Raw genomic sequence first — 69,619 nt, forward strand, 5'->3', positions numbered from 1 at the left:
AACTTCCTACAATTTCCTACAAATTCCAACAATTTCCTACAACTTCCTTCAACTTCCTACAACTTCCTACCACTTTTAACAACTTCCTACAACTTCTTACAACTTCCTACACATTCCAACAAATTCCTACAACTTCCAACAACTTCCAACAAATTCCAACAACTTCCATCAACTTCCAATAAATTCCAACAACTTCCTACAACTTCCAACAACTTCCAACAAATTCCTACAACTTCCTACAACTTCCTACAACTTCCAACAACTTCCGACAACAACCTACAACTTCCTACAACTTTCTTGAACAACCCACAACAACCCACAACAACCCACAACAACCCACAACGTCCTACAACTTCCAACAACTTCCAACAACTTCCTACAACTTCCTACAATTTCCTTCAACTTCCAACAACTTCCAACAACTTCCTACAACTTCCAACAAATTCCTACAAATTCCTACAAATTCCAACAACTTCCTACAACTTCCTACAACTTCCTACACATTCCAACAAATTCCTACAACTTCCAACAACTTCCAACAACTTCCTACAACTTCCAACAACTTCCAATAAATTCCAACAACTTCCTACAACTTCCTACAACTTCCTACAACTTCCTACAACTTCCTACACATTCCAACAAATTCCTACAACTTCCAACAAATTCCTACAACTTCCAACAACTTCCAACAAATTCCAACAACTTCCAACAACTTCCAACAAATTCCAACAAATTCCAACAACTTCCATCAACTTCCAATAAATTCCAACAACTTCCTACAACTTCCAACAACTTCCAACAAATTCCTACAACTTCCTACAACTTCCATTAACTTCTGACAACAACCTACAACTTCCTACAACTTCCTTGAACAACCCACAACAAACCACAACAACCCATAACAACCCACAACAACCCACAACGTCCTACAACTTCCTACAACTTCCAACAACTTCCTACAACTTCCTACAACTTCCTACAACTTCCTACAACTTCCTACAACTTCCAACAACTTCCTACAACTTCCTACAACTTCCTACAACTTCCAACAACTTCCAACAACTGCCTACAACTTCCAACAAATTCCGACAAATTCCTACAAATTCCAACAACTTCCTACAACTTCCTACAACTTCCTACACATTCCAACAAATTCCTACAACTTCCAACAACTTCCAACAACTTCCTACAACTTCCAACAACTTCCAATAAATTCCAACAACTTCCAATAAATTCCAACAACTTCCTACAACTTCCAACAACTTCGTACAACTTCCTACAACTTCCTACAAATTCCAACAAATTCCTATCACTTCCAACAACTTCCAACAAATTCCTACAACTTCCTACAATTTCCTACAAATTCCAACAATTTCCTACAACTTCCTTCAACTTCCTACAACATCCTACCACTTCCAACAACTTCCTACAACTTCCTACAACTTCCTACACATTCCAACAAATTCCTACAACTTCCAACAATATCCAACAAATTCCTACAACTTCCTACAATTTCCTACAAATTTCAACAAATTCCTACAACTTCCTTCAACTTCCTACAACTTCCTACCACTTCCAACAACTTCCTACAACTTCCTACAACTTCCTACACATTCCAACAAATTCCTACAACTTCCAACAACTTCCAACAAATTCCTACAAATTCCAACAACTTCCTACAACTTCCTACAATTTCCTACAACTTTCAACAAATTCCAACAACTTACAACAGCTTCCTACAAATTCCAACAACTTCCAACAACTTCCAACAACTTCCAACAACTTCCTACAACTTCCAACAACTTCCAATAAATTCGTACAACTTCCTACAACTTCCTACAACCTTCAACAAATTCCAACAACTTACAACAGCTTCCCACAAATTCCAACAACTTCCAACAACTTCCAACAACTTCCAACAACTTCCAACTTCCTACAACTTCCAACAAATTCCTACAAATTCCTACAAATTCCAACAACTTCCTACAAATTCCAACAACTTCCTACAACTTCTTACAACTTCCTACAACTTCCAACAACTTCCTACAACTTCCTACAACTTCCTACACATTCCAACAAATTCCTACAACTTCCAACAACTTCCAACAACTTCCTACAACTTCCAACAACTTCCAATAAATTCCAACAACTTCCTACAACTTCCTACAACTTCCAACAACTTCCTACAACTTCCTACAACTTCCTACACATTCCAACAAATTCCTACAACTTCCAACAACTTCCAACAATTTCCTACAACTTCCTACAATTTCCTACAAATTCCAACAAATTCCTTCAACTTCCTTCAACTTCCTACAACTTCCTACCACTTCCAACAACTTCCTACAACTTCCTACAACTTCCTACACATTCCAACAAATTCCTACAACTTCCAACAACTTCCAACAAATTCCTACAACTTCCAACAACTTCCAACAACTTCCAACAAATTCCTACAAATTCCAACAACTTCCTACAACTTCCTACAATTTCCTACAAATTCCAACAAATTCGTACAACTTCCTACAACTTCCAACAACTTCCAATAAATTCCAACAACTTCCTACAACTTCCTACAACTTTCAACAAATTCCAACAACTTACAACTGCTTCCTACAACTTCCAACAACTTCCAACAACTTCCAACAACTTCCAACAAATTCCAACAAATTCAAACAACTTCTTACAACTTCCAATAAATTCCAACAACTTCCTACAACTTCCAACAACTTCCAACAAATTCCTACAACTTCCTACAACTTCCTACAACTTCCCACAACTTCCGACAACAACCCACAACAACCCACAACAACCCACAACAACCCACAACAACCCACAACAACCCACAACAACCCACAACAACCCACAACTTCCCACAACCCACGACTTCCAACAACAACCCACGACTTACCACAACAACCCACGACTTCCCACGACTTCCCACGACTTCTCACGACTTCTCACGACTTCCCACGACTTCCCACGACTTCCCACGACTTCCCACGACTTCCCACGACTTCCCTGGACTTCCCTGGACTTCCCACGACTTCCCTGGACTTCCCACGACTTCCCACGACTTCCCACGACTTCCCTGGACTTCCCACGACTTCCCTGGACTTCCCACGACTTCTTCTTCCCTGGACTTCTTCTTCCCTGGACTTCTTCTTCCCTGGACTTCTTCTTCCCTGGACTTCTTCTTCCCTGGACTTCTTCTTCCCTGGACTTCTTCTTCCCTGGACTTCTTCTTCCCTGGACTTCTTCTTCCCTGGACTTCTTCTTCCCTGGACTTCTTCTTCCCTGGACTTCTTCTTCCCTGGACTTCTTCTTCCCTGGACTTCTTCTTCCCTGGACTTCTTCTTCCCTGGACTTCTTCCCTGGACTTCTTCTTCCCTGGACTTCTTCTTCCCTGGACTTCTTCTTCCCTGGACTTCTTCTTCCCTGGACTTCTTCTTCCCTGGACTTCTTCTTCCCTGGACTTCTTCTTCCCTGGACCTCTTCTTCCCTGGACCTCTTCTTCCCTGGACCTCTTCTTCCCTGGACCTCTTCTTCCCTGGACCTCTTCTTCCCTGGACCTCTTCTTCCCTGGACCTCTTCTTCCCTGGACCTCTTCTTCCCTGGACTTCTTCTTCCCTGGACTTCTTCTTCCCTGGACTTCTTCTTCCCTGGACTTCTTCTTCCCTGGACTTCTTCTTCCCTGGACTTCTTCTTCCCTGGACTTCTTCTTCCCTGGACTTCTTCTTCCCTGGACTTCTTCCCTGGACTTCTTCTTCCCTGGACTTCTTCTTCCCTGGACTTCTTCTTCCCTGGACTTCTTCTTCCCTGGACTTCTTCTTCCCTGGACTTCTTCTTCCCTGGACTTCTTCTTCCCTGGACCTCTTCTTCCCTGGACCTCTTCTTCCCTGGACCTCTTCTTCCCTGGACCTCTTCTTCCCTGGACCTCTTCTTCCCTGGACCTCTTCTTCCCTGGACCTCTTCTTCCCTGGACTTCTTCTTCCCTGGACTTCTTCTTCCCTGGACTTCTTCTTCCCTGGACTTCTTCTTCCCTGGACTTCTTCTTCCCTGGACTTCTTCTTCCCTGGACTTCTTCTTCCCTGGACTTCTTCTTCCCTGGACTTCTTCTTCCCTGGACTTCTTCTTCCCTGGACTTCTTCTTCCCTGGACTTCTTCTTCCCTGGACTTCTTCTTCCCTGGACTTCTTCTGCCCTGGACTTCTTCTGCCCTGGACTTCTTCTGCCCTGGACTTCTTCTGCCCTGGACTTCTTCTGCCCTGGACTTCTTCTGCCCTGGACTTCTTCTGCCCTGGACTTCTTCTTCCCTGGACTGCCCTGGACTTCTTCTGCCCTGGACTGCCCTGGACTGCCCTGGACTGCCCTGGACTGCCCTGGACTGCCCTGGACTGCCCTGGACTGCCCTGGACTGCCCTGGACTGCCCTGGACTGCCCTGGACTGCCCTGGACTGCCCTGGACTGCCCTGGACTGCCCTGGACTGCCCTGGACTGCCCTGGACTGCCCTCGACTGCCCTGGACTGCCCTGGACTGCCCTCGACTGCCCTGGACTGCCCTCGACTGCCCTCAACTGCCCTCAACTGCTTAATTCCCCCTTCTCGTTCGCCCCACCCACCCACCCCATGTCAAGTTCATATATATATGCCCCTTTTTTTCCTGTTCTCAAATCACTGTTTGCCATTTTTTTCAATAGACACTAGCTTTTATTCTACAACTGCGCATGCTCGGTGACATTGTTAATATTCATTACCTATTTCAATTTCAACTCCCACTTTGATCAACAAGTCCCTATCCTTTCTTACCCTTCTTAGGCTATAACTCGACAATATCCGTCTTGTTAATACTGCGCTATATTCTACCAACAGTTTCAAAAGTACACTAGCTTGTCATCTTTCGTCACAATAGCATCAATTGTTGCATTTAAAACAGACTGAGTATTCTTCATCTACTGACAAATATTTTCCTCATAACTCCTTCACAAAACCACCAAACGTGTACTTTCCATTTCCAAGCACAATAATGAGCATTTGCGTAAACATTACACAAGCAGAGTATCATCCAGCCATTATCTTTGTTTGGCCAAAATAGTGTACCAAATGCAATTGATGACAAAATATGGTACCGAGAAAAAACGTGCACTTTTGTATACGTGTGAGTTTAGTGTCAACCACAACTTGCACGTATACAAAAGTGCAACTGTTTTCGGTATCATTTGTCAGAAATTGCATGAATTCGTACACATCATCACTCTTTTGGGCATAAGAAAGTATGGCTGGAATGATCAGGAATGTCTGTACTGATTAGTCGTTAGTTGAGCGAGAGGTGCTCAGTAGTTTTTGAGTTAAAAAAGGATTGAAAGGCGGGGACTTTCTAGTTACATTTACAGTTCTGATGGAGAGAAAACAAATTATCAGGGAAGATTGGGCTTGGAAGAGTGACTGTCCTCGCAACAAAATCTTAACAAAGTACTGTATTTCAACCAAAGTGTTGCCCGTTGGGAAGTTTTTAAGAAGCTAAAGCAGTTTCATCCCCTCCCGCCAAAATAATTAATGGAACAACACATAATTAATTACGCTAGATATTATTTTTGGCACTCTACCCAAACAAGCCAAAATTCGCAACGCTTTAAGGAAGTCACAGTCCAGAAAATAATCATTTCCAGACTTCAAAACGTCTCAGGTCAGTTATTATAGCCATGATCAGTGAATGGTAGGAATTTGTATTGTGATGCTTTCGTGGGTGCTTTGTGTTAGGATCCATATAAATACGCTCCAATTTTCGAACCAGTCATCCGCTTGAAAACAGCAACAGCGGCGCCGGGTGCCTTCAGTTCACAGCTATTGCAGCGCTACTCTCGTCATGTTGACTACGACTTCCTGTGCTAAAGGGCGAACCTGTTGTAAAGACCGTAAGTTCCCTCTTGCACTTTGGGACTCTTGTTTGTCATTAACTCGGTGACAAAAAGTTAACATTTTGTGATTATGACGGAATTATTTTTCTTCTATTTCGAGCTCAATGGTTATGACCTTAATTGGGCATGTCAGGGTCGGCATTGACGATTACATTTGATGGTGGTAACATAGACTAGTTTTTATTCTCGCAATGTTTTTTGTTTGCCACGGTTTCCTTAAATATATTACAATCTTTTTATGTTATGATATTATGATCCAATATAGGAATGTGTTTTCTTCATTCATTGTCTCCCATTAAAAGTGACTTTCATTCGAATCGGAATTTTAATCAATACACTTTTTTGCACACCTCCTGGATTGTCCTAAATCAGTTGCAACACCAGTGGTGACGTGTCAGGGTGCACACCTGTTAATAGGCTTAAACCCATCCGCCGAGCTCATGAAAAGCAGTTATACCCTCAAAATATTCTATATTAGAGAGTTCTGAGGGCCGTAAAATTGGGGAATTAAAAAAAATATGGCAATGAACCACTGGCCCAGACTTGGGACTTCCAATTCTGAGCACTTTGGATGCAATGGAGCTCGAAAGTGGCGCTATTTTTTTCATGATGTAGAGGGATCGTTTTTCAAGATGGCTACTTTTTTTCCGCTTTGGGAAAAATAGGGGTCGTCTTCTTTGGGTAAGAATTTCACGAAAAGACAGTAACGGGTAAACCCACCAAAAATTGAAAAGAAAAGAAAACTGAGATGACATTTCGATCACCATTTCTGTGTGCAGCTTAAATACATGTGAGAATTCTGAGTATTTTTAAAAGAGTTTAGAAGTATGGGCATTTAGCACTAGTGTCTATGGGAATTTTAATACACTGTTGCACCCGTAGGGACACTTCGTATTTTCTCGTCATGTCAACACAGTTATTGTGAAATTGGGAACTCAAGATATACACATTGTATTGCAATGACATTTCCTGTAATATTTTGCCATGGTATTTGACACCAAACTCTAGAATCTTGACAGGAACTGCCGAAAAATGAATGTAATATAATACATCGTGAAAACTAATTGCACCAAATTTCAATTTAATCCATTTTGTATTTCTTGAGTGGTTCATCGGAAACGAGGTTGTTCATTTTGTTCAGTTGTGCAGCATCTGTGTTGATGCGTTGTTGAGACCACTATTTATGTGGCGCGCCCTCTATTATAGTGGTCTCGATCTCCACAACCAAACTCGATTTGGGGCCAACAATTCAAGAAATACACATTACATTAAACTGAATTTTCGCACACTCATTTTGCATGATGTTTGACATCAAAAGATTTAATTTCATAAAAAAACGTCCAATAATCAAGATATTATGACCGTAACAATGCTGGGTTTTATTTGCGACAAGTACAATCATAATGCAAGTCAACATGGATTTTTAACGTTTAAAACACTAGATTGTTACGATCATATTATATTCATAGCTCCACGGTTTCTCACGCCATTCAAACAACTTATGCTACGCATCGTGAAAACTAATTGCACCAAATTTCAGTTTAATCCATTTAGTATTTCTTGAGTAGATCATCGGAAACGAGGTTGTTCTTTTTGTTCAGTTGTGCAGCATCTGTGTTGATGCGTTGTTGAGACCACTATTTATGTGGCGCGCACTCTATTATAGTGGTCTCGATCTCCACAACCAAACTGGAGTTTGGGGCCAACAATTCAAGAAATACACATTACATTAAACTGAATTTTCGCACACTCATTTGTCATGATGTTTGACATCAAAAGATTTAATTTCATAAAAAAAGTCCAATAATCAAGATATTATGACCGTAACACTGCTGAGTTTTCTTTGCGACAAGTACAATCCTAATGCAAGTCAACATGGATTTTTAACGTTTAAAACACTAGATTGTTACGATCATATTATATTTATAGCTCCACGGTTTCTCACGCCATTCAAACTACTTATGCTACACATCGTGAAAACTAATTGCACCAAATTTCAGTTTAATCCATTTTGTATTTCTTGAGTAGTTCATCGGAAACGAGGTTGTTCTTTTTGTTCAGTTGTGAAGCATCTGTGTTGATGCGTTGTTGAGACCACTATTTATGTGGCGCGCCCTCTATTATAGTGGTCTCGATCTCCACAACCAAATTCGAGTTGGGGCCAACAATTCAATAAATACACGTTACATTAAACTGAATTTTCGCACACTCATTTTTCATGATGTTTGACATCAAAAGATTTAATTTCATAAAAAAAGTCCAATAATCAAGATATTATGACCGTAACACTGTTGGGTTTTATTTGCGACAAGTACAATCCTAATGCAAGTCAACATGGATTTTTAACGTTTAAAACACTAGATTGTTACGATCATATTATATTCATAGCTCCACGGTTTCTCACGCCATTCAAACTACTTATGCTACACATCGTGAAAACTAATTGCACCAAATTTCAATTGAATCCATTTTGTTTTTCTTGAGTAGTTCATCGGAAACGAGGTTGTGCTTTTTGTTCAGTTGTGCAGCATCTGTGTTGATGCGTTGTTGAGACCACTATTTATGTGGCGCGCCCTCTATTATAGTGGTCTCGATCTCCACAACCAAACTCGAGTTGGGGCCAACAATTCAAGAAATACACGTTACATTAAACTGAATTTTCGCACACTCATTTTTCATGATGTTTGACATCAAAAGATTTAATTTCATAAAAAAACGTCCAATAATCAAGATATTATGACCGTAACACTGCTGAGTTTTCTTTGCGACAAGTACAATCCTAATGCAAGTCAACATGGATTTTTAACGTTTAAAACACTAGATTGTTACGATCATATTATATTTATAGCTCCACGGTTTCTCACGCCATTCAAACTACTTATGCTACACATCGTGAAAACTAATTGCACCAAATTTCAGTTTAATCCATTTTGTATTTCTTGAGTAGTTCATCGGAAACGAGGTTGTTCTTTTTGTTCAGTTGTGCAGCATTTGTGTTGATGCGTTGTTGAGACCACTATTTATGTGGCGCGCCCTCTATTATAGTGGTCTCGATCTCCACAACCAAACTCGAGTTGGGGCCAACAATTCAAGAAATACACATTACATTAAACTGAATTTTCGCACACTCATTTTTCATGATGTTTGACATCACAAGATTTAATTTCATAAAAAAATCGTCCAATAATCAAGATATTATGACCGTAACACTGCTGGGTTTTATTTGCGACAAGTACAATCCTAATGCAAGTCAACATGGATTTTAAACGCTTAAAACACTTGATTGTTACGATCATATTATATTTATAGCTCCCCGGTTTCTCACGCCATTCAAACTACTCATGCTACACATCGTGAAAACTAATTGCACCAAATTTCAATTTAATCCATTTTGTATTTCTTGAGTAGTTCATCGGAAACGAGGTTGTTCTTTTTGTTCAGTTGTGCAGCATCTGTGTTGATGCGTTGTTGAGACCACTATTTATGTGGCGCGCCCTCTATTATAGTGGTCTCGATCTCCACAACCAAACTCGAGTTGGGGCCAACAATTCAAGAAATACACGTTACATTAAACTGAATTTTCGCACACTCATTTGTCATGATGTTTGACATCAAAAGATTTAATTTCATCATAAAAAAACGTCCAATAATCAAGATATTATGACCGTAACAATACAGGGTTTTAATTGCGACAAATACAATCCTAATGCAAGTCAACAAGGAATTTTAACGTTTAAAACATTAGATTGTTACGATCATATTGTATTGATAGCTCCACGGTTTCGCACGCCATTCAAACTACTTATGCTACACATCGTGAAAACTAATTGCACGAATTTTCAATTCAATCCATTTTGTATTTCTTGAGTAGTTCATCGGAAACAGCTTCGTCCTTACCTATAACGTGCAATGGGCCGGGGAAACGCAATTATGCTAGGTTTTTGTTAGACTGCTTGGTCCATACCTACAACGTGCAGTGAGGGAAACGCAGTTATGTCAGCCTTTTTTCTAAGCAGCTTGGTCCATACCCACAATGTGCAATGGGGAAACGCATTTATGTCAGGTTTTTCTGAACAGCTTGAACTATACCCACAACGTTATGCCAGGATTTTCTAAACAGCTAATTCGTCCATACCCAAAACGTGCAATGGGGAAATGTAGTTATGGCAGGTTTTTCTAAACAGTTTTGTTCATACATACTACGTGCAATGGGGAACCACAGATATGGCAGATTCTATCATCAGCTAGGGTCGTTCGTATACATGTACACTGCGCTCACTGGCTGCAGGCCCTCAGGGGGCACGGGGGGCGGGGTCAATCCCCCTCCCCCAGCTCTGTCCAAGAAAATCGTTTCATAGAAATTCATTTCTAATTGTATCCCCCCCTTCATTCTGACACGCAAAAAATTATGTAATAATGTGCGCCTGTGCACAAAACGCGGTTAGAGCATAGAGAAAGGACACACAGCCAGCTTGGTGAGGGGGTATTTTGTACAGTATGATGTAATTACAGTGTTAGTAACTGTCATATTTGAACAGCGCCCCATTGAACCTATGATACGAGTCACCCCCCCCCCCCCCCCCTTGGTGGGTGGGTGTGACCCATCCACCCACCGGGTACCACCGGTGGGTGGGTGATTTTCGGGAGCCAGGTGTTCGGGGTGGGGGAACTGTCAACGTTTTGAGAATTTGTCACTCAACCCAAGCAAACCAAATTTCTCAAAGCTATAAGGAAGTCACAGGCCAGAAAATAATCATTTACAGACTTCAAAACGTCTAAGGTCAGTTATAGCCATGATCAGTGAATGGTAGGAATTTGTGATGCTCTAGTGGGTACTTTGTGCTAGGATCCATATAAATACGCTCCATTTTTCGAACCAGTCATCCACTTGACAACAGCAACAGCAGCGGTGGATGCCTTCAGTTCACAGCTATTGCAGTGCAACACTCGTCGTGTTGACTTCGACTTCCTTTGCTAAAGGGCGAACCTGTTGTACAGACCGTAAGTTCCTTCTTGCACTTTGGGACTCTTTCGTTTGTCATGAATTCGGTGACATAAAAAAGTTAACATTTTGTGATGATGACTGGGAATTATTTTTCTTCTACTTCGAGCTCAATGGTTGTGACCTTAATTGGACATGTCAGGGTCGGACGCAATGTTTTTAAATTGCTGCAAAATTTTGTTCAATTTTGCAGCATCCGTGTTGATGCGTTGTTGAGGCCACTATTTATGTGGCGCGCCCTCTATTGAAGGAAAATTTAAAAAAAAATCTACGGCGTGCGGATGAATGTCTTGGCGGTGCGAGACCACTAGTTTTATTCAGCGCGCCCCTTCTCGAATTAATTTTTGTAGTGGTTTGACTGTTTCTCACGAAATTTTATCTCCTCGTGTAAGACATCAAGACCGATCACTTGCTGAACTTACAACTTAATATAGCTTGACCTGGTGAGCTCGGGTTATTGCTCAAACAACGAGTGTATTATTATTTTTCCATGGACGTTGACTTTTCATTTTTCATTTGGTTAATATATTTCACGTTTAAAATACTGTATTTGTTTCGGGTATACTCTTTTTCATTGTTTGATGGTTTCTCATGGAATTAAATCTCATAATGTAACACAGTCATCATGACAAATCACTGAATATTCAATTTTGAAATACAGAACAAACTCGTTTTGGGGGCAAAAACTCAAGAACTACACGTTATATTAAAATGAATTTTTGTGCACTCATTTGTCATTATGTTTGACATAAACAGATTTAATTTCAGAAGAAAAGGTCAAACAATCAAGCTATTATGACCGTAACAATACAGGGTTTCATTCTCGACAAATACAATCCTAATGGAAGTCAACGTGGATTTTTAGCTTTTCAAACACTAGATTGTTACGATCATATTATATTAAGAGCTATTCGGTTTCTCACGCCATTCAAACGACTTCTGCTACACATCGTGAAAACTAATTGCTCGAAATTTCAATTGAATCCTTTTCGTATTTCTTGAGTAGTTCATCGGAAACGAGTTTGTTCTTTTTTGTTCAATTTTGCAGCATCCGTGTTGATGCGTTGTTGAGACCACTATTTATGTGGCGCGCCCTCTATTCAAGGAAAATTTAAAAAAATTCTACGGCGTGCGGATGAATGTCTTGGCGGTGCGAGACCACTAGTTTTATTCAGCGCGCCCCTTCTCGAATTAATTTTTGTAGTGGTTTGACTGTTTCTCACGAAATTTTATCTCCTCGTGTAAGACATCAAGACCGATCACTTGCTGAACTTACAACTTAATATAGCTTGACCTGGTGAGCTCGGGTTATTGCTCAAACAACGAGTGTATTATTATTTTTCCATAGACGTTGACTTTTCATTTTTCATTTGGTTAGTATTTTTTACGTTTAAAATACTGTATTTGTTTCGGGTATACTCTTTTTCATTGTTTGATGGTTTCTCATGGAATTAAATCTCATAATGTAACACAGTCATCATGACAAATCACTGAATATTCAATTTTGAAAAATACAGAACAAACTCGTTTTGGGGGCAAAAACTCAAAAATACACGTTATATTAAAATGAATTTTTGTGCACTCATTTGTCATTATGTTTGACATAAACAGATTTAATTTCAGAAGAAAAGGTCAAACAATCAAGCTATTATGACCGTAACAATACAGGGTTTCATTCTCGACAAATACAATCCTAATGGAAGTCAACGTGGATTTTTAGCTTTTCAAACACTAGATTGTTACGATCATATTATATTAAGAGCTATTCGGTTTCTCACGCCATTCAAACGACTTCTGCTACACATCGTGAAAACTAATTGCTCGAAATTTCAATTGAATCCTTTTCGTATTTCTTGAGTAGTTCATCGGAAACGAGTTTGTTCTTTTTTGTTCAATTTTGCAGCATCCGTGTTGATGCGTTGTTGAGACCACTATTTATGTGGCGCGCCCTCTATTGAAGGAAAATTTAAAAAAATTCTACGGCGTGCGGATGAATGTCTTGGCGGTGCGAGACCACTAGTTTTATTCAGCGCGCCCCTTCTCGAATTAATTTTTGTAGTGGTTTGACTGTTTCTCACGAAATTTTATCTCCTCGTGTAAGACATCAAGACCGATCACTTGCTGAACTTACAACTTAATATAGCTTGACCTGGTGAGCTCGGGTTATTGCTCAAACAACGAGTGTATTATTATTTTTCCATAGACGTTGACTTTTCATTTTTCATTTGGTTAGTATTTTTTACGTTTAAAATACTGTATTTGTTTCGGGTATACTCTTTTTCATTGTTTGATGGTTTCTCATGGAATTAAATCTCATAATGTAACACAGTCATCATGACAAATCACTGAATATTCAATTTTGAAAAATACAGAACAAACTCGATTTGGGGGCAAAAACTCAAGAAATACACGTTATATTAAAATGAATTTTTGTGCACTCATTTGTCATTATGTTTGACATAAACAGATTTAATTTCAGAAGAAAAGGTCAAACAATCAAGCTATTATGACCGTAACAATACAGGGTTTCGTTCTCGACAAATACAATCCTAATGGAAGTCACCGTGGATTTTTAGCTTTTCAAACACTAGATTGTTACGATCATATTATATTAAGAGCTATACGGTTTCTCACGCCATTCAAACGACTTCTGCTACACATCGTGAAAACTAATTGCTCGAAATTTCAATTGAATCCTTTTCGTATTTCTTGAGTAGTTCATCGGAAACGAGTTTGTTCTTTTTTGTTCAATTTTGCAGCATCCGTGTTGATGCGTTGTTGAGACCACTATTTATGTGGCGCGCCCTCTATTCAAGGAAAATTAAAAAAAATTCTACGGCGTGCGGATGAATGTCTTGGCGGTGCGAGACCACTACGTTTATTCAGCGCGCCCCTTCTCGAATTAATTTTTGTAGTGGTTTGACTGTTTCTCACGAAATTTCATCTCCTTGTGTAAGACATCAAGACCGATCACTTGCTGAACTTACAACTTAATATAGCTTGACCTGGTGAGCTCGGGTTATTGCTCAAACAACGAGTGTATTATTATTTTCCATGGACGTTGACTTTTCATTTTTCATTTGGTTAATATATTTCACGTTTAAAATACTGTATTTGTTTCGGGTATACTCTTTTTCATTGTTTGATGGTTTCTCATGGAATTAAATCTCATAATGTAACACAGTCATCATGACAAATCACTGAATATTCAATTTTGAAATACAGAACAAAGTCGTTTTGGGGGCAAAAACTCAAGAACTACACGTTATATTAAAATGAATTTTTGTGCACTCATTTGTCATTATGTTTGACATGAACAGATTTAATTTCAGAAGAAAAGGTCAAACAATCAAGCTATTATGACCGTAACAATACAGGGTTTCATTCTCGACAAATACAATCCTAATGGAAGTCAACGTGGATTTTTAGCTTTTCAAACACTAGATTGTTACGATCATATTATATTAAGAGCTATACGGTTTCTCACGCCATTCAAACGACTTCTGCTACACATCGTGAAAACTAATTGCACAAAATTTCAATTGAATCCGTTTCGTATTTCTTGAGTAGTTCATCGGAAACGAGTTTGTTCTTTTTTGTTCAATTTTGCAGCATCCGTGTTGATGCGTTGTTGAGACCACTATTTATGTGGCGCGCCCTCTATTGAAGGAAAATTTAAAAAAAATTCTACGGCGTGCGGATGAATGTCTTGGCGGTGCGAGACCACTAGTTTTATTCAGTGCGCCCCTTCTCGAATTAATTTTTGTAGTGGTTTGACTGTTTCTCACGAAATTTTATCTCCTCGTGTAAGACATCAAGACCGATCACTTGCTGAACTTACAACTTAATAAAGCTTGACCTGGTGAGCTCGGGTTATAGCTCAAACAACGAGTGTATTATTATTTTTCCATAGACGTTGACTTTTCATTTTTCATTTGGTTAGTATTTTTTACGTTTAAAATACTGTATTTGTTTCGGGTATACTCTTTTTCATTGTTTGATGGTTTCTCATGGAATTAAATCTCATAATGTAACACAGTCATCATGACAAATCACTGAATATTCAATTTTGAAAAATACAGAACAAACTCGTTTTGGGGGCAAAAACTCAAGAAATACACGTTATATTAAAATGAATTTTTGTGCACTCATTTGTCATTATGTTTGACATAAACAGATTTAATTTCAAAAGAAAAGGTCAAACAATCAAGCTATTATGACCGTAACAATACAGGGTTTCATTCTCGACAAATACAATCCTAATGGAAGTCACCGTGGATTTTTAGCTTTTCAAACACTAGATTGTTACGATCATATTGAGCTATACGGTTTCTCACGCCATTCAAACGACTTCTGCTACACATCGTGAAAACTAATTGCACAAAATTTCAATTGAATCCGTTTCGTATTTCTTGAGTAGTTCATCGGAAACGAGTTTGTTCTTTTTTGTTCAATTTTGCAGCATCCGTGTTGATGCGTTGTTGAGACCACTATTTATGTGGCGCGCCCTCTATTGAAGGAAAATTTAAAAAAAATTCTACGGCGTGCGGATGAATGTCTTGGCGGTGCGAGACCACTAGTTTTATTCAGTGCGCCCCTTCTCGAATTAATTTTTGTAGTGGTTTGACTGTTTCTCACGAAATTTTATCTCCTCGTGTAAGACATCAAGACCGATCACTTGCTGAACTTACAACTTAATATAGCTTGACCTGGTGAGCTCGGGTTATAGCTCAAACAACGAGTGTATTATTATTTTTCCATAGACGTTGACTTTTCATTTTTCATTTGGTTAGTATTTTTTACGTTTAAAATACTGTATTTGTTTCGGGTATACTCTTTTTCATTGTTTGATGGTTTCTCATGGAATTAAATCTCATAATGTAACACAGTCATCATGACAAATCACTGAATATTCAATTTTGAAAAATACAGAACAAACTCGTTTTGGGGGCAAAAACTCAAGAAATACACGTTATATTAAAATGAATTTTTGTGCACTCATTTGTCATTATGTTTGACATAAACAGATTTAATTTCAGAAGAAAAGGTCAAACAATCAAGCTATTATGACCGTAACAATACAGGGTTTCATTCTCGACAAATACAATCCTAATGGAAGTCACCGTGGATTTTTAGCTTTTCAAACACTAGATTGTTACGATCATATTGAGCTATACGGTTTCTCACGCCATTCAAACGACTTCTGCTACACATCGTGAAAACTAATTGCACAAAATTTCAATTGAATCCTTTTCGTATTTCTTGAGTAGTTCATCGGAAAAGAGTTTGTTCTTTTTTTGTTCAATTTTGCAGCATCCGTGTTGATGCGTTGTTGAGGCCACTATTTATGTGGCGCGCCCTCTATTGAAGGAAAATTTAAAAAAATTCTACGGCGTGCGGATGAATGTCTTGGCGGTGCGAGACCAATAGTTTTATTCAGCGCGCCCCTTCTCGAATTAATTTTTGTAGTGGTTTGACTGTTTCTCACGAAATTTTATCTCCTCGTGTAAGACATCAAGACCGATCACTTGCTGAACTTACAACTTAATATAGCTTGACCTGGTGAGCTCGGGTTATTGCTCAAACAACGAGTGTATTATTATTTTTCCATAGACGTTGACTTTTCATTTTTCATTTGGTTAGTATTTTTCACGTTTAAAATACTGTATTTGTTTCGGGTATACTCTTTTTCATTGTTTGATGGTTTCTCATGGAATTAAATCTCATAATGTAACACAGTCATCATGACAAATCACTGAATATTCAATTTTGAAAAATACAGAACAAACTCGTTTTGGGGGCAAAAACTCAAGAAATACACGTTATATTAAAATAAATTTTTGTGCACTCATTTGTCATTATGTTTGACATAAACAGATTTAATTTCAGAAGAAAAGGTCAAACAATCAAGCTATTATGACCGTAACAATACAGGGTTTCTTTCTCGACAAATACAATCCTAATGGAAGTCAACGTGGATTTTTAGCTTTTCAAACACTAGATTGTTACGATCATATTATATTAAGAGCTATACGGTTTCTCACGCCATTCAAACGACTTCTGCTACACATCGTGAAAACTAATTGCACGAAATTTCAATTGAATCCTTTTCGTATTTCTTGAGTAGTTCATCGGAAACGAGTTTGTTCTTTTTTTGTTCAATTTTGCAGCATCCGTGTTGATGCGTTGTTGAGGCCACTATTTATGTGGCGCGCCCTCTATTGAAGGACAATTTAAAAAAATTCTACGGCGTGCGGATGAATGTCTTGGCGGTGCGAGACCACTAGTTTTATTCAGCGCGCCCCTTCTCGAATTAATTTTTGTAGTGGTTTGACTGTTTCTCACGAAATTTTATCTCCTCGTGTAAGACATCAAGACCGATCACTTGCTGAACTTACAACTTAATATAGCTTGACCTGGTGAGCTCGGGTTATTGCTCAAACAACGAGTGTATTATTATTTTTCCATAGACGTTGACTTTTCATTTTTCATTTGGTTAGTATTTTTCACGTTTAAAATACTGTATTTGTTTCGGGTATACTCTTTTTCATTGTTCGATGGTTTCTCATGGAATTAAATCTCATAATGTAACACAGTCATCATGACAAATCACTGAATATTCAATTTTGAAAAATACAGATCAAACTCGTTTTGGGTGCAAAAACTCAAGAAATACACGTTATATTAAAATGAATTTTTGTGCACTCATTTGTCATTATGTTTGACATGAACAGATTTAATTTCAGAAGAAAAGGTCAAACAATCAAGCTATTATGACCGTAACAATACAGGGTTTCATTCTCGACAAATACAATCCTAATGGAAGTCAACCTGGATTTCTAGCTTTTCAAACACTAGATTGTTACGATCATATTATATTAGGAGCTCCACGGTTTCTCACGCCATTCAAACGACTTCTGCTACACATCGTGAAAAGTAATCGCACGAAATTTCAATTGAATCCATTTCGTATTTCTTGAGTATTTCATCGGAAACGAGTTTGTTCTTTTTTGTTCAATTTTGCAGCATCCGTGTTGATGCGTTGTTGAGACCACTAGTTATGTGGCACGCCTTCTATTGTCATTATGTTTGACATGAACAGATTTAATTTCAGAAGAAAAGGTCAAAAAATCAAGCTATTATGACCGTAACAATACAGGGTTTCATTCTCGACAAATACAATCCTAATGGAAGTCAACGTGGATTTTCAGCTTTTCAAACACTAGATTGTTACGATCATTATTATATTTATAGCTCCACGGTTTCTCACGTCATTCAAACTACTTATGCTACACATCGTGAAAACTAATTGCACCAAATTTCAATTTAATCCATTTTGTATTTCTTGAGTAGTTCATCGGAAACGAGGTTGTTCTTTTTGTTCAGTTGTGCAGCATCCGTGTTGATGCGTTGTTGAGACCACTATTTATGTGGCGCGCCCTCTCATTATAGTGGTCTCGATCTCCTCCACCAAACTAGATTGGGGGCCGACAATTCAAGAAATACACGTTACATTGAACTGAATTTTTGCACACTCATTTGTCATGATGTTTGACATCAAAAGATTTTATTTCATAAAAAAATGTCAAAATAATCAAAATATTATGACCGTAACAATACAGGGTTTTATTTGCAACAAGTACAATCCTACTGGAAGTCAACATGGATTTTTAACGTTTAAAACACTAGATTGTTACGATCGATCATATTATATTAATAGCTCCACTGTTTCTCACGTCATTCAAACTACTTATGCTACACATCGTGAAAACTAATTGCACCAAATTTCAATTTAATCCATTTTGTATTTCTTGAGTAGTTCATCGGAAACGAGGTTGTTCTTTTTTTGTTCAATTTTGCAGCATCCGTGTTGATGCGTTGTTGAGGCCACTATTTATGTGGCGCGCCCTCTATTGAAGGAAAATTTAAAAAAAATCTACGGCGTGCGGATGAATGTCTTGGCGGTGCGAGACCACTAGTTTTATTCAGCGCGCCCCTTCTCGAATTAATTTTTGTAGTGGTTTGACTGTTTCTCACGAAATTTTATCTCCTCGTGTAAGACATCAAGACCGATCACTTGCTGAACTTACAACTTAATATAGCTTGACCTGGTGAGCTCGGGTTATTGCTCAAACAACGAGTGTATTATTATTTTTCCATAGACGTTGACTTTTCATTTTTCATTTGGTTAGTATTTTTTACGTTTAAAATACTGTATTTGTTTCGGGTATACTCTTTTTCATTGTTTGATGGTTTCTCATGGAATTAAATCTCATAATGTAACACAGTCATCATGACAAATCACTGAATATTCAATTTTGAAAAATACAGAACAAACTCGATTTGGGGGCAAAAACTCAAGAAATACACGTTATATTAAAATGAATTTTTGTGCACTCATTTGTCATTATGTTTGACATAAACAGATTTAATTTCAGAAGAAAAGGTCAAACAATCAAGCTATTATGACCGTAACAATACAGGGTTTCATTCTCGACAAATACAATCCTAATGGAAGTCAACGTGGATTTTTAGCTTTTCAAACACTAGATTGTTACGATCATATTATATTAAGAGCTATACGGTTTCTCACGCCATTCAAACGACTTCTGCTACACATCGTGAAAACTAATTGCACAAAATTTCAATTGAATCCGTTTCGTATTTCTTGAGTAGTTCATCGGAAACGAGTTTGTTCTTTTTTGTTCAATTTTGCAGCATCCGTGTTGATGCGTTGTTGAGACCACTATTTATGTGGCGCGCCCTCTATTGAAGGAAAATTTAAAAAAAATTCTACGGCGTGCGGATGAATGTCTTGGCGGTGCGAGACCACTAGTTTTATTCAGTGCGCCCCTTCTCGAATTAATTTTTGTAGTGGTTTGACTGTTTCTCACGAAATTTTATCTCCTCGTGTAAGACATCAAGACCGATCACTTGCTGAACTTACAACTTAATATAGCTTGACCTGGTGAGCTCGGGTTATTGCTCAAACAACGAGTGTATTATTATTTTTCCATAGACGTTGACTTTTCATTTTTCATTTGGTTAGTATTTTTTACGTTTAAAATACTGTATTTGTTTCGGGTATACTCTTTTTCATTGTTTGATGGTTTCTCATGGAATTAAATCTCATAATGTAACACAGTCATCATGACAAATCACTGAATATTCAATTTTGAAAAATACAGAACAAACTCGTTTTGGGGGCAAAAACTCAAGAAATACACGTTATATTAAAATGAATTTTTGTGCACTCATTTGTCATTATGTTTGACATAAACAGATTTAATTTCAAAAGAAAAGGTCAAACAATCAAGCTATTATGACCGTAACAATACAGGGTTTCATTCTCGACAAATACAATCCTAATGGAAGTCACCGTGGATTTTTAGCTTTTCAAACACTAGATTGTTACGATCATATTGAGCTATACGGTTTCTCACGCCATTCAAACGACTTCTGCTACACATCGTGAAAACTAATTGCACAAAATTTCAATTGAATCCGTTTCGTATTTCTTGAGTAGTTCATCGGAAACGAGTTTGTTCTTTTTTGTTCAATTTTGCAGCATCCGTGTTGATGCGTTGTTGAGACCACTATTTATGTGGCGCGCCCTCTATTGAAGGAAAATTTAAAAAAAATTCTACGGCGTGCGGATGAATGTCTTGGCGGTGCGAGACCACTAGTTTTATTCAGTGCGCCCCTTCTCGAATTAATTTTTGTAGTGGTTTGACTGTTTCTCACGAAATTTTATCTCCTCGTGTAAGACATCAAGACCGATCACTTGCTGAACTTACAACTTAATATAGCTTGACCTGGTGAGCTCGGGTTATAGCTCAAACAACGAGTGTATTATTATTTTTCCATAGACGTTGACTTTTCATTTTTCATTTGGTTAGTATTTTTTACGTTTAAAATACTGTATTTGTTTCGGGTATACTCTTTTTCATTGTTTGATGGTTTCTCATGGAATTAAATCTCATAATGTAACACAGTCATCATGACAAATCACTGAATATTCAATTTTGAAAAATACAGAACAAACTCGTTTTGGGGGCAAAAACTCAAGAAATACACGTTATATTAAAATGAATTTTTGTGCACTCATTTGTCATTATGTTTGACATAAACAGATTTAATTTCAGAAGAAAAGGTCAAACAATCAAGCTATTATGACCGTAACAATACAGGGTTTCATTCTCGACAAATACAATCCTAATGGAAGTCACCGTGGATTTTTAGCTTTTCAAACACTAGATTGTTACGATCATATTGAGCTATACGGTTTCTCACGCCATTCAAACGACTTCTGCTACACATCGTGAAAACTAATTGCACAAAATTTCAATTGAATCCTTTTCGTATTTCTTGAGTAGTTCATCGGAAAAGAGTTTGTTCTTTTTTTGTTCAATTTTGCAGCATCCGTGTTGATGCGTTGTTGAGGCCACTATTTATGTGGCGCGCCCTCTATTGAAGGAAAATTTAAAAAAAATCTACGGCGTGCGGATGAATGTCTTGGCGGTGCGAGACCACTAGTTTTATTCAGCGCGCCCCTTCTCGAATTAATTTTTGTAGTGGTTTGACTGTTTCTCACGAAATTTTATCTCCTCGTGTAAGACATCAAGACCGATCACTTGCTGAACTTACAACTTAATATAGCTTGACCTGGTGAGCTCGGGTTATTGCTCAAACAACGAGTGTATTATTATTTTTCCATAGACGTTGACTTTTCATTTTTCATTTGGTTAGTATTTTTTACGTTTAAAATACTGTATTTGTTTCGGGTATACTCTTTTTCATTGTTTGATGGTTTCTCATGGAATTAAATCTCATAATGTAACACAGTCATCATGACAAATCACTGAATATTCAATTTTGAAAAATACAGAACAAACTCGATTTGGGGGCAAAAACTCAAGAAATACACGTTATATTAAAATGAATTTTTGTGCACTCATTTGTCATTATGTTTGACATAAACAGATTTAATTTCAGAAGAAAAGGTCAAACAATCAAGCTATTATGACCGTAACAATACAGGGTTTCATTCTCGACAAATACAATCCTAATGGAAGTCACCGTGGATTTTTAGCTTTTCAAACACTAGATTGTTACGATCATATTATATTAAGAGCTATACGGTTTCTCACGCCATTCAAACGACTTCTGCTACACATCGTGAAAACTAATTGCTCGAAATTTCAATTGAATCCTTTTCGTATTTCTTGAGTAGTTCATCGGAAACGAGTTTGTTCTTTTTTGTTCAATTTTGCAGCATCCGTGTTGATGCGTTGTTGAGACCACTATTTATGTGGCGCGCCCTCTATTCAAGGAAAATTAAAAAAAATTCTACGGCGTGCGGATGAATGTCTTGGCGGTGCGAGACCACTACGTTTATTCAGCGCGCCCCTTCTCGAATTAATTTTTGTAGTGGTTTGACTGTTTCTCACGAAATTTCATCTCCTCGTGTAAGACATCAAGACCGATCACTTGCTGAACTTACAACTTAATATAGCTTGACCTGGTGAGCTCGGGTTATTGCTCAAACAACGAGTGTATTATTATTTTCCATGGACGTTGACTTTTCATTTTTCATTTGGTTAATATATTTCACGTTTAAAATACTGTATTTGTTTCGGGTATACTCTTTTTCATTGTTTGATGGTTTCTCATGGAATTAAATCTCATAATGTAACACAGTCATCATGACAAATCACTGAATATTCAATTTTGAAATACAGAACAAAGTCGTTTTGGGGGCAAAAACTCAAGAACTACACGTTATATTAAAATGAATTTTTGTGCACTCATTTGTCATTATGTTTGACATGAACAGATTTAATTTCAGAAGAAAAGGTCAAACAATCAAGCTATTATGACCGTAACAATACAGGGTTTCATTCTCGACAAATACAATCCTAATGGAAGTCAACGTGGATTTTTAGCTTTTCAAACACTAGATTGTTACGATCATATTATATTAAGAGCTATACGGTTTCTCACGCCATTCAAACGACTTCTGCTACACATCGTGAAAACTAATTGCACAAAATTTCAATTGAATCCGTTTCGTATTTCTTGAGTAGTTCATCGGAAACGAGTTTGTTCTTTTTTGTTCAATTTTGCAGCATCCGTGTTGATGCGTTGTTGAGACCACTATTTATGTGGCGCGCCCTCTATTGAAGGAAAATTTAAAAAAAATTCTACGGCGTGCGGATGAATGTCTTGGCGGTGCGAGACCACTAGTTTTATTCAGTGCGCCCCTTCTCGAATTAATTTTTGTAGTGGTTTGACTGTTTCTCACGAAATTTTATCTCCTCGTGTAAGACATCAAGACCGATCACTTGCTGAACTTACAACTTAATATAGCTTGACCTGGTGAGCTCGGGTTATAGCTCAAACAACGAGTGTATTATTATTTTTCCATAGACGTTGACTTTTCATTTTTCATTTGGTTAGTATTTTTTACGTTTAAAATACTGTATTTGTTTCGGGTATACTCTTTTTCATTGTTTGATGGTTTCTCATGGAATTAAATCTCATAATGTAACACAGTCATCATGACAAATCACTGAATATTCAATTTTGAAAAATACAGAACAAACTCGTTTTGGGGGCAAAAACTCAAGAAATACACGTTATATTAAAATGAATTTTTGTGCACTCATTTGTCATTATGTTTGACATAAACAGATTTAATTTCAAAAGAAAAGGTCAAACAATCAAGCTATTATGACCGTAACAATACAGGGTTTCATTCTCGACAAATACAATCCTAATGGAAGTCACCGTGGATTTTTAGCTTTTCAAACACTAGATTGTTACGATCATATTGAGCTATACGGTTTCTCACGCCATTCAAACGACTTCTGCTACACATCGTGAAAACTAATTGCACAAAATTTCAATTGAATCCGTTTCGTATTTCTTGAGTAGTTCATCGGAAACGAGTTTGTTCTTTTTTGTTCAATTTTGCAGCATCCGTGTTGATGCGTTGTTGAGACCACTATTTATGTGGCGCGCCCTCTATTGAAGGAAAATTTAAAAAAAATTCTACGGCGTGCGGATGAATGTCTTGGCGGTGCGAGACCACTAGTTTTATTCAGTGCGCCCCTTCTCGAATTAATTTTTGTAGTGGTTTGACTGTTTCTCACGAAATTTTATCTCCTCGTGTAAGACATCAAGACCGATCACTTGCTGAACTTACAACTTAATATAGCTTGACCTGGTGAGCTCGGGTTATAGCTCAAACAACGAGTGTATTATTATTTTTCCATAGACGTTGACTTTTCATTTTTCATTTGGTTAGTATTTTTTACGTTTAAAATACTGTATTTGTTTCGGGTATACTCTTTTTCATTGTTTGATGGTTTCTCATGGAATTAAATCTCATAATGTAACACAGTCATCATGACAAATCACTGAATATTCAATTTTGAAAAATACAGAACAAACTCGTTTTGGGGGCAAAAACTCAAGAAATACACGTTATATTAAAATGAATTTTTGTGCACTCATTTGTCATTATGTTTGACATAAACAGATTTAATTTCAGAAGAAAAGGTCAAACAATCAAGCTATTATGACCGTAACAATACAGGGTTTCATTCTCGACAAATACAATCCTAATGGAAGTCACCGTGGATTTTTAGCTTTTCAAACACTAGATTGTTACGATCATATTGAGCTATACGGTTTCTCACGCCATTCAAACGACTTCTGCTACACATCGTGAAAACTAATTGCACAAAATTTCAATTGAATCCTTTTCGTATTTCTTGAGTAGTTCATCGGAAAAGAGTTTGTTCTTTTTTTGTTCAATTTTGCAGCATCCGTGTTGATGCGTTGTTGAGGCCACTATTTATGTGGCGCGCCCTCTATTGAAGGAAAATTTAAAAAAATTCTACGGCGTGCGGATGAATGTCTTGGCGGTGCGAGACCAATAGTTTTATTCAGCGCGCCCCTTCTCGAATTAATTTTTGTAGTGGTTTGACTGTTTCTCACGAAATTTTATCTCCTCGTGTAAGACATCAAGACCGATCACTTGCTGAACTTACAACTTAATATAGCTTGACCTGGTGAGCTCGGGTTATTGCTCAAACAACGAGTGTATTATTATTTTTCCATAGACGTTGACTTTTCATTTTTCATTTGGTTAGTATTTTTCACGTTTAAAATACTGTATTTGTTTCGGGTATACTCTTTTTCATTGTTTGATGGTTTCTCATGGAATTAAATCTCATAATGTAACACAGTCATCATGACAAATCACTGAATATTCAATTTTGAAAAATACAGAACAAACTCGTTTTGGGGGCAAAAACTCAAGAAATACACGTTATATTAAAATAAATTTTTGTGCACTCATTTGTCATTATGTTTGACATAAACAGATTTAATTTCAGAAGAAAAGGTCAAACAATCAAGCTATTATGACCGTAACAATACAGGGTTTCTTTCTCGACAAATACAATCCTAATGGAAGTCAACGTGGATTTTTAGCTTTTCAAACACTAGATTGTTACGATCATATTATATTAAGAGCTATACGGTTTCTCACGCCATTCAAACGACTTCTGCTACACATCGTGAAAACTAATTGCACGAAATTTCAATTGAATCCTTTTCGTATTTCTTGAGTAGTTCATCGGAAACGAGTTTGTTCTTTTTTTGTTCAATTTTGCAGCATCCGTGTTGATGCGTTGTTGAGGCCACTATTTATGTGGCGCGCCCTCTATTGAAGGACAATTTAAAAAAATTCTACGGCGTGCGGATGAATGTCTTGGCGGTGCGAGACCACTAGTTTTATTCAGCGCGCCCCTTCTCGAATTAATTTTTGTAGTGGTTTGACTGTTTCTCACGAAATTTTATCTCCTCGTGTAAGACATCAAGACCGATCACTTGCTGAACTTACAACTTAATATAGCTTGACCTGGTGAGCTCGGGTTATTGCTCAAACAACGAGTGTATTATTATTTTTCCATAGACGTTGACTTTTCATTTTTCATTTGGTTAGTATTTTTCACGTTTAAAATACTGTATTTGTTTCGGGTATACTCTTTTTCATTGTTCGATGGTTTCTCATGGAATTAAATCTCATAATGTAACACAGTCATCATGACAAATCACTGAATATTCAATTTTGAAAAATACAGATCAAACTCGTTGTGGGTGCAAAAACTCAAGAAATACACGTTATATTAAAATGAATTTTTGTGCACTCATTTGTCATTATGTTTGACATGAACAGATTTAATTTCAGAAGAAAAGGTCAAACAATCAAGCTATTATGACCGTAACAATACAGGGTTTCATTCTCGACAAATACAATCCTAATGGAAGTCAACCTGGATTTCTAGCTTTTCAAACACTAGATTGTTACGATCATATTATATTAGGAGCTCCACGGTTTCTCACGCCATTCAAACGACTTCTGCTACACATCGTGAAAAGTAATCGCACGAAATTTCAATTGAATCCATTTCGTATTTCTTGAGTATTTCATCGGAAACGAGTTTGTTCTTTTTTGTTCAATTTTGCAGCATCCGTGTTGATGCGTTGTTGAGACCACTAGTTATGTGGCACGCCTTCTATTGTCATTATGTTTGACATGAACAGATTTAATTTCAGAAGAAAAGGTCAAAAAATCAAGCTATTATGACCGTAACAATACAGGGTTTCATTCTCGACAAATACAATCCTAATGGAAGTCAACGTGGATTTTCAGCTTTTCAAACACTAGATTGTTACGATCATTATTATATTTATAGCTCCACGGTTTCTCACGTCATTCAAACTACTTATGCTACACATCGTGAAAACTAATTGCACCAAATTTCAATTTAATCCATTTTGTATTTCTTGAGTAGTTCATCGGAAACGAGGTTGTTCTTTTTGTTCAGTTGTGCAGCATCCGTGTTGATGCGTTGTTGAGACCACTATTTATGTGGCGCGCCCTCTCATTATAGTGGTCTCGATCTCCTCCACCAAACTAGATTGGGGGCCGACAATTCAAGAAATACACGTTACATTGAACTGAATTTTTGCACACTCATTTGTCATGATGTTTGACATCAAAAGATTTTATTTCATAAAAAAATGTCAAAATAATCAAAATATTATGACCGTAACAATACAGGGTTTTATTTGCAACAAGTACAATCCTACTGGAAGTCAACATGGATTTTTAACGTTTAAAACACTAGATTGTTACGATCGATCATATTATATTAATAGCTCCACTGTTTCTCACGTCATTCAAACTACTTATGCTACACATCGTGAAAACTAATTGCACCAAATTTCAATTTAATCCATTTTGTATTTCTTGAGTAGTTCATCGGAAACGAGGTTGTTCTTTTTTTTTCAGTTGTGCAGCATCTGTGTTGATGCGTTGTTGAGACCACTATTTATGTGGCGCGCCCTCTATTATAGTGGTCTCGATCTCCACTATCAAACTCGATTTGGGGCCAACAACTCTTGAAATACACTTTACATTAAACTAAATTTTCGCACACTCACTTATCATGATGTTTGACATCAAAAGATTTAATTTCATTAAAAAAACGTCAAATAATCAAGACATTATGACCGTAACAATACAGGGTTTTATTTGCGACAAGTGCAATCCTAATGGAAGTCAAATGGATTTTTAACGTTTAAAACACTAGATTGTTACGATCATATTATATTTATAAATCCACGGTTTCTCACGCCATTCAAACTACTGATGCTACACATCGTGAAAACTAATTGCACCAAATTTCAATTTAATCCATTTTGTATTTCTTGAGTAGTTCATCGGAAACGAGGTTGTTCTTTTTTTTCAGTTGTGCAGCATCTGTGTTGATGCGTTGTTGAGACCACTATTTATGTGGCGCGCCCTCTTATTATAGTGGTCTCGATCTCCACCACTAAACTTGATTGGGGGCCAACAATTCAAGAAATACACGTTACATTAAACTGAATTTTCGCACACTCATTTTACATAATGTTTGACATCAAAAGATTTAATTTCATAAAAAAACGTCAAATAATCAAGATATTATGATCGTAACAATACAGGGTTTTATTTGCGACAAGTACAATCCTAATGGAAGTCAACATGGATTTTTAACGTTTAAAACACTAGACTGTTACGATCATTACTATATTTATAGCTCCACGGTTTCTCACGCCATTCAAACTACTTATGCTACACATCGTGAAAACTAATTGCACCAAATTTCGATTTAATCCATATTGTATTTCTTGAGCTAGTAGTTCATCGGAAACGAGGTTGTTCTTTTTGTTCAGTTGTGCAGCATCTGTGTTGATGCGTTGTTGAGACCACTATTTATGTGGCGCGCCCTCTCATTATAGTGGTCTCAATCTCCACCACTAAACTAGATTGGGGGCAAATAATTCAAGAAATACACGTTACATTAAACTGAATTTTTGCACCCTCATTTGTCATGATGTTTGACATCAAAAGATTTAATTTCATAAAAAAAACGTCAAATAATCAAGAAATGATGACCGTAACAATACAGGGTTTTATTTGCGACAAGTACAATCCTAATGGAAGTCAACATGGATTTTTAACGTTTCAAACACTAGATTGTTACGATCATATTATATTTATAGCACCACGGTTTCTCACGCCATTCAAACTACTTATGCTACACATCGTGAAAACTAATTTCACCAAATTTCAATTTAATCCATTTTGTATTTCTTGAGTAGTTCATCGGAAACGAGGTTGTTCTTTTTGTTCAGTTGTGCAGCATCTGTGTTGATGCGTTGTTGAGACCACTATTTATGTGGCGCGCCCTCTAATATAGTGGACTCGATCTCCACCATCAAACTCGATTTGGGGCCAACAACTCTTGAAATACACTTTGCATTAAACTAAATTTTCGCACACTCATTTGTCATGATGTTTGACATCAAAAGATTTAATTTCAGGCTGCGGCAAATCAAATATATTGGTTAATGATGTTTTGATTGTACATGTATTCGTGTCTGAGTGTAATACAGGGTTTTATTTGCAACAAGTACAATCCTAATAGAAGTCAACATGGATTTTTTACGTTTAAAACACTAGATTGTTACGATCATATTATATTTATAGCTCCACGGTTTCTCACGCCATTCAAACTACTTATGCTACACATCGTGAAAACTAATTGCACCAAATTTCAATTTAATCCATTTTGTATTTCTTGAGTAGTTCATCGGAAACGAGGTTGTTCTTTTTGTTCAGTTGTGCAGCATCTGTGTTGATGCGTTGTTGAGACCACTATTTATGTGGCGCGCCCTCTATTATAATGGTCTCGATCTCCACCACCAAACTCGATTTGGGGCCAACAACTCAAGATATACACGTTAAATTAAACTGAATTTTCGCACACTCATTTTACATAATGTTTGACATCAAAAGATTTAATTTCATAAAAAAACGTCAAATAATCAAGATATTATGATCGTAACAATACAGGGTTTTATTTGCGACAAGTACAATCCTAATGGAAGTCAACATGGATTGTTAACGTTTAAAACACTGGATTGTTACGATCATATTATATTTATAGCTCCACTGTGTTGATGCGTTGTTGAGACCACTATTTATGTGGCGCGCCCTCTATTATAGTGGTCTCGATCTCCACCACCAAACTCGATTTGGGGCCAACAACTCAAGATATACACGTTACATTAAACTGAATTTTCGCACACTCACTTGTCATGATGTTTGACATCAAAAGATTTAATTTCATTAAAAAACGTCAAAATAATCAAGATATTATGACCGTAACAATATAGGGTTTTATTTGCGACAAGAACAATCCTAATGGAAGTCAACATGGATTTTTAACGTTTAAAACATTAGATTGTTACGATCATATTATATTTATAGCTCCACGGTTTCTCACGCCATTCAAACTACATATGCTACACATCGTGAAAACTAATTGCACCAAATTTCAATTTAATCCATTTTGTATTTCTTGAGTAGTTCTTCGGAAACGAGGTTGTTCTTTTTGTTCAGTTGTGCAGCATCCGTAACAATATGATCCTCCGAATTCATTTATTCTTGAAAATTGTAGCAAAAGCAAAGGTTGTATAATTTCCTTTAACCCTAAAGGGTCGGGTTAGTTTGACCACCTCTCAGCCGGGGGTTTGGTGGATTCTGCCCCCCCCCCCCCGCCCTAAAAACTCGACCTTCGAGCGACGAAAAATTGTAAAACAACTTATCATAAACATACCCAAGAAATTTCATAACTATTGGTCAAAGGGTTTTTGGATTGATGGGTAATTAATTATTCGTATGCACAAATGGTAATTTTGCTCTGTGTACACGACGAATATGGGGAAATTCAGTTTTTAAGGCGAGTAGCGCCGGACGGCAACCCGTGGTCCGATTTTTATGTTTTTGGTATCAAAAGATGCGCAAGGCTCGGGGCTAAAAAGTCATAACAGTTTGTTTGGCGGAAAGAAATTCAAGGCTATCGCAGAAAAAGTCGAGGCGGCGGATTCCGCCCGGCCCCTTTAGGGTTAAACAAAGAAGAATTCTAAGGTGGGGACTTTCTTTTTAGTCGAATGTAGTTACTTTTACAGTTCTGTTGGGGAGACTAAATAAATGATCAGGGAAGATTGGGCTTGAAGAGTGACTGTCCTAACAAAATCCTAACAAAGTACTGCATTTCAACCAAAATATTACCCGTTGGGAAGTGTTTATAAAGTTAAAGCAGTTTCGCCAAAAAAATTAATGGAACAGTACAGAATTAATTACCCAAGATATTATTTTTGGCACTCTAACCAAACAAACCAAATTTCTCAACGCTTTAAGGGTATTACAGTCGAGAAAATAAATCCTTTTCAGACTTCAAAACGTCGAAGGTTAGTTACAGGCATGGTCAGTGAATAGTAGGAATTTGCATTGTAATGCTCTAGTGGGTGATTTGTGTTTAGAATCTATACAAATACGCTCATTACCGAACCTGTCATCTGCTTGACAACAACAACAGAAACGCCACGTGCCTTCAGTTCACAGCTATTGCAGTGTCACCCTCGTCGTGTTGACTAAGACTTCCTTTGCTAAAGGGCGAACCTGCTGTACAGACCGTAAGTTCCTTCTTGTAATTTTGGACTCTTTCGTTTGTCATAACTCGGGGACATAAAATAACAGTTCACATTTTGTGATTATGACTGAGAATTGTTTTTCTTCTATTTCGAGCTCAATTGTTATGATCATAAATGGGCATGTCAGGGTCGGCATTTACGATTACATTGATGGTGGGAACATAGTCTAGTTTTTATTGTCGCAATGTTTTTGGTTTACCACGGTATCTGTAAATTTGTTACAATCTTTTTATGTTATAATATCATGATCAAATATTGGAATGTGTTTTCTTCATTCATTTTCTGCAATTAAAAGTGACTTTCCTTTGAATCGGACTTTTCGCAATTAATACACTATTTTGCACACCTCCTGGATTGTCCTAGATCATTTGCAACGACACCAGTGGTGATTCTGCATTCCTTCAGAAGCTTTAAGCCAGCACGGGCTTCAGCTTGGTGTCCAGCGCTGCATGGACATTTGGGGACGCCAAGTCAACTGTAGCAAATTCTGAAAGTGAGTATTATTTTGGATGGCGTTTAAATGTTACCTTCTCGTATATACAAAACTGAAGAAAATCGCTCAAAAAGTTAATTCCTCGTGTACATCATCTACAATTTCAGTTTGAATCCATAGGAAAACAACATAATTATTATGGATCTAAAGTGGGACCTTTTTACACTTAGTAGTGCACCCTCTGTTGGAAGAAATAGATGACAGCAAAAAACGGAGTTTGCTTACACGTTGTAGTTTTTATTGTGGCATTTTTTTTTTTTAAGGTTCCTGTCATTTTTTTTCTTCAAAACTGTTTTGTTATACATCATGAATAATTATTGGACGAAATTTCAATTCAATTCAACGCGCTTTCCTTTAGGTATCGGAACCATTAACAAAGAGTGGATATTTTTTGTTCGAGATTTCAATCGATTTTTTTTCTTCAAATCTTTACATTGCGACTAAATATTCAACAAAATTTCCTTCAAAAGTAATTCCAATTAACAAAGTTTTTTTCACGATAAAAATACTGCTTTCTTCAATCATATAAGAATAAAATTTTCCCAAGATTCCCTTAAATTTTCAATCATGTTGCGTCACATATCACGGCCAGTAATGCGACGCAATTTTAATCATATGGGATGCGTTATTCTGCAATATTATCTCCACAGAGAGTGTGGTATTTTTGTCAAATGGGTACATCGTGACACACATTGACGGACGTCTTCGTTTTTTGCAAGAAATTGAAGGAAGCAATCATGGTGTACGTATACAGGGTGTTTCCAAAAAAGGAAACCCAATTTCAAAGAATGAGTATGGACTTACGATATGTTTACTGGCTATAAAACTGGTATCATCTGAAAGCGTAATCTCTATGCTTTTCAATGATACCGTGTTTAGGTTTTCTGAGTCATGCATCACTGAGCATCATTGTCTTGAAAACTGAATGCAAAAATGCACTTGGTTCACTTTCATAAAAAAAAAAAACCACTGGGTACGGTGTGCCTATTGTTACGGAAATGTCTTTGAAATGGCTTGAATGTCAATTCTCGGGAAAATGGCAGATTGTTTTGAACGTGGCTTGGTCAAAACGAGAATTAATGACAAACAAAATCCAGTTTTGAAACCAACCCGACTTGTTTTTTTATTTCTTTTAATGCACCCGTGTTATCTTCTTGAATACTTATTCCCATGCACACCATGCCTATTGTGTTTGACATGAAAGTGAACCAACTGCAATTTTGCATCCAGTTTTGAAGATAATGATGCTCAGTGATGCAAGGCCCTGGAAATGTAAACAAGGTATCATTGAAAAGCATAGAGATTACGCTTTTATATGAAAGCGGTTTCACAGCCAGTAAACATTTAGTCTGTCCATACTTGTTCTTCAAAGTTGGGTTTCCTTTTTATTGAAACACCCTGTATAGCGTCGACACTTTTTGCTTTATTGTCGTGTATTTTTTTCCGACGAGGTTTCCGTCCAGGTATTTTTTATGTCATTACGTGACGACTAATTATCGACTGATATGTTCAAATATCTATTATTCTGGAGTAATTGTATCCATAGGTAGCATGTTACTTTCATTCAATTATTATAAAGTTACTTTAATTCCCAATTAATTGTTTTTTGCGATTAAAACACTAAATTGTCATTAAATGACATTACATTATTTTATTCTTCTTCTGTTCCTGTCAAGTTTCTTACTTTCTGTGTCAAAAAAGCGATGAGCTATTTTGCAATAATTGTCTCTAGAAAGAGTGATTTATTTTTGTTCAATAAAAAGTGACTTTCGTTATGAATTTTTCATGATTTTTATAAATCATATTAAATTTATTCCGCAATGGCTTTCATCAATTTTCAAACTTGTGTAAAATATAATGGACAATAATAGGACGCAATTTTCATTAAATGCGATGTGTTCTGCAGTCATTATGTCTTAAAAAACATGTTTTATTGTTCGCAGATTGTCATCTGCATTATACAAAAATCTTAAAGGTGCTGACCAGTGTTTGTGTAGGACGCCCTCTTTTGAAAGAAATCGACGGTAGCAAAAGCTACGTACGGAGCGTCCAAACAATTGTTTTATTGTCTTTTATTGTTTCTTCCCAGGTTTCCGTCGGGGTTTTTGTGTGTGTCAGTACATCATGACTAATTATTGTCAAGTTTTCATATCAATACAATTTATTTGGGTGGGGGATTATTGTCTCTATAAATAGTGTTTTACGTTTTTCAATTCAATGTGACTTAAATTTGCAATCAATTTTTGGGGGGTTTGAATTTTTCCACGGTTCTTGTCAATTTAAGTTGCTTAGTGGGTTTGAGGATTCATTGTGGCTTATTACAAAAGAAATTGACGGCTGATCCCATTCCCAGTAGTTAAGTCAACTTTACTGTAACATAAACAACAACCTTGATTTACAGACAATAACTCAAGATATATCCGTTACATTAAATTGATATTTCATACGCTTATTAAACATGATTTGTGACCCCTTTCTGTTGAATTTGAACATTTTGAAGAAGAATCGTCGAATAGTTAAATAATAAAACATTGCAATGTACTGTATTAAGCGCGTAAAATACAAGGCGATTCTGGAATGCAGATTATAAAGCACGTAAAATACCAAGCGAATTCAAGTGAACTTTACTATAACAAAACAACATACATGTACTTGGTTTCCAGACAAAAACTCAAGAAATACATTTTGCAATGAATTGCAATTTCGTATATTGATAAAACGTGATATCTAATACAATTCTGTTGAAATTGTAGACAAATTGTCATCAAAAAAAAACATTATAAACAAAGCAATGTGGTGAAATAAGCGGGTAAAAATACCAGTCGATTTTCGGTAAACTTTACTATTTCCAGACAATGAATCAAGAAGTATTCGTCGCATTAAATTGACATATCACACGCTTAATAAACATGATATGTGACTCCTTTCTGTTGAATTTGAAGAGGAATCGATCAACAGTTAAAATAATATCAAACAGAGCAATGTAGGATTGCTAAGCGCGTAAACTACCAGGTGATTTGAAGTCAACTTTTCTGTAACATTAACAACCAACTTGATTTCCAGACAATAACTCAAGATTTATCCCGTACCCTAAAATGACATTGAATCCACTTATTAAACATGATATACGACCCCTTACTGTTGAATTTCAAGAATAATCGTCAAATAGTTAAAATAATATTAACCAGTGACGCACCCAGGATTTGGTTTTAGGGCGGGGGGGGGGCTCAAAATATGTCTATTTACAAAATACAGTTTTGTTTGTTTTTGTTTTCAAAAATTTTGCCCAAATTTTTTGGCCGCATAAAAAAATGGTTGTTTTTTTTAGGGGCGGCCTATTTTGACGTTAGTGGCGCCACTTACACCCCTATTAAACTACTCGAAAACAGACCACATTAATAATCCCCAAGGCCAAAATCGTGGGACTAAAGAGTTCTGAGTATTTTAAAAAGATTTTATAACAATTATTTCTTTTCAAAGAGCGGGCGCGCTACACAAATACTGCTCACCACGCTCCGACGTCTGGCCATTCGAGATGTAAACACAGTTATTGTGCAAAAAGGGAACTCAAGATGAACACATTGTATTGCATTGAAATTTCATGTAATGTTTTGCAATGGTATTTGACACGAAAATCTAGAAAATTGACACGAACCTCCGAAGGTGGAATGTAATATAATTAAAGGAAATTGCAGTATGAAGGACACTTCGTATTTTATCCTCATGCAAGAATTTCGAACAAAAGAGGGCGCGCTACACAAACACTGCTCACCGCGTTTCGACAAAATATTTTGGTTTACAAATTTGTTAGGGCCGGCCTATTTTGACGCCAGCCAATCGTGGGACTAACAACAAAAATGACAACCTCTTGGGGGGGGGGGGGGCTCAAAAGGAAATTGCAGTATGAAGGACACTCTGTATTTTCTCGTCATGTCAACACAGTTATTGTGAAATTGGGAACTCGAGATAAAAACATTGTATTGCAATGACATTTCCTGTAAACTCTAGAAACTTGACGGAAACCGCCGAAGAATAATGTAATACAATTTAAGGGAATTGCAGTACGAAGAACACTCCGTATGTTATCGTCATGCAACAATTTCTTACAAAAGAGGGTGCTGCACAAACACTGTTCACCGCACTCCGACGTCTTAAGTTGCCACCGACGTCTTACTGTAAAAGCAAGTAAATATATACTAAATAAATTTTACTGCAGGAATACGGAACGCTTTTTTTGCTGGCAGCAAAATTTCCGGAAAAGTTTTTTCGTTTCGTAAAATAAACAGACCATTAACATGAGTTTGGACATGTGTACACGGTACACTTGGATTACTATAATGTGTAGGTGTTTGGGCCGATGTGGTTGATTGTAATCATGCTAATAAGCATAATTAATATCTGCAATTACGCAAAGTCCGTAAAATTACGGCGAAATTTACGGACATGAAGAAGAATAGTCAAACAGTTATGAACAAAGCAGTGTAGATTGTAAAGCGCGTAAAATATAGGTTTTCTCGGTCAATTTCGGCAAATGAGCAGCCAATTTAACCACTACGCTATTCTATTTCGCGCGAAATCAAATGCTACTGAAAAGGATCATTCGATTTCGTTTTATGACCAGTCAAATGTACTGTTGCGTCATTCGATTTAACAAAATAATCAAGCAATTTAACAATTCAACAAAGCAGCATTCAAATTCGCAGGAGCTTTTTGAGGCGTGTGTTTAGTCATTCAAATTCATTTTTGGGCAGTCATTTCTGGAATTTGTGCAATCTAAAAAACGTTTTGTTAAATTTTTGTTTCCTTAAGAATGTTGAAGGCATAAATACGGTTCACTTTTTGGCACTTGAGTCACTTTGCCGATGTACTTCGAAGACGAGCTTTCGCTACAGTTTTACACGCATATTTCTAGAAAATGGCAGCTCGTGGTCGCTACGCTAGAGTGGCCCAGGTAGATCGAGAAAGGTTGATTGAGGCCTTCGAGGGAAACGAGCAAGACTACCTTGAGCTTGCGGTCAATTTGAACATCAACATGTCCACAGCCAGATCAATTGTTGCAACATATTTGAAGACTGGAAGGCGAGAGACGCTGGCAAGAGGAGGAGCAACCCACAGCAAGATGGATGATGACGTGCGAAACCATCTGCAAGGCATCCTTGACGCTAATCCCGTCTTGACACTTCAACAAATGAAGGCTAGTTTGAGTGAGCATCTGCCAGAGAAGCCCCAGGTTTCTACTGCCACCATAGCCAGGGCCTTGGAAGGGATGATGATTACACTGAAACTAGTGGAGGACGTCCCTGATGCAAGAAATTCCCCTGAAGTTCTTGATCAACGCGTCCAGTATGGTGAGTGGTTCCTGCAGCATGGTGTTTTGGCGAATCTAGTCTTCATTGACGAGACAGGTTATAACGGCTGAAGCGCCTCCCTCCCTACTCCCCATTCCTGAACAGCACGGAGATGGCACACTCTGCATTCAAGGCTGCAGTTAAACGCATCCTTGGGTTACCTGAGTGGCAACAACGTGTCGGAGACAGACAGGCTGCCCAGCAAGCAGGAATGAACATGCAGCAGTGAAGGTGCGATCTCCTTCAACAAGCAGCCATCCAGAGCGTCGATGTCATCACCCAAGTGAAGTGCATGCAGTGGTACAACCATACCCAAACATATATGCCAAGATGTCTGGCACGCCAACAGATTGATGGTTGAGGAAGAAACAACATAAACAATAAAAAACAGGAAAAACATAAAGAAACACCCCATTCAAACACAATACAAAATTAGGTCTTGGTCAGTTAACCAATAAAGATCCCCCCCCCCCCAAAAAAAAAAGAATGAAGAAGAAAACAAAGAAGAAGAAAAAACCTCATTGGCCCCATGTAAAGTCTACTGGAAGCACAAATAAAGAAAACAAGGTTTGCCTGAATTAAAGTAAAGATACGAAACAGTTGCCTAGTACAGTTTATCTGTTTATTCGTAATTCTTTAGTCGTACTTATTTGAATTCTCTTTAAGCGAAATTGATTGCCTCTTTACGAAATTGAAAAAAATTAAATCAGTAAAATCTCCAGTCGAACCAGCTTTGCTAAATTGAATGATGATTGTGTGTCACGAAAAAGAATGACGATATGCTAAATTGAACACAGTGCTAAAGGAATTTGAATGCCTCAAAACGAAATTGAATGGCCGAATTCTGAATTTGAAGCGCAGTAACAACTGGAGAGACAAAATAGCTTCAATTCGAACGCACGAAAATTAAATTGGCTGCTCATTTGCCGAAATTGACCGAGAAAACCTATACTAGGCGAATTTAAGTCAACTTTACTATTGCAGAACAACATACTTGGTTTGCAGACAAAACCTCAAGAAATACCTTTTGCACTTAATTACAATTTCGTTAATTACAATTAAACGTGATATTTGATACAAGTTTGTTGAATTTGTAGACGAATCGTTATAAATGAAAAAATAATAAACAACACAATTTAGTGTAGTGCGCGCGCAAAATACCAGGTGATTGTTGGTAAACTTTACTATAACAACAACAACACACTTAGTTTCCAGACAATAAATCAAGAAACATTCGTCGCATCAAATTGACATATCATTCGCTTGTTAAACATGATATTTGACCTCATTCTGTTGAATTTGAAGGAATATCATCCAACACTTTAAATAATATAAACAAAGAAATCATGGGCGTCGCCAGGATTTTTTCTAGAGGGGGGCAAAACAATCTTTTTTGCCAAACAATGCTTGTATTTCTCAACACAATCTCGATTTGTCAGTTTTAGAGGGGGACAGGGACATTTTGCCCCCCCCCCCCAACTCATTAAATTTACACCACTTTATCTTCGTGCCTCTTTTTCACTTTCTTTCTTTTTTTTTCTTTTTTCTTTTTTGCTTTTCCAGGGGGTGGGAGCAAGTGCCCCCCTTGCCCCCCCCCCCCTCGCGACGCCTATGAAAGAAATGTAGGATTGTAAAACGTGTAAAATACCAGCCGATTTGAAAACAACTATACTGTAATGAAAACAACACACTTGGCTTCCAGGCAATAACTCAAACAATTACTTTTTGCATTGAATTGCAGTTTTTTATGTTGATAAAACGTGATATATAAAACAAGTCTGTTAATTTGTAGATGAATCCTCAAACAATAAAAAAAAAAAAAAAAAAAATCAATGTTGTGTATTAAGAGCGTAAAATACTAGGCGATTTTAAGTCAACTTTACTATAACAAAAACAACACAATTGGTTTCCAAACAATAACTCAAGAAATATTTGTTGAATGAAAGTGAAATTCCATACGCTCATTAAAGATGATAAGTGACCCCTCTCTGTCTAATTTAAACAAGAATTGTCAAACAAACAAAAATAATGTAAACAAAGCAATTTAGTGTATTAAATGCGTAAAATACCAGGCACTTTTAAGTCAACTTTCCCAGAATAAAACCACACACTCGGTTTCCAGACAATAACTCAAAAAATATTTGTTGCATTAAATTGACATTTCATACACTTTCTAAACATTGTATGTGACCGATTTCTGTTGAATTTAAAGAAGAATCGTCAAACAATAAAAAAAATAATGTAGACAAAGCAATGTAGATTGTAATAGCGCTTAAAATACCAGGTGAATTGAAGTCAACTTTCCCAGAACATAAACAACACACTTTCCGGACAATAACTCAAGAAATACTTGCTGTATTAAGTTGACATTTAGTGTGTTTGTTCAATATGATAATATGACATAACTCTCTTTAATTTGAAGAAAAATCGTCAAACAATAACATTTATTTAAACAAAGCAACGTAGTGTGCTCAAATGGCGTAAAACACGATGCGATTTTAAGTGGACAACACACACGGATCCAGACACTAACTCTTAGAAATACATTATTTAACACGATATGTGACACAATTATCACGTGTAAATATCACTCTATGGGGCCGATTGAAAGGTCTGAAGCCATCGAAATTCAAAATGGCGGCGCGCCCTGTGCATGCGGTTTTTTATGTGTCGCGACAGTGTGTTTTTTTTTTCAAAATGAAAACATTTTTGTTTTTGTTTTTATGTGACGTCGCAATTAAGGCAGGCAGGCACTGAGTACACGCGTTGGCTAAAGTGGTCAGAAATTCCCTCAGATCGCACCAAAGAGCATCTAGAATCCAAAAGTTTTTCGGGGCCCTTAAAGGGAATGTACATCATTGGCTTTTGCTGTTATTTTTAAAAATGAACTATTTGAGGGGTTAGTATAATAGATCAAATATTGTTACACAGACATGTTTGAAGTTTTGTGTTCGAAAATGCTGAAAAAACCAAGAAAACAAAAACGTTCAAGTAGTCTGGTTCCCTGACTCCACTAAAGATGAAATGGATCAATTTATAGATGCCGGAAAATTGTTAGGTCAGGGAACCAGTCTAGCTGGGCTGCACCCGTTCATGAACATGTAACCAATAGCAAACAAAATTTTGACTGAACAAAATGGTAAATTTGGAGCAGTAGTTGAAAAATAGTTAGGTTTTCCAACGGTGGTCGGCCGACCACCGTTGGAAATTTATACAAAAATACAATTTTCTTGAAAATGACTTCACACCAAGTGCCATAATTTTACAGGATGCTTTAGACTGTCATTAACCAAGATCCTAGTGAGGTATTTCGTAAAAACTTGGTGTTTGCAAATGTTGTATATTCCAAACGCCGTAATTTTTGGAATCACTTTTTGTGGGACCAATTTTTTTTTCGCCCAGCCCAAAAAAATTGTGTTCTGGATCCACTCTTGGGGAAGCACAGGTACATGTTTTCTACACAGCTTGCTTTTTTTGCGTTTATGTCTTTGGTGGTTTATGCCATTGATCTCAGACTGTGTACACAATGGTTTGGTGCAGTCAATGAAACGTGTTTGGCGCCCTCAATATTGAGGGCGCCAAACACAGTTTAATTGCCAAACACGCAGCTGTCTTGCTTGGTGTGTACATGTAGTTTGTGTTTGTGATTATGGGTCTTTGGTTGAGACCCTCCCACTCCAGTTTCATGCTCTTATTTCATTATCATATTTCTAATATTCATAGGACTGCAGACATGGTGTACAACCTCTGTCTCTCCGTTCCTTTGGAATATTGAGGAGTCTTTGGATGAACTCGCGTTTACCTCTGGCATGTGTAGCTAGCAAACCTTCACGTGCATGACGTGGGGGTGATCATCGATGTTGTTGTTGGATGAGCCATAGCCAATGTCATCGCCGATCGCATCATTTCGGATGTCATGACGACGGTGCAGGGGGGAAGTCAACCAACTTTCCCAAGGTAGACAAATTCCCTTGATGTCAGTGTTTGCCTTACTGGAAAAAATGTTGCATCCTGAGTAGCCCCACTAGTGTGGCCGTCGGTATGCTGCGCTAGAGGTTCAGCGCAGCATACCGACGGCCACACTAGTGGGGCTACATCCTGAGCTGACGACACTTCTGCGATTGTGTGTGTGTGTGTGGGTGTACAGGCATTACATTCACTGTGTGGACTTCTGAACAAAAGATGTCCACATAAACCAGGTAGAGGAGACACTGTGCGGACTTGGGCAAGTCCACACAGTGTTTCCCCATTTCTGGAAAACAGGTTTAGAGGCATTTTTGGGTTAGGTTTATCCGTAGCAGAATGAAGAGAAACACTAAAGGGAATCATAGAAAAAAAATGGGTTGAAAGAGTTATCACAGTTTAAGAAAAATGAGTTTTTTCACTGGTTTTTCTCAACTACACGAAAGCAATGGAAAGTCCACACTTGGTATGTAACGTAAACTTGGGTGTGTGTGTGTGTGTATAAAGGTCTTTGGACACGAATGAGAGTCAAGAAAAAAATGCTGTAAGTTATTTTCCTAACACAATTGGGAATGTTAATTCTCAGTGCATGCAGTCCCAGATTTATGTTGTTAGTATCACTCAGTATCATCATTTTGGCAATCATGTATAGTGTAGGGCCCCTGTTTTGTTTTGATCAAATTCGAATCAATTTTTTTTTTGTGGCTAAAAAATGTTGTCAACCTAAAGCAGACTTCTCTCAATGTAATGACACCTTTTTGAATGTTGGTAATTTTTGAACACTAGTAATGCCTTCAAGAGAGAACTGCACAAAGACAGAAAATGTCTCATTTTCCTATGATTACTGATTACTGTTATTTTTTGCTCAACAGCTGATAAAAATCAACCAACCAGTTCTCTTGGTTGGGGAGTTATTTGGGTGGTAACGAAGCAGTGGACGAGGCAATCAATCGAGCACACCATTGAGACATGGATCAACCTCCACTCATTGACGGAGTTGTGCTGACTTAGATCATTGATGATTAAAGTAAATAGCAAGTTTGAGTCCTGTACATGGGTTTGACCTTGGTTCGATTCCTCTTTTGTTCCAAGGTGTAGCCTTAGTTACCCTTGAATGAATTGAAAAGTTTTTGGTTCAGATCCTACTGCTTCTTTGGTTTGATTCCTTTTAATTTCAAGTTGTAATCTCAGTTATCCTAGTATGAATTGAGTACTCCTAGAACTATGATGAGGCTCATAGGCAGATTACCCCACTATGACTGTTTGCTATACAAAACACCAACTAAGTACAAAAACGTCCATCCCAAGCAAGCATTTTCCCACAGAACCGCTGCACAGTTTGCCCCTAAACTCCGTACAATACCTCATGACATACTCACGTTATGTGCACCAAACAAACATCGGTGGATTCTGTCGGTTTTTCGGCAAAAATGATGAAAAATATGCCTTTTCCGCACTGAGCCAACCTGACACTTGAAACGTGCACACGCGCAGAATGATCGCAGTCATTTTCGGTTCAATCGCGATCGCTCGGAGAGCGCCGTGGGGGGTACGTACTTGAACTTGTACGCATGCGCATATTATCGTTTCGCTCCTACCATACCCCCTGCGACGCGCTCTGAGGGATCGAACCGAAAATCGACTGCTATCATTCTGCGCGCGTGCACGTTTCAAGTGTCAGGTTGGCTCAGTGCGGAAAGGGCATATTTTTCATCATTTTTGCCGAAAAACCGACAGAATCCACTGATGTTTGTTTGGTGCACATAACGTGAGTATGTCATGAGGTATTTTACGGAGTTTAGGGGCAAACTGTGCAGCGGTTCTGTGGGAAAATGCTTGCTTGGGATGGACGTTTTTGTACTAAGTTGGTGTTTTGTATAGCAAACGGTTTAGCGGGGTAATCTGCCTATGAGGCTCCACTACGTGGCGCCTCATAGTTCTAGGAGTATGAATTGAGGAGTCCTTGGTTCATGCCTAGTCCAAAAATTGGGGACTCTACATGTACGGGGCATTCATCCAACATGAGACAGAATTAAAGGGAATATACATCATTTGCTTTTGCTGTAATTTTTAGAAATGGATGGAATTGGGGGGTTAGAAATATATAGCAAATATAGTTACACTGACTTTTTTTAGGTTTTGGTTTCGAAAATGCTATAAAAACCAAGAAAAACGATCATTTTCCTGTAGTCTGGTTCCCTGACTCCATATAAGAAGAAACAGAGCAGTTTACATACATTGGGGAATTGTAAGGTCAGGGAACCAGTCTAGCTGGCTCGTGCCCGTTCATAGGTTTGTAATCGATTGCAAACAAGTGCGATGGTCAATTGGGGCCAGTATTTGAAAAAAAAGCCAGTTGTTTCCAACGCTGATCGGCCGATCAGCGTTGGAAATTGATACAAAAATACCACTTTTCTTGAGAATGACAGTATACCAGGTGCCATGATTTTACAGGATGCTTTACACTGTCATTCACTAACAGTCCAGCAAGGTATTTCAAAATGATTTGGTAGTTTTATTTTTTGATGTTTGCAAATGTTGTATTTTCCCTTTAAGCACAGGCCGTTTGGCCAACAAAAAAATAATAATGGGTCTCTGGTCAGACCAAAGTTCTTGAATTGATGTAGTGATGCATTAAAAAAAATATTCTTTGTCTGTACCATCCAAGCTTGGGAAAAAAATAGCAAAGTGGTAGGCCTACTGCTTTGTTTGTTTGAGTTCTCATATGGTGTTACATCATTTGACTTGGTGCCCTATCATTTGCCTTGGTGCCCTTGTGCTCCTTAGTGCTAAATATTTGAGGCGGTGCAGCACTAAAGGGCACTGTTGTGGCTACAGAAAACTTTAAAGAAAAAAAGAAATTGACTCAATGGATCAAAATTGACGCACAACAATTTTTTATGGCTGAATGGACAATAATGCAAGTGGGGGATTTTTGTTTTCTTTATATTTTCAGATTGAGTGATATTAATAACCTTTGATAGTCACTACTTATGTTTTAAGGAAATTGTATAAAAAATATGGAGTAAGGTCTAAGGCATGTTTAAACTAAAACCAATGGGCTTGTTTCATTGTTTTTGTCATGTAATGCTGCGGCCGGGTGAGGTGGAGTAGAGGGCGCTATTCAGGACATTCTTCTGTCACCTTGCAAGATGTAATGATTGCCAAGTCACTATAAATTTATATTTCCCGGATTGTTTGTATCAAAGATATACAGGTATCACAAGTCCTAAGTTCCCCCCAACATTATTCTTAATTAATGAAATAGAAAAGCACAATTTCAACAATATCCCAAATGCAAATGACAGAGGACACTCTCCTGCCGATCTTGTGAGAAAATGATAGAAATCCAATCACGCATACCAACACGGAAGCTCATTTGAATGAAAAAAGTGCCAATAAAAAAAGTTGCAGTAGCATTGCTCCAATGTACTGGTTTGATCATGCTTTAAAAGATAGAATGTTAATCCCTTTCGTATCTAATCTAAAAGAAATAGGATTACACAGCATTTTCTTTGTCACCTTTGCATTAAAAGGTCTGTCATTATCTGTTAGATTACCAAGATTGTGTCTTGTTTAGTTAAACATCCTTTTAAACAAGGAAACTTTTGTAAGGTAAAGTTATTAATTAATGAAAGTCTACCCTGCCTTGCAGGATCACTCAAACCAGTACGGTACATTGGAGCAATGCTATGTACTGAGACTTTTTTTATTGGCACTTTTTTCATTCAAATGAGCTTCGTGTTGGTATGCGTGATTGGATTTCTATCATTTTCTCACAAGATCGGCAGAAGAGTGTCCTCTGTCATTTGCATTTGTTATATTGTTGAAATCATTTCTATTTCATTAATTAAGAATAATGTTGGGGGGAACTTAGCACTTGTGATACCTGTATAACCAGGCATCCTATCCTACATGTATCTACAAGGATGGGACTAATACGGGAGCAAAGACACTTCTTCTTCAGTGAAACAATAATTTATTCTTAAAAACTCCAAGAGTTCTCTGAACCAATTTGACGATCTGTATGCATAGGACTCAGCTATCATTGCTTGTTCATCTGTCATCCGCTACGAATACCGCAAAATCTTTGTTTGTATACACGTTATCCGACGCAAACTGGTTAACCTATTTTTTTTTAACCTTGTTCCACTCGAATTTGCAGGATAGCTAATAATGAATACAAGTAAATGTCTCAATCAGTATTGTGGCGAAACGAGCTATAGGCCTACACCCTTTGTGGCGGGAATAACTAGGTGACCCGACAGTCTGACCTGATTGAAGGATGGAATTGGACCTGGCCTTAACCCACAAAAATATTTATTAACCTCGCACAAGGATGAGCGGTTACCCTGACGCAAGGGGGGATATAGTTAAAGAACGGCGGACTAAGCCTAGGGGCTGTTCGTTTGGCGGAAATGTACCACCGATCTGCGATTAAGTACTTGACTTTATTGACAGAAGAGGGGACTAACTTATTCAGATATATCCAACAGAGAGCGGGACTACATAAGCTTCACAGTAACCAGTTATTCCAAGACGTTAACCCTAACCCACCTCACTCCTCCAAAATCCTCCTGGCGGTTTTGGAGGATTCTAGAGGATTGAGGATGAATGGTGATTGAATCAAATGAGGATTCTGGAGGATTGAGGATGAATGGTGATTGAAGCACATGAGGATTTTGGAGGATTGAGGATGAATGGTGAATGAAGCACAAGAGGATTTTGGAGGATTGAGGATGAATGCATTTTGAGGCAGGACTGTCTGATGATTTTGAAGGATTTGGCGTTGGTTATCCTTCATTTAAACACGAGTGCAAAATTTTGGGATGAGGAGGATTTTGGAGGATTGAGGATGAATGCATTTTGAGGCAGGACTGTCTGACAATTTTGAAAAATTTAGGCGGAATTGAAGAAATTTTGGAGGATTTTGGAGGATTGAGGATGGTTGTAAGCAACAAGGGCCTAGGGGGTTAGGGTTAATCAGTTAGTTTATTCCTTTAGCACACTTCAATTATAATGTCAATGCGTCACCATTCAATAATTTATACAATGATAAACCTCACAGTTCTGATGAATCCAGGTAAACCTCGGACGGTGTTCGAATTAACACTGATAAACCTCATTCTTAAAACAATCACTAGTTAACCTTGCTGTGATAATGAACACTAGTAAACCACGCTGTTACTGTTAGAATAAGCACTAGTAAACCTTGCTGTGATAATGAACACTAGTAAACCTCGCTGTTAGAATAAGCACTAGTAAACCTCGCTGTTAGAATAAGCACTAGTAAACCTCGCTGTGATAATGAACACTAGTAAACCTCGTTGTTAGAATAAGCACTAGTAAACCTCGCTCTTAGCTGAGGGGTCAACTGCACCCCTTGTCATTAGCTTATACAATTATAACCTTCGTACAGCTCTTGGGTCAACTGCACCCTTTAGCTTATACAATTATAAACATCTGGTTCAACAGGGGTCAACTGCACTCCCTTATGATTAACTTGCACAATTATAATTCACAGCTGAGCGGGGTTATTCACGTAAGGTAAACCTCACTTGGGTATACCTCACCTATACTTCTAGGGGTTCCTACATGTAATTTATAAAGTGGTCGTCTGCACCACTGACTTAAATAACGGGCTAGTGTTCTTTCACTTTGCACAAAATGACTCTAATGAGGTCTACAATAACAGAGTAGATGTATACATGTACACTACAACACAGTCCTTGCTACTTGCTTGACCAGCGAATTACACACACGGGGTAGTGTAGTAACGTTATAACCCACCCGATGATAATAATAGTCCCCTGACGTTAACCCAGTAAACCTTCGGGAAACTCAGGGTTCACAGACTTTACGGGGTCGCAATCAACCGTATCTACGCCAAAGTTGCACAGGACAACGGCATGCAATTCCCTCCACAAAGTCACATTAAGCGGGTTCCCCAGCAGGAAAAGCGAGCTCTCAGTTGTCCAAGTCTGCATCAACCGCAGCCACGCCAATGGGCATAGATCAACGGCAGACAGACCTTCCGAACAATCTTAGCTACACTATTTCCTCAATGGGAAAACAAGCCAACGGACTCACAGGGCAGCTGTACCGCAGCTACGCCAAATGGCACAAACAACGGAAGACAATCCTTTAGTCTGAACTAAGCCTAACTGTTCCCCCAACCTTCAGATTTACTCCGAGTCCCACTACTATCTTAACTCAGGCCCTACATGTATATATATCTGAAATATCCGACTTCTTAACAACAATCCACCCCAAATCTTATCCGATAAGACCTTAAAATGCACAGGGGGATGTAAACAACGAAGTCCAGCTTTACTGACCGATCACACCAGGCGCGCTGGGGCTTTCTCCCGCTCCAGTCCAACCAGGGTAACTCAGTAAACGCTCACGAGATTGCTCAATAATTGCTTGTTTCACAACGCGGTCTCTCCCAGTAGTTTACTCATTGAAGTCTCTCACAGCAGTCCCGATCCCACGCCAGGCCACGAGGCAATCGCCCCAGACCATGCCGGACGCACGCTGCTGATTGGTCGCCGTGCGCTATCATGCACTCAATCACGCAGTACACGCCTGCATAATTCATAGCCAGACATGCCCATCAGCCTAGTGTACATGCAGGACGCGCATGCTGATTGGTTGCCCCACAGTATCGCGCGCTTTAACGCGCGGGCTGACATGATGCTTCTGAGGCTAGACATGATATTAGTCACATACCCCTGTTTTGTTACAGTATCAAACATTTTTCCCAAATTGACAATTTTTAAATTTCTTGACCAGGTGATGGCAGATCTACCAGCTCACTTCACATCAGAGAGCTCTCTTGAGAAGCACTATAGAAGCACTATAAGGCCCAGGAGAAGGACTGCTTCTCACGGCTAGAACAGACTCAGACCAGAGCTCCCTTGAGAAGCACTGTACGGCTTAGGAGAAGGACCGCACCAAGTACATCACTACCTTGCTGATGCTTCACAGGGATGGAACAGACTCAGACCAGAGCTCCCTTGAGAAGCACTATACGGCCCAGGAGAAGGACTGCCTCAAGTACATCACTACCTTGCTGGTGCTTCACAGGGATGGTACGGACTCAGACCAGAGCTCCCTTGAGAAGCACTATACGGCCCAGGAGAAGGACTGCATCAAGTACATCGATCACTACCTTGCTGGTGCTTCACAGGGATGGAACAGACTCAGACCAGAGCTCCCTTGAGAAGCACTATTCAGCCCAGGAGAAGGACTGCATCAAGTACATCGATGACTACCTTGCTGGTGCTTCACAGGGATGGAACAGACTCAGACCAGAGCTCCCTTGAGAAGCACTATACAGCCCAGGAGAAGGACTGCATCAAGTACATCAATCACTACCTTGCTGGTGCTTCACAGGGATGGAACAGACTCAGACCAGAGCTCCCTTGAGAAGCACTATACGGCCCAGGAGAAGGACTGCATCAAGTACATCGATCACTACCTTGCTGGTGCTTCACAGGGATGGTACAGACTCAGACCAGAGCTCCATTGAGAAGCACTATACGGCCCAGGAGAAGGACTGCATCAAGTACATCGATCACTACCTTGCTGGTGCTTCACAGGGATGGAACAGACTCAGACCAGAGCTCTCTTGAGAAGCACTATACAGCCCAGGAGAAGGACCGCACCAAGTTCATCACTACCTTGCTGATGCTTCACAGGGATGGTGCAGACTCAGACCAGAGCTCCCTTGAGAAGCACTATACGGCCCAGGAGAAGGACTGCATCAAGTACATCACTACCTTGCTGGTGCTTCACAGGGATGGAACAGACTCAGACCAGAGCTCCCTTGAGAAGCACTATTCAGCCCAGGAGAAGGACTGCATCAAGTACATCGATGACTACCTTGCTGGTGCTTCACAGGGATGGAACAGACTCAGACCAGAGCTCCCTTGAGAAGCACTATACAGCCCAGGAGAAGGACTGCATCAAGTACATCAATCACTACCTTGCTGGTGCTTCACAGGGATGGAACAGACTCAGACCAGAGCTCCCTTGAGAAGCACTATACGGCCCAGGAGGAGGACTGCATCAAGTACATCGATCACTACCTTGCTGGTGCTTCACAGGGATGGTACAGACTCAGACCAGAGCTCCCTTGAGAAGCACTATACGGCCCAGGAGAAGGACTGCATCAAGTACATCGATCACTACCTTGCTGGTGCTTCACAGGAATGGAACAGACTCAAAGTCCTTCAATGTAAGACTTTTTCATATTTGAAGAGAAAATGCTCTAACTGTACTTTAAAACGGTTGAGGGAGTAACAGCAAAAGATCTTTCTTGCCCGATTTTTATGCTCAGCACAATAAAACTAAGACAGAAAAAAAGTGGAAAATCTGTCAAAAGCAGGATTCATCACACTGAATGTTTTTGGGGACTTTTTGATCGGGTACGACCCGATCACCTTTTTGAAATGGTAATAATTATTCTTTGGGTTTTTTTTGCTGGACAATAATTCTTTACGGGTTTTCTCCTACGTGAACTCGCTCGACCTTTACTTCCGGGTCTACTGGAAGGTCAAAGTTGGGTGAATTTAAATTACAGACAGAAGCCTCAAAATCAAAACGAACCATATCTTTTCCAAACAGTTCATGTGATGACGATAAAACCTAGATGGAATTTGAACCCTGGTCCGAAGATGTAAAAGAAATTGTGATGTCATCATGACATCACCTGGTATCAAATTACAAGCAGGTTAACATGAAAATTTGAGAGCTTACTTTTAATTAGGCTATAACTTTATAATGGAACAGTCTCATTTTTTTGTTGTTTCAGACATTGCTACTGGCAATATTTTGTTCCAGCATGTCCAGGGTGCATACCATTTGACCTTTACTTCCAGTGTAACCGGAAGTGCAATGATAATAAATTTAACTTGAAGATGGAAGCATTTTGCTACAGTTATATAAATTATGCAAATATTTAGTGAGGAATGTCCAACACAAACATTGGCATGATGACATAATTACACGAAAGGGCACGTACCAGTACATTCACGCAATGCGTCTCTCCAACTAGGGCTCTCAAAAGTTGTCAAAAAGGGACAATCTACGTAATCTTTATAATCAGCCTAGATATACATGCACCTAGGGCATGTACAGGTAGGGCCTAGTACTTTTCAATTATATTCTCAAAGGTGGCTTCAGTTCAAAACGTAAAATGCACTCAAATTTGATCAAATTGTCTACTCAGATTGTTTATTTATTTATTTATTTCAACCGGATCCAACAGCGGCCAAATCACCAATTACAGTAGCACCAAAAATAATTGCAAACCAATAGTGTCACCAGAGTTACTCTCTACATCTTGCATGTCTTGCGCTTAACTTTCCAGGTTGTTAACTTGTTGAATGCCTTGTACACGCTGTTCAACGCCATCATTTCCAACTATGACATCTAAAAGGTAAATATTTCATATGACTCAGCAGATTGTTTTAACCAGTTCGCGCTGGACTATTTTGACATTGACCAGACCAAGACTTGGGATTGTTTTCATGAATCTGGATGCCAGACGGCTTCAGGCTGTCATCTACGGGTATCTCGCTGCAAGCGGGCCACTGACAGACATTTCGGGCCTCGCTTGTTGTGTGTTTATCCATCATCCATTCCGATTACCACAAAACCTTGCGTGTATACATACACGTTGTCTGATGTGAACTGGTTAAGCCAAACGTGCCATATCACAGGAAGTTATTTTAAAGGGTACTGCAATAGATTATACTTAATACACTTATCCAAGTTCATTTATTATGGTTAATATGCAAACATGAAATGATCAACAATACATTGACAGAAAGCACCTTACCCGTTACTGCTTGGCTTGATTCTACCATCTTAGATCTGTTTTACTATCAGAGTACTTTACAAGCTATGCTTATAATTTGTAGTCTTGCATATTGACTGCTTTGAGTGGCATTATAAAACAGGTCTAGGAGGCTAGTTTGATTATGCCACTCAAAGTAGTCAGTATTAAAATGGAAGGTGTCATATAGTCCTTTTAGCCATGTACATGTAGACGGAAAATAGCAAATACTATGTGATGCACACTCTCGGCCACTGAAAAACACAGAATCTGTGGGTGCGGTGATATAATTACAAAGAGTCACTTGCATTATCATTGTCAACATTACTGGGCTGTTCGCAGGCGTAGTCATGACAATCACTCAGAGGTTAAGTTGATGCTACCATGGTTACTAGTTCAGGGAAAAACCACGCAAATATGTATGTTCTATTATAATGTCTGAATGCAAAATTAACCAGTGTTAAATAATAACATCTTGCCAAGGTTGAAAGCATCGACGATGCCTACATGTTGGTCTCCTGCCTACTGATCCGTAATGGCAGCCGTCATGCTGGTATGATCGCCTCCACTGCATGGCATCTCCTGGAGGGCGTTGATAGTTGATCATGCCACACAAACAAGATGAGAAACTCAAACTCCGCATCAGTATTCACTCAGGTAAGATCATTGTCTTTGCTTGTGGTCGAGATACTTAAGATTGATAAATCACAAATACATCACAAGTCCAGTCACAAGTACATCACAAGTCCAGTCACAAGTACATCACAAGTCCAGTCACAAGTACATCACAAGTCCAGTCACAAGTACATCACAAGTCTAGTCACAAGTACATCACAAGTCCAGTCACAAGTCCAGTCACAAGTTCAGTCACAAGTACATCACAAGTCTAGTCACAAGTGCATCATCAGCCCAGTCACAAGTACATTACAAGTCTAGTCACAAGTCCAGTCACAAGTACATCACAAGTCTAGTCACAAGTACATCACAAGTCCAGTCACAAGTCCAGTCACAATTTCAGTCACAAGTACATTACAAGTCCAGTCACATGTCCAGTCACAAGTCCAGTCACAAGTACATCACAAGTCCCGTCACAAGTACATCACAAGTCCCGTCACAAGTACATCACAAGTACATCACAAGTACATCACAAGTACTGTACATCACAAGTCCAGGCACAAGTACATTACAAGTCCAGTCACAAGTCCAGTCACAAGTACATCATAAGTCAAGTCACAAATACATTACAAGTCCAGTCACAAGTAAATCACAAGTCCAGTCACAAGTATATCACAAGTCCAGTCACAAGTACATCACAAGTCTAGTCACAAGTACATCAGAAGTCCAGTCACAAGTACATCACAGGTCCAGTCACAAGTACATCACAGGTCCAGTCGCAAGCATATATCACAAGTCTAGTCACAAGTACATCACAAGTACATCACAAGTACATCACAAGTACTGTACATCACAAGTCCAGGCACAAGTACATTACAAGTCCAGTCACAAGTCCAGTCACAAGTACATCATAAGTCAAGTCACAAATACATTACAAGTCCAGTCACAAGTATATCACAAGTCCAGTCACAAGTACATCACAAGTCTAGTCACAAGTACATCAGAAGTCCAGTCACAAGTACATCATAAGTCCAGTCACACATGCATCATAAGCCCAGTCACAAGTACATCACAAGTCTAGTCACAAGTACGTCACAAGTTTAGTCACAAGTACATCACAAGCCCAGCCCTAAGTACATTACAAGTCCAGTCACAAGAACATCACAAGTCCAGTCACAAGAACATCACAAGTCTAGTCACAAGTACGTCACAAGTTTAGTCACAGGTACATCACAAGTCCAGCCACAAGTACATTACAAGTGTATAGTCACAAGTACATCACAAGTCCAGTCACAAGTACATCACAAGTCCAGTCACAAGAACATCACAAGTCTAATCACAAGTGCATCATAAGCCCAGTCACAAGTACATCACTAGTCTGTTCACAAGTACATCGCAAGTCTGGTGGCAAGTCTATCACAAGTCGAGTCCAAGTACATCACAAGTCCAGTCACAAGTACATCACAAGTCCAGTCACAAGTATATCACAGTTCTAGTCACAAGTACATCACAAGTCCAGTCACAAGTATATCACAAGTCCAGTCACAAGTACATCACAAGTCCAGTCACAAGTAAATCACAAGTCCAGACACAAGTATATCACAAGTCCAGTCACAAGTATATCACAGTTCTAGTCACAAGTACATGTACAACACAAGTCCAGTCACAAGTATTTCACAAGTCTAGTCACAAGTGCATCACAAGTCTAGTCACAAATTCATCACAGGTCCAGTCGCAAGCATATATCACAAGTCTAGTCACAAGTACATCACAAGTATTGTACTTTAATATAGCTCTTTGAGAACATCAGAGTCCAGCCGCAACTTAGGATCGATACAAAAAGAGGAAAATTACTATAAAAATAGAAAAAACAACCCTTAGTACAGCTAGTCAGACTGTGAAATTATTCTCTCTGGCATTACATGTTGTCATTGTGAAGAACACAATAAAAGAAGGCCATTTCTAAATAGTGTGTCAAATGACACATTTTTTGGAAGGTTTCGTTAGTAGTTGGTTTGTGATCAGACTAATCTGTGAATGGGTGTGCACAAGCGTTGACATGACTCATTCAGCGGTTTAGTGTGCAACATTGCAAAGCTTCAATCAGCTGAATGAGAACAAACGTGTCTCAGGAACTTTTGAATAGAAATTGAGATCGTAGAATATTGTTTCCTCTGAAAACACAGCATTCACATATCTTTAACTTCATTTGGGGTAGTTGTTAAGCACCCATCTTTAGATTTTGAGAACTTTTGTTGCTTCAAATGGGAAAAAAAATCACAAATGACAAATGATCTACCCTTCCTTCAATTTTCACTGCTGCAAATTCTCAAGTCCATCATATTTCAAAGGAAACATGAGATAACTGTTTCAATCAATCTCTTATCTTTTTCCTTTCTTTTATTTCAGGGCAAAGGTGAAAGCCTGACGTACTGGCTCGAGGGACATGATCCAAGCTACAAGATCGACCGAATCAAGCCACCCAAACAAAACTTGTAAACAACCAGAATATTATCCCAACATTATCTGCAACGCATTTGGATCAACAATTTTTGTAAAGAGGTAAAAAGCATAATCAGCTATTATACTACAGCGTTTGTAGGTCTATTTGAAAAACCTAACAACAAATTCAAATTAACACACAATTGTGTGTTCACCAACAGATTTGTTGTTCGCGATTACAGCTTCGTTTAGCAACTTTAAGAAAAAGATTCAGAAAAAAAAGGTTTAGGTCTCATCACACTTGTACAATAACTAACTTTGATCAAGTCAGTTTTTTTTTTTTTTAACAAAGACTGAAGTATTTTGTAGTCGCCTTTTAATCTACTACCATGTGGAAGTTGTAACAAAAATTCCGTCATCAAACAAACAGACTGTGAGTTCATAACTATACTGTTGAGAGTCACTAATTTGGTATTAAATTGTATTCAAACTAGTGATGCGTATAAAAAAATATTCTTTGTCTGTACCATCCAAGCTTGGGAAAAAATAGCAAAGTGGTACTGCTTTGTTTGTTTGAGTTCTCATATGGTGTTACATCATTTGACTTGGTGCCCTATCATTTGCATTGGTGCCCTTGTGCTTAGTGCTAAATATTTGAGGTGGTGCAGCACTAAAGGGCACTGTTGTAGCTACAGAAAACTTAAAAGAAAAAAGGAAATTGACTCAACAGATCAAAATTGACGTACAACGATTTTTTATGGCTGAATGGACAATAATGCAAGTGGGGGATTTTTGTTTTCTTTTTATTTTCAGATTGAGTGATATTAATAACCTTTGATAGTCACTACTTATGTTTTAAGGAAATTGTATAAAAAATATGGAGTAAGGTCTAAGGCATGTTTAAAGTAAAACCAATGGACTTGTTTCATTGTTTTTGTCATGTAATGCGGCCGGGGGAGGTGGAGTAGAGGGCGCTATTCAGGACTTTTTCCTGTCACCTTGCAAGATGTAATGATGCCAAGTCACTATAAATTTATATTTCCCGGATTCGTTTGTATCAAAGATATATAACTAGGCATCCTATCCTATCTACAAGGATGGGACTAATAAGGGAGCAAAGACACTTCTTCTTCAGTGAAACAATAATTTATTCTTAAAAACTCCAAGATTTTTTTGAACCAATTTGACATCTGTATTGATAGGACTCAGCTATCATTGCTTGTTCATCTGTCATCCGCTACGAATACTGCAAAATCTTTGTTTGTTTACACGTTATCCGACGCAAACTGGTTAACCTATTTTTTTTTAACCTTGTTCCACTCGAATTTGCAGGATAGCTTATAATGAATACAAGTAAATGTCTCAATCAGTATCAAACATTTTTTCCCAAATTGACAATATTCAAATTTCTTGACCAGGTGATGGCAGATCTACCAGCTCACTTCACATCAGAGAGCTCTCTTGAGAAGCACTATAGAGGCACTATAAGGCCCAGGAGAAGGACTGCTGCTCACGGCTAGAACAGACTCAGACCAGAGCTCTCTTGAGAAGCACTGTACGGCCCAAGAGAAGGACCGCACCAAGTACACATCACTACCTTGCTGATGCTTCACAGGGATGGAACAGACTCAGACCAGAGCTCCCTTGTACATCGATCACTACCTTGCTGGTGCTTCACAGGGATGGAACAGACTCGAAGTACTGCAAAGTAAGACTTTTTCATATTTGAAGAGAAAATGCTCTAACTGTACTTTAAAACGGTTGAGGGAGTAACAGCAAAAGATCTTTCTTGCCCGATTTTTATGCTCAGCACAATAAAACTAAGACAGAAAAAAAGTGGAAAATCTGTCAAAAGCAGGATTCATCACACTGAATGTTTTTGGGGACTTTTTGATCGGGTACGACCCGATCACCTTTTTGAAATGGTAATAATTATTCTTTGGGTTTTTTTTTGCTGGACAATAATTCTTTACGGGTTTTCTCCTTAACCTATGTGAACTCGCTCGACCTTTACTTCCGGGTCTACTGGAAGGTCAAAGTTGGGTGAATTTAAATTACAGACAGAAGCCTCAAAATCAAAACGAACCACATCTTTTCCAAACAGTTCACGTGATGACGATAAAACCTACATGTAGATGGAATTTGAACCCTGGTCCGAAGATGTAAAAGAAATTGTGATGTCATCATGACATCCCCTGGTATCAAATAAGTCATTTGCGAGTAACCTACACCCTTTGGGATTTACATTTGAAAAACATCTGGTACACTGACTTGCTCAGAATGCTTGACCCATTTTAACTTTGAATTCTCCAGACCAAAGACACTGTTGCTAATCACATGATTCGGGGCAAGCTCTTGCATAGTTATGCTCAGCACCAATACATCGTTCACAATGGGTGAGAATGGCACAAAGACACCAGACCATGCCGGAGCTGGGGGTTGCTAGCATAAGGCTTGCCCCGAATCACGTGATATTGAAACAGTGTCTTTGGTCGGGAGAATGCAAAGTTTAAACGTGCAAACCATTGGATTAAGTCAGCATACCAGATTTTATTCAAATTTAACTCGCAAATGGCTTATTACAAGCTGGTTAACATGAAAATTTGAAAGCTTACTTTTAATAAGGCTATAACGGAACAGAGTAGTATTCTCATTTTTTTTTTTTCAGACATTGCTACTGGCAATATTTTGTTCCAGCATGTCCAGGGCGCATACCATTTGACCTTTACTTCCAGTGTAACCAGAAGTGCAATGATAATAAATTTAACTTGAAGACGGAAGTATTTTGCTACAGTTATATAAATAGGCAAATATTTAGTGAGGAATGTCCAACACAAACATTGGCATGATGACATAATTACACAAAAGGGCGCGTACCAGTACATTCACGCAGTGCGTCTCTCCAACTAGGGCTCTCAAAAGTTGTCAAAAAGGGACAATCTACTGTTTGTGCACGTAATCTTTATAATCAGCCTAGATATACATGCACCTAGGGCATGTAGGGCCTAGTACTTTTCAATCATATTCTCAAAGGTGGCTTAAGTTCAAAACATAAAATGCACTCAAATTTGATCAAATTGTCTACTCAGATTATTTATTTATTTATTTATTTCAACCGGATCCAACAGCGGCCAAATTGCCAATTACAGTAGCACCAAAAATAATTGCAAACCAATAGTGTCACCAGAGTTACCCTTTACATCTTGCGCTTAACTTTCCAGGTTGTTAACTTGTTGAATGCCTTGTACACGCTGTTCAACGCCATCATTTCCAACTATGACGTCTAAAAGGTAAATATTTCATATGACTCAGCAGATTGTTTTAACCAGTTTGCGCTGGACTATATTGACATTGACCAGACCAAGACTTGGGATTGTTTTCATGAATCTGGATGCCAGACGGCTTCAGGCTGTCATCTACGGGTAGCTCGCTGCAAGCCGGCCACTGACAGACATTTTAGGCCTCGCTTGTTGCGTGTTTATCCATCATCCATTCCGATTACTGCAAAGCCTTGCGTGTATAACACGTTGTCTGATGTGAACTGGTTAAGCCAAACGTGCCATATCACAGGAAGTTATTTTAAAGGGTACTTGCAATAGATTATACTTAACACACTTATCCAAGTTCATTTATTATTGTTAATATGCACACATGAAATGATCAACAATACATTGACAGAAAGCACTTAACCCGTTACCCCTTAACTTGATTCTACCATCTTAGATCTGTTTTACTATCAGAGTACTTTACAAGCTATGCTTATAATTTGTAGTCTTGCATATTGACTGCTTCAAGTGGCATTATAAAACAGGTCTAGGAGGCTACCGGTAGTTTGATTATGCCACTCAAAGTAGTCAGTATTAAAATGGAAGGTGTCATATAGTCCTTTTAGCCATGTACATGTAGACGGAAAATAGCAAATACTATGTAAAATATCTATGCCTCGTGGTAAAAAAGCCCGCCCAAATTTACAAAAAAAACCCTGCTATACTACAGGTTTCCCTGTAGTATAGTCATATTTTTTATTATTAATTTAATATGGAGGGATACTTCATCAAATACAAATAACTTTTCAAACACAACTGGTTAATTATAACATCAAACTTGATCATTTGAAACAGGTATTTTTATGTGGAAGGAAGTGGAACATTAACGTACATAATTCGCTCATAACAAACTTATGATAAGACCGGCCAATATTGAAAAATCTACTTCAATCTTGTTTAGCCAAATCATAGTTCCATGTTATTAGGCATTTTTGTATGTGTGCTTCTAGCCTACTGCTGGTAACCTGAGGCTTTATCAAAGGAGAACTACAGTACTAAGATACGCACATTTCTGTGACAACAAGACATATTTTTTAGAGAAAAGAAGAAATGCGTTCATGGAGAAACTTCTACTCTGTAAACACAAGAAAGAGGAAATTGCCAGTCATAAAAGACATACAATTTGAAATCTGTGAGCAATACATCATGAATGAAACACGACGAAAAGAACCACCTCAAGTTCAAGATAATCTACACACCACACATCAAAATCCAGCAGCTAACAAAAGTATTGCTGAAAGACCGGCATTTAATTCCGGAACACCTGAAATTACATGTATGCAATCTGTTTCCCAGCAAACCAATTCCTGCCTATAAAAGGCCAAAAATCTTAAAGGTGTACTTGTCAAATCAAGGTTTATCAATAACTGGGAATTGGACTCATAACAAGGTTCACACAAAATTTTATTAGATGCACTTATGTGTATCTATGCACCCTAACATTTGACATGACTAATTTAGCCGAATATAAAATACTGGATTTGGCTTACATGTACTACGGATGAAGCTCTGCTATTATAGCATGAGAGCAGAAACCGGTCCAGTTGGGTCTTAGAGCCATTTCTATTCATTTTTACTTATTAAAAGTACACTCAAATCACCATAGAGGTGTTTGTTTTTTTGAAAAAATGCCATGAGCTCATGATTTCTTGAGCACTCCCTAATAATAAATGCTAGTCTGAGTATCACCCGTTATCCACGGAGCCCAGACTCCTGTCTGACGTCTGATATATCAAGGCATGCAGATTTATGCGATCTCGCGCCTCAGCCAATCGGAGTCGACTTTACTAAATCGTGACGTCATTTCAATCCCAAATCAGGACTGAACGTTTGATTGGTCAATTCGAATGCAGTGTTTTGTAATGCAACAACAGCCGGGTGCGTTATCGCGTAACATGGTAACAGAGTGCGTGACGCAGGGCTTTTTAATCCATTGTCTATGATGCGCAACGGTGAATGACCGAAGACCCGATATAGAAAGCGCCAACTGATTGGTCAAAATCTATGAGGTTAAGAGGCGGGGTCTTGCCTAATTAATCTGCGAATCTGCTCACATACCATAGACCCATTGCATTCGCCACTAAATAAATGCCAGATTCCTTGCCACTTCGTAACGTCAGTTAGTGATACCGCCTACATGTACCTCCCCACTTCAAGCAATACACTGCCAGGGGTGGATCCAGGAGTTTTCGCAGAGGGGGGGAGGGGGGGTTCATCAGTTAAAAATCTGAAAATGTTCACAGGTTTTTTTCTCCAGACACTTTGCCTCCGTAAAATCAAAAACAGAGGGGGGGGGGGGGGGGCTGGTACCATATTTCAATAGGGGGCGCTGTTCAAATTTGACGATTATTAACACTAGATTACAGAATGATGTACCGTTTTTCGAACAGGTGGACATTATACCAGTATAATTTTTGTTTGGGTGTCGTAGTCGGGGGGGGGGGGGGGGGGGGGTCGACTTTTTTTTAGGAATTTGTAAGATAATTTTTTTTTTTTGACAGAGCGGGTTTGTTTGGGGACCCCCAAATCCGTGCCTGACTGTTTAATATTTATGTAGTGGGACTCTTATAGCTAATACTTACTCATACAACAAACATTATGCTGTACAAAGTTCTAACAGTGATGTTTTTGAAGATAAATGAGGCTGCAATAGAGTTTGATATCAAGGAAAGTACTGGGCGTTTTTACCCCGAGACCCCTGATTTTGCCCGGGGTAAAAATGCCCACTCAAAAAACATTATTAAGCAAATATTAAAATAGATTTTAATATTGTAATCATTTATAATTATGTTATTAACCCTTCTTAATATATATCAACTAGAGAATAATAAAAATATAAGATTTTCAGCGATATAGGCTAAACCTTCAATGGCCATTTTTTTAAAAAAATTTTTACATACGTTCCCTTCAAATATGTTAATGAATTTAATTCTTTTTATTGTTAGTTTTTATCTACATTGTACTTATTAAAAATATATTCCATTGAACAATTTATCTTGTAATTTTTTACTAGCAGTGGAAACAAGTCAAGTGGGCTTTTGTTCCCCATGGGCTTTTTTACCCCAGTTTACCCTATTAACATGATTAAAATGGAAGGTGCCATAGTCCTTTTAGCCATGTACATGTAGACGGAAAATAGCAAATACTATGTGATGCACACTCTCGGCCACTGAAAAACACAGAATCTGTGGGTGCGGTGATATAATTACAAAGAGTCACTTGCATTATCATTGTCAACATTACTGGGCTGTTCGCAGGCGTAGTCATGACAATCACTCAGAGGTTAAGTTGATGCTACCATGGTTACTAGTTCAGGGAAAAACCACGCAAATATGTATGTTCTATGATAATGTCTGAAAGCAAAATTAACCAGTGTTAAATAATAACATCTTGCCAAGGTTGAAAGCATCAACGATGCCTACATGTTGGTCTCCTGCCTACTGATCCGTAATGGCAGCCGTCATGCTGGTATGATCACCTGCGCTGCATGGCATCTCCTGGAGGGCGTTGATAGTTGATCATGCCACACAAACAAGATGAGAAACTCAAACTCCTCATCGGTATTCACTCAGGTAAGATCATTGTCTTTGCTTGTGGCCGAGATACTTAAGATTGATAATCACAAATACATCACAAGTCCAGTCACAAGTACATCACAAGTCCAGTCACAAGTACATCACAAATCTAGTCACAAGTACATCATAAGTCTAGTCACAAGTACTTTACAGTTCCAGTAACAAGTACATTACAAGTCCAGTCACAAGTACATCACAAGCCTAGTCACAAGTGCATCATAAGCCCAGTCACAAGTACATTATTATTATTATTATTATTATTATTATTATTATTAGCAACCAAAGCATCTAAAATGGTTGGATTAAAAACATTTTGAAAGATATTTAAATTACATTTGAGTTTGAAATATTAAACCTTTTATATAGCAATGCACATTAAACATTAAAAGCTTCTAAAAGTAACCAAGTTACTGGAAACATACTTTCACATACCTAGAACATGACTAACAGAGCTCCACCGGTCATGACAAGTATTTAAATTTAAAAACAAAACATTTCAGTTATAATACATATTTAAATCATTTAGACACACATGCATTCACAGGTAACTTCACACGATATAAAAACACTTCAACCTAAAATAGTCATTAATATCAACATCAGCATCAACTTAACATTGCTAAAAAGTGACTAACAATTAGGACTGTAAATTATAAAGACACCAGGGAATGAAACTATTCTTTAGTCTGTTCGTTTTACAGAAAGGCAGGCTGAACTGTCTCTGGTTCCTTAATGCATACGATACAGGCTGGTGTTTTTCGAGCAAATGATTCAGCCTATGGTTAGAATTTGACATGTCAGCGAATAACTGCTCACACAGTGACTTCCTGCGCGGGCATATAGACTTTGAATATCTACCTGCTCCATTGCCTTTGCATTAGACTTACCAGGGATAATAATTCTCAAAGCTCTTCTTTGAATGGATTCCAACAAATTGGACTGTTCCTTAAGCCGTGTCCGCACTGGACTTTTTTTTTGCAAGGTTTTACCGAGACGATGGTAAAATGAGAAATGGTCAAATGTGACCACTGTCCCCACTTGGACTTTCGACACGGGAAAATTTACCCAGACCGCGTGGGAGAAGTAACCGAGCTGTCACAGTGTCAGTATAATCATGACTCATGGTCACCGTACACAGGAAACAAATTGCCGATCACATTTTCAGCCGCCGATACGCACAGTAATATTACACACGCCATTTGCATGCACAACATAATCGTTTACATGATATTATTTCATCTTGACACGCTAAATCTTGACGAAAATGCCTATAATTCTGACGCATTTGTGATGCACGTCGTCGAAGCCATGCTGCTGTACGATGTTCCGTGCGGCAGCAGTGCCATCAGTATTCGTTGGTTTCCATCGCATGCTTACAGAATCGAAGCTATGATGTGGGCCAGGAACCAGTGACTACGGCCTACGTACGGTACCGGACCATGATGCTCACTGCATGACTACAGTAGCGTATCAGGACAAATTTGGATCGTAGAAAATAACATACATCGGTGGAGAAAGAGAATTTCCGCAAATTAATTCTCAGAACGTGATCTCTCTCTCTCTCTGTGTATGTATTTGTCCGTTGAAATATATATTTTAACGAGATTTTACCGATCGGACTTGATGATACACCGCATCGTGTTTCTACAAAATGTTCCGCCACTGCTCTTGCAGGTTCCTGCGGTCTCTGTATGCATAACATACAGGGCGCTCGGGCTGGATGTACGCTTTCCTGAGCCGCTTTTACCGACTCGCGCTGTCCGCACTGGACTTATCGTTTCGGGAAAAGTGACCTGGTCAGTTTTCCTTGGCGCTTGGGAAGTTTTCCTGGGCAGCAGTTGGCCAGTAAAAGTAACCGCTGGACTCAGGAAAAGTAACCACGAGGAAAACGTCCTAGGCTTTCCGCACTGGATTTAAAATGGGAAAAGTACCCATAGTCTCGGTTAGTTTGACCAAAAAAAGTCCAGTACGGACAGGGCTTTAGTTAAGCTGCTATGGTAAACCTGGCATGCATAATCAAGTATGGATCTAATACAAGCAAAATAGTATTTGCAGAGGTCCAGCTGGTTAAGACCTGCCCTACGAAGTTGCATTTACAAATAAAGTCTCTGAGCAGCTTTCGTATACACAGCATTAACATGAGTTTCCCATGGTAAATCATCACTGATGTTCAACCCTAACAGTTTCATTTGTTTCACACGATCAATGTTATGATCATCAATGTTTATGCTTGGAATTAACGGCACATGTTTACGGAAACTGATAACCATTTCTTAGTTTTATTTGGATTAATCCGCATGTCATTATGTGAAGACCAATCAATCACCTCCTGTACCGACTCCTGCATTTTGGATTCATCTGGCGATGTCACTATTTCAGCTAGGCTGCCTGGCCGGCCATGCACTAACTTTTAAGGCCGGGGACCGGGACGGGGCAGCCGGCAGCACTTCCCGGTGTTTATTTCTCATCATCAATTTCCATATTTGTTTGTAAGAGTATCGATTGAAAATGATTTGATATAAATTTTGTGGCCCTTTTTATAGCTTCTGTAGTGTAACTGGAACTGGTTCAGAGCTTTTTGACTAGAATTTTTGGAGGCGGCTTATATACGCCGACTTCAGATCTTAATTTGCAGATTTTTGTGTGCTGCGGCTTATACACCGCGCGGCTTATATTCCGAAAATTACGGTATATCCCTATTTTTCGAATCATTTTTCTAATTTTGTGTCGCCATGCTCACTTAGTTATAAGGCCTATTGTAAAATTTCAACCCCAACCAGGGGTGTCATTCGCTTTTCAAAAGTGGGGGAACATACCTTGATCAGAACTGATGCGAGCGTGAAGCGCGAAGCCCTTGAGGCGTGGGGTTAGGGGCCCGCTTTAAAGGGCCCCAAAAAAATTTTTGGATTCTAGATGCTCTGTGGTGCGATCTGAGGCAATTTCTGACCACTTTAACCAATATTTTCTGAGCAAAAGATACATTCTTGTACATAATACTATTAATAGGGCCCTATAAATGAGACACGTGTTCAGAAATCTTTTTTTACCTCTTGCATCATTTTAATTAACCTGGTTTTTTAAAAATCGCTCCTGGTAAAAAGTGGGGGGGGGGCAAAATAGCTACCCATTCAAAAGTGGGGGGGCAACTGCCCCCTCTGCCCCCCCCCGGTTCCGCCGCCGGTGCAGTGTTGTATCATCAACATATTTGACTGTGGGCAGGGAGGGTTGAAGATCTCCAATCATCATGATGAAAAGCAATGGCCCAAGTTTTGTTCCCTGTGGGTCTCCACCATTGATGACAGTCCACTGTGATTTACAGGTGCCGATCTTAACACGCTGCATTCTGTGTCGCAGGAACTCTGTAACCCAGTTGACGATGAGTTGATCAACATGAAGAGATTCCAGTTTATCGATGAGAATCACATGGTTGATCCTATCAAATGCCTTGCTGTAGTCGAGGAAAAGGACACACACCATGTTCTTGGCTTGATCTGTGGCAGAGTACCAGTTGTGCAACAGGTCAATGAGAGCGCAAGTAGTTGATGAGCCCGGGACGTTACCAAATTGGACTGGATCTAACTGCGGCTGGTACTGCTCCCATAGCCATTTAAACACGAATCCCTCAAGAATCTTCACTAGCACGGCGGTTAGGGAGATTGGATGCAAGTCATTCTCTACTGAGGCAGGTGGAGTCGTTTTCGGGATGGCGATAACTTCAGCAGCCTTCCAGATGCTTGGTAGAGTTGCTTGGGCCACCAAAGCATTAAAGATGGAGCAGACGGGTCTTGCCAACATGGATGCGTGATCTTTCAAGATCCAATTGGGAATCTGATCAGGACCAGGTGCCTTGTGTGTTCTCACCAACTTCAGTGCTTTCTCAACCACCGCACTTGTGAAGACGTACTTGGTAGGAATTAAATCTTCACTGTGAGACTCTGGTGCTTCTAGCGGAGGTAGGTCGGATGAGATGGATGCAAAGAAAGAATTCACGAATTCGGCAAATTCTTCCTGATCACCATGGGCAACATTGTCGACAAGGTTTTTCAATGGTTATAATCGTGTTTCTCACCTTTGAGTGACTTTACTTCGTTCCACCAATTTCTGCTTTGTTTAAGGTCCAGAAGATCAACTTTTGCCTGAAAGTACTGTTTCCGAATCGACTTGCTCAACCTGTTCACTTTGTTTCTGTAGTACCTATACTGGGGCTGGTGTCCTCCGTGCCAAGCACGCTGTCTCTTTTTTATCAAATCCCTAAAACTGTCTAGCGAGGTGTATATGTGCTCCAGCATATATGATTATGCTTGTCTTTGACGTTATGGGGCTGATAAATAGCTCCAAACACAATGGCATTAAACTGCCGCGGAAGACGTTGGGGCTGCAATTTAAGCCAGACAGACTCGACGTTCTCCTCAGCTAAATTCCTGAGCACCGAGAATGGAATGTTGGCATGTACATAGCACACAATCCCTCCACCTGATGTATGGTCTCTGTTATGTCTTATTGGGGGGGGGGGGGTGATAGTGATCTAACAACAGGACGCTATCAGGAACACTGGTAGGACACCATGATTCTGTTATGCAACACACATCGACTTTATGTTCAGTTAGTGTTACACTTAACTCATCAAGTTTTGGAATCAAAGTTCTGGCGTTCGCATTCATCAGGGTAGGTATATTAAGTTTATTGGTTTTAATTGCCACCAAGTTACTCACGCAGACACCCGGCTGTTGCTTTCGAGGCCGCATATTTCTACAGTTAACCACGACTCTGATGGGGCGTTGGCGAGTAATTCCAGCCCTGGTACCCCGCTTGATATATTTATTGCATAGACCATGCAACTTCAGCGTAGACCACACTTTCGCTGGTAATCTGCCTACTGCTCCAGTCTGTTTCATCATATGGTTCCAATGCTGAGTAACTGTTGTGCGGTGTAGCGTAACATGGTGGTGCAACGTGACTTGCCCAAATGTCGACACAGTCACATTGTCCAAAACCTCCAACAATTTGCTGTATTGCAATGTCTTAAAAACTCACTAATTATCACACAACATATGACAAAGGCACAATACGACAAAACAAGACGTAACACGCAAAAAACGGAATTTTTGCGGAGCAAAAACGAGAGGGTGCTGCCACACAGCGCACCACTAGACACTAGACATTACCAGTCTAGTCACAAGTACATCACAAGTCACATCACAAGTCCAGTCAAAAGTACTTCACAAGTACATTACAAGTCCAGTCGCATGTCCAGTCACAAGTCCAGTCACAAGTATAACGCAAGTCTAGTCACAAGTACATCACAAGTCCATTCACAAGTACATCATAAGTCCAGTCACAAGTACGTCATAAGTCCAGTCACAATTACATCACAAGTCTAGTCACACGTACATCATAAGCCAAGTCACAAGTACATCACAAGTCTAGTCACAAGTACGTCACAAGTTTAGTCACAAGTACATCACAAGTCCAGCCACACGTACATTACAACTCTAGTCATAGGTACATCACAAGTCCAGTCACAGGTACATCACAAGTCCAGTCACAAGAACATAACAAGTCTAGTCACAAGTACTTCACAAGTTTAGTCACAGGTACATCACAAGTCCAGACACAAGTACATTACAAGTCTAGTCACAAGTACATCACAAGTCCAGTCACAGGTACATCACAAGTCCAGTCACAAGAACATCACAAGTCTAGTCACAAGTACAACACAAGTCCAGTCACAAGTACATCACAAGTCCAGCCACAAGTACATCGCAAGTCTGGTGGCAAATACATCACAAGTTTAGTCACAAGTATATCACAAGTCCAGTCACAAGTATATCACAAGTCCAGTCACAAGTTCATTACAAGTCTGGTGGCAAGTACATCACAAGTTTAGTCACAAGTACATCACAAGTCCAGTCACAAGTGAATCACAAGTCCAGTCACAAGTAAATCACAAGTCCAGTCACAAGTACATCACAAGTCTAGTCACAAGTACATCACAGGTCCAGTCGCAAGCATATATCACAAGTCTTGTACTTTAATATAGCTCTATGGGAACATCAGTGTCCAGCCTAAAGGATCGATACCCAAGTAGGAAAATTACAATAACTAGAAATTGTGGTTGTGAACAACCACAGAGCTGTTCCCTATATTGATTATCTATTGGACCCATAGACATATAAGTAGAGATCTATGTCTGTTTGCAACAGAACATAGGGCTTTTCCGCATTATGATTTGTTTTTATCAATAATACGTCCCTGACTATGAACATAAAATCTGTCAAAGTTAGCCGAAAATCGGCTAAAACGGTCACTGTGGACGGGATTTGACCTCAGCAACACGTGCGCTGCGGGCTGACTGACATACGATATGTACAACGTACGTGCATGTACATGTACATTGTGGACGCCCTGTGCATGTTTGAAAGCAGAGGTATTGTCAACCTGAAGTTTTAAGCGTGCGTAGGACATGTCCGAGTTTGTTTATTGCCTCGAAGCTTTTAAATGTTTTAGACCTACCCTTAAATCGACAATTAAAGTAAAAACTAATATAAAAACTGCCATGGTTGATTTTTCAGGAATTTTCTAAGGAAAAAGGGTCTTCTTCATTATAACTTCCGGTTTGATGACGTCATACACCTTAAACTTCGCACGCGTCTTAAGTGGGTCACGGTCATCATATACACCAATATTTATGCGATTCCGACTAACTTCGCCACAGACATCTATTCAAAATACATTTTTGCTAATTTTCAACCTGTCGCTAGAGGGCGCTAGAAGATTGCATGACGTCATCGGTAAATTATTTGAAGAATACTATCAGCCAAGAGACTAACACCATTGAAAGCAAGTTCATATCTATAACCACTTTCAAATAATAAGCCACTTTCGGTTTTGGCCTTTTTCGACCGGAAGCAAGGGTCACGTGATTTCACGCACACTGAATGAAATAAAGACCTCAACCTACTCTACCACTTGCCGGCAACAGAATGCTGCGGACGCGTACGGTTGATTTTTTATACATTTTTAATTATTAAAAGTGTCACAATTTAATTGCCTATAAATATACACCGGATGACGTCATCATGACGTCATCATTACACAATGTTGTTTGAATAAGGGTCTTTGCTTGGACAAAGATTGGTGTAAATGAATAACTGGCAAAGAGTCGAAAATACCCCCTGAAAATTGACATTTTTTTTTAAATTTCTGTGTACAAAGTCTATGGGAAAAATTAAATATTCAAAATTCTATAATAAATCACGTGATGACGTCAGCATGACGAAATATTTCGGGACACATCCTCAGATGATGGTTAATAACTATGCTGAGTTTAAAGTTGATCGGATTTAAAATAATTGCCAAAGTGGCTTGTAGAATAAAAACGTGTACAAAACCTATGGGAAAAGTGGAAAAAGAAAAAAAAACTAGATGTGGTTGTAACTGAACAACCACAGAGCTGTTCCCAACTTGTTTTTGATTGTCTATTAGATAATAGAAAATAATGAAATGATTTTTGCAAAAATATCTAACTTTTAAAATTGAAATTATTATCTTACATAATTGCACTTCCGGTAAAAACCGGAAGTAAAGGTCACGAGACCTTGACATATACATTTTCATTTATAACCCTTCCCTGTCTATATATTTACCAAGTTTGAGATCAATCGGTCGAATAGTTTTATAGTTAAAGGACTATAAAGATTGCCTCATTAAATATTCATGACGTCATAACATGAAAACATTAAACTGCCCATTAATAATAATGCTACATATTTATCCTTTAATGTTGCTTAATACTAATATAAGGTGTCAACCCAATTAAATTTCTAATTCATTAGATATGATAATTAGGGTCTTAATTTAACACTTCCGGTAACACCGGAAGTAGAGGTCACATGACCCGGATATACCAATATTTATCTGTAACACTTCCCAGTCTGTATACCTGCCAGGTTTGAGATCAATCGGTCAAATGGTTCTATAGTTATAGGACTGTAAAGATTGCCTCATTAAATATTCATGACGTCATAACATGACAATAATTAAGTGCAGAGTATAAATAATAATGCAATATAATTATCTGTCAATATAGCTTTGTATCAATGTGAAGTTTCAACCCAATCAGATTAATAATTCATGAGATATGATATAGGGGTCTAAAATAACCACTTCCGGTAAAACCGGAAGTGAAGGTCACGTGACCTTGACATATCAATTTTCATTTATAACACTTCCCTGTCTGTATAACTACCAAATTTGAGATCAATTGGTCAAATAGTTCTATAGTTATAAGGCTGTAAAAATTGAATCTATAAATAGATGTCACGTGACCCCTGATGATGTCACGATGACGAAAAGTTTCGGCATACATCTTCAGATGATGGTTAATGACTATGCTGAGTTTAAAGTTGATCAGATTTAAAATAGTTCCCAAAGTGGCTTGTAGAATAAAAACGTGTGATATATATTTGAAAATGCATGTGTCCAACTTCCCCTAAAGCAGAACAAAAATCACTGAGACAAGTCTACTGATAGGCGAATGGGGGCGCCATTCACTTTATACGGTGTGCCGTTATATTTTTTTGGTGACGCGCAGCTGTCCTTATTTTGATCCCATAAAACTTAAGGCTCTGTGCCTTAAGTACAACCGTTAAAGTTATGTACTGCCCTCTTTTGGCGAGAATGAAGGGACGTAATGTACATTGAACGACGTTTCAAAGCCACGTGTACGTGCTATACACATTGTGGAAGTCCTGCGCATGTTTTAAAGCTCTCTACCGCAACTTGGGCAAGGGTATTTTTTGCCGACGTCGCGTCAACTGTGTGAACAATTTGACAAGCTGGGAACTTGGCACTGTTGAGGCAAATGTTTATGCTATCATTTAATGGGCGATTCAAGATTATATCTGTACGGATTGATTTTTCAGGAATTTTCTAAGGAAAAAAGGTCTTTTCATTATAACTTCCGGTCTGATG

At 38.6% G+C, this 69,619-nt stretch overlaps 2 long non-coding RNA genes across 2 annotated transcripts; both read left to right on the forward strand.

Moving 5' to 3' along the window:
* The first annotated feature begins 40,526 nt into the window (after positions 1-40,526).
* On the forward strand, positions 40,527-47,699 carry LOC119725754. The gene is made up of 3 exons (XR_005270729.1): positions 40,527-40,838; positions 41,717-41,871; positions 47,640-47,699. It is a non-coding gene; the product is annotated as an uncharacterized LOC119725754 (long non-coding RNA).
* A 1,236-nt stretch (positions 47,700-48,935) lies between these two features.
* LOC119725757 lies at positions 48,936-53,773 on the forward strand. The gene is made up of 4 exons (XR_005270732.1): positions 48,936-49,086; positions 50,221-50,289; positions 51,172-51,345; positions 53,713-53,773. It is a non-coding gene; the product is annotated as an uncharacterized LOC119725757 (long non-coding RNA).
* Positions 53,774-69,619: the final 15,846 nt, after the last annotated feature.

This window comes from Patiria miniata, unplaced genomic scaffold, assembly GCF_015706575.1.
Source record: "Patiria miniata isolate m_02_andy unplaced genomic scaffold, ASM1570657v1 HiC_scaffold_19, whole genome shotgun sequence".
NCBI classification, from domain to species: Eukaryota; Metazoa; Echinodermata; class Asteroidea; order Valvatida; family Asterinidae; genus Patiria; species Patiria miniata.